This window comes from Indicator indicator, chromosome 10 (genome assembly GCF_027791375.1).
Source record: "Indicator indicator isolate 239-I01 chromosome 10, UM_Iind_1.1, whole genome shotgun sequence".
Lineage (NCBI taxonomy): Eukaryota > Metazoa > Chordata > Aves > Piciformes > Indicatoridae > Indicator > Indicator indicator.
Window position 1 is genome coordinate 17,263,293 of NC_072019.1, and position 71,226 is coordinate 17,334,518.

General features: G+C 50.0%; 1 protein-coding gene across 1 annotated transcript; it reads right to left on the bottom strand.

Annotated features, from left to right (window-relative positions):
- Window positions 1-30,353: 30,353 nt before the first annotated feature.
- Window positions 30,354-51,555, bottom strand: SEC16B (SEC16 homolog B, endoplasmic reticulum export factor). Its single transcript, XM_054384529.1, has 26 exons — window positions 51,296-51,555; window positions 50,949-50,960; window positions 49,313-49,419; window positions 48,625-48,730; window positions 48,388-48,502; window positions 47,498-47,648; window positions 47,072-47,226; window positions 46,388-46,449; window positions 44,157-44,292; window positions 43,375-43,602; window positions 42,697-42,794; window positions 41,914-41,995; window positions 41,679-41,796; window positions 41,055-41,166; window positions 40,718-40,823; window positions 39,612-39,752; window positions 36,652-36,765; window positions 35,859-35,931; window positions 33,499-33,750; window positions 32,871-32,941; window positions 32,385-32,522; window positions 32,093-32,200; window positions 31,165-31,246; window positions 30,959-31,053; window positions 30,776-30,844; window positions 30,354-30,422 (listed from the first exon to the last, which is right to left on the bottom strand). The coding sequence occupies exons 1-26, from the start codon at window positions 51,553-51,555 to the stop codon at window positions 30,354-30,356; spliced, it is 3,060 nt and encodes a 1,019-aa protein (XP_054240504.1).
- Between the last annotated feature and the right edge of the window lie 19,671 nt (window positions 51,556-71,226).

Consider the following 71,226-nt stretch of genomic DNA (forward strand, 5'->3'; position numbering starts at 1 on the left):
ATATCTCCAGACTAGCATCCCTCCTTCAGAGCTTCCTTCTCTAGTTGCACTGTCTTGTCCTTGCTTGCCATGGAGAAAATCTCAGGCAGGAAGAGCCATGCATTTGTGAGAAGAGCTTGACCCACACACAAGGAAAGAGTGGCGCTCTGCAAAGCACACACCTGGAAAAGAGATGCTGCAGGCCTGGCCATTCCTTTCATCATCCCCTCAGCTCATCAGGGTACCAGGTCTCTTCTATGCACATGCTTCAGTGGCTGCTCCGGTGGTTCAGACACTGGACCCTCTACCATGATCCAAAGGCTTTTCTGTGCCCAGCATGGCTTGCAGAAAGAATCACTGGTGCAGCAGCCCCATGGTACAGTGGGCTGCAGCCCAGACAGCACAGCTAGCCACCAGCACATATCTACAACCTCCCACTGCACTTGCAGTCATCAGGCACAGGCATTTGCCCAGAGCTGGAAAACAGGTCTGCTTTGGTCCTCAGCCCACTGCTGCAACAAACCTGCTCTCCAACAGCTTCCACCAGCTCAGCGGACTCCTGTGGAGAGCCAGTGGGGTAAGATGACCAGCTTCTTTCTCTCTGCATGAAGAGATTACCTCTAGATAAAGTGCTACGGGGATCCCTGGTGACAAAGCAAGTGTTGGTGATGTACCTGGTCCTGTTCTCTTCCTCTTCAGCTCCGTCATGGCTGCAGAGCCCAAAGGGCTCTACACGCCTGGCTGTTGATACCAGACCTTTAGAGTCACTCAAGCTTTCAGTTCCCCATCATTATGCTCTCTTCTTTTCAACTTCATGCACCCTGCAGCAACTTGCTTAGCATTTTCCAACCAGCACAGCTTGGATGTGCATGATACTGGACAGACCATCAGACCAAGGCACTATTTCAGCCACAATTCCCAAACTAAAATAACACTTCACTGTTTCCTCCAGCCCTCTTAAAACAAAAAAGAAACCTGCTTGTAGGATGAGGAAGAAGTGACTGCATAGCATCCATCAAGAAGAGATGGTCATGAAACAGGACCCTAAGGCTCTACCACCTAAAGAAACTTAAAAAGAAAAAAAAGTAACCAATACCTCCTTGTAAGTGCCAACTAAAAGAAAAATAGTTCAGCCGCAGAAATCTAAGCCAAACTGCATCTCAGTGAGGCAGCAATTTGTGTACCTCTTCACCAAGGAAAGCAGCATGTAAGCATGTGGAGGTAAGACACAAACATACACCATGCTACAAAACCAGAGATCCATCTCCAGAGGTGCCCTAGGAAGGCCACACAACTTGCAGGGCTCACTAAGACTGCAGGGATGTTGTGGCTCATGCATTGTTTAAGCTGCATATACAAAGATATGAGCTGCAATAATATACCATTACTCAGCCCTAACTCTCCAGCTGCTGTCCCTAAAGTAACTCCATGTTTTTTTATTACCAGGAGGGAACCAATTGCAAACCCAACCACATTTTCTTCTGAAGGGAAGAAATTTCATCAGAGATGCAGCATAACATCCTCCTCTGACTTGTGAAGCAAGAGATTTCTTTCAAGAAAGTTCTTCTCTCCAGCAACACCTCCCTCCTGCCCAAAGGCAAGAGAAGCACAGGAAGGCGTGAAGAGAAGCAGTGCTGGATAGTCCGTCAGAGGAAGGTGTCAAGATACAGTCCCTTCCAGCTACCTGGCTGAAATTCAAATGCTGGATTAGTGTCTCTGGCACAATGTTAATAGGAAGCAGAGAAATGTGATGCTTCCTTCCAGCCTTTCAGATGCACAAACCTCTCCCAGGTAGCAGACAGTCTGGTCCACCAAAGGGAGACTAGAATCAGAAACGAGACCCATTTGTCCTATAAAATTTCCAGGTATGAGAAACCAAACTGAATTTCTATCAGGCAGAGATGCTGTAATAACACAGTAACAGCTAGGAACTCTAGCCAGGTGAAGGTCAGGGCTGCTTTGCATTCATTACCTTCACAGGCCTCTCAGAAAACCAAAAAGAGCAGAGGACAAACACTTCCCCTTGGCAAGCTCACTCTTGTCCAGCTGGATACGATAGGCTTTGAAAGGCTGGAAACTCAGCAGGGTTGGCTGCAGTGAAAGAGGGAGGAAAATGGAGATGTGGAAGAAGAAAGAAAAAAAAGTTAGTCTTCAAAAACAGAGTGGTTTTGTTCATCTTCTCTTTGGTCACCAAGGTAGCTCCAGCTGTGACTTGTGTTCTGGGACTGAAAGGAACACGCAACCTGGAGCTCCTGGGAATTGGAGTCACTTATGTCGTCTTTATGCTGAGTTACAGCTCACATAAAAATGAGGGTGGCAAGCCCTGAAGGTGCCCTTTAGCCACATAAAGGGAAAAGTACTGCAAAAGACAGACCTTGATAAAACACGATCCAAATGGGGGCACATTCAGCATCCCTTGGGGGAGGTGACAGCTGTGCAGACAATCATTCTGACAGCTCTGGGCAGGGTTTGGGCACTGGCTTCTGCCCAGATCCATTCCATGGGTAGGAATACAAGCAAGCAAAGGGGCTGATGTTACACTCAGATTTGCAAATATCCTATTTCGCCCATGAAATCTCTGCAAGAGCGGCGGTTTTCCACCTCCCTCCTTGGCCACCAACAAGGATCAGCAGCTGGAAGCCCCTTACCACAGCCACTCCCAGCACCCAAGGACCTGCCATCTGGGCTGCAGCTTGCTTTTTGTACTGATTTGTTAGGTTTTTGCCCTGATTGCATGCCTCGGGCAGGCGACAGTTGCTTTGCACAGGACTTGGAGGAGGGAAGTTTTACAGCTTGGCTACTGCCAACGCACAGATGTTACAGGCTGGGTCACGGCAAGGTGCTAAAGGCCTTCAGAGCTGTTGCAAAGCATTAATTATGTTCCTGCAGCTGTTCTTTAACCCTCACACATGTCTCTTTTCTTCCAGGGGCTGCCAGAATGACAACTGTGAACGGAAATCAAAGCAGGAGGCTTTGAGAAGAAGCAAAGCAGAGACTTGAAAGGTTAAAAGAAACATCACTCTGCAATCATAAGGTTTTTTTAAAGCTCCTTGTCCCTGCCACTTCCTTGAACACCTCCTCTTCTCCCAGGTGGCACAGTCAGTGCTGCACTTCAACAGCACCCAAGGAGAGATGGAAGAGGTCACCAAAATCCTGCCATATCACAGAACACACCTCAGCTAGGAGGTTGATCCATGGAAATGCTTTGTCTCAGAAGATTGGAGGGAACAGCTCATAGGGTGGAGCAGCCCTTCCCTTTGTGCAGATTCAGAGATGGGATCTGAAAGGGATTTCACTGATCAGAAATGGCCCATTATACACCAGCTGGACCAGAGCTTGCACTGAGCTGGAGAGCAAACTTCTCAGACACACCACCAACCAAACTGTTCTGCTGAACCCAAGCTCAGAGCTTCTCCCATCCCTGCTACAGAGGCCAGAGAATGCCAAGCATCAAGACTGCATTCCAACAACCTTACTTGGAACAGCACTGGGAAATGTAGGGACCCACCTGAACTCACCTCACATGCTTCTGACCCCTGACAGCCACCATGTGCCTGGGCTAGCAACACACCTCCCAGGCTCCCCACAGAGGCAATATTAAGAGGCCTGCATAACACTTCTCTGGTCAGTGGGAGCACTGGAAGACCTGAGGCTGCTACCACGGAAGCAGGTCTGTCCTTACAGCACAGAGCCATTCACAGCTGGCGCTGAGGGAAAGCAGAAACACTTCATTAGGGAGCTCTGCATCCAGATTTCTGAGCCCTGCTAAACATCAGGACTAGCTAGTGCTGACATAACACCAGGGCAGCCGTTCTGGTGCTAAAGTAGGAGCCTACCTGGGGAGCCATCTACCCATGCCTAATCTACAGACCAGCTGCAAACTGAAGCCCCAGCTCAAACACAGGCATCCAGCAACATATCAGCACAGGCTGGGCTGCAGCTGTTCCACAGGACCACGAGTGGTCTGATAAAACCCACCAGGCTCCTGAACGGCCGCTCCCTCCCCCGTCCCCCCTCTGCTTTAAGCTGCAGTCAAACAGAGCATAACTCCTTTTAAGACTCGCAGATGTTGTGTTTCTGAATCATCTGGCCGGGTGGCTTGCACTGCTGAGAGGAAACAAGATTGTCTCTGGAATCCTTTGTGCTGCAGCTCCCTGTGCACAATAAGCTCCCACGCACTCACGGACTAAATAACTTTTTTTTATGCTAGAAATGAAGTAGGGAGAAGGAGAGGAGGAAAAAAAAAAGGAAAGAAAATACAGGCACAACAGCAGCAAACAAGCAGGGACTGAGGTGACGGAAAAACAGGCAGAAAAAGCTATGCTGGTACGCCTTGGACACACATCCCACACAACAGCAGCTTCCAGCAGCTTCCATGTTTACAAAGGCAGAAAACAACGAAGTTTTGCCTCACATCTCCTGAACATGCCTTCAGTCAGGAACTGTTATGACACAGCATAGGCAGCCAGGACTTGAATTCCGCCATAATGGCCTCAGACAGCTTCTGATATCCTCAGTTGCTGCTGGCACCAGTGTTAGCTCTGCTGCAGTCTTAGGAGCTATGATGGCTAAAAAAAAGACTGGTGTACAGACCTTAGAATCATATAATTGTTTTGATTAGAAAAGACCTTTAAGATTACCAGATCCAAACATTATCTAACTCTACCAAGGCTGGTGCTAAAACAGGTCCCTCAGCCCCACATCTGTCTTTTAAACAGCTCCAGGGGTGGGGATTCAACCACCTCCCAGGGGAGGTTGTTCCAGTGTTTGAGAACCCTTTCAGTGAAGAATTTTCTTCTAATATTCAGCCTAAACCTCCCCCTGGTGCAACCTGAAAGGGGATCCAGGATAATATTAAGCACTGAGTCCCAGTGCCACATAACACCAGACAAAGCTTCCCCTGACAGATGAAGATGAAGGAGCTCCCTTCAGGTAGATCAGGAGCCTCATCCCAAGTGCTCAAAGAGGATGCAAGTCTTCCCACACCGAAACAACATGTGACAGCTTTCCTCCCTTACAGGCACATCCCATGAGGTGCCACAGGGAAGCCTCGCCCTGAGCACACAGCCATTTCTGGGGGTAATTTGGGATCAGCAGCATCACCTTGACACAAACTCACAGCACTGCCTCAGTCCTTAAGTGCTGAGATAAGGTTTGCCATCCTAGGGCAGCCAGGGGTGGGCTGACACCAGATTCCCACTAGGATGGACCAACACCCAAATCAGATCACATTAAAGGATTATGTTGGACATTTCTGGAAGCCCCCGATACATTTAGACATCAAGCATAAGGGAAACAATGTTTTTATCTACTTAATAGAGCTCCTCAAACCACAGGCAACCACATGGCCTAGACTGGCTATTTTAAAACAAGGATCAGCTGAGACTTTTGTTTCCAACAGAATAATTTAACACCTCGCTCTTGCTGAGTACTTTCACCCTCAAAAAGGCTATGCTGATTTTACAAACAAAGAGGGAGGGGGGGAAAAAATGCAGCAAAACAACTCACACCACCCGCAACCCCAGGAGCAGAAACTCCTGCCTGTCCAAACCAGCCCCCAGGAGGGACAAGCAGAGAGGCAGCTTCTTCAGCAGCCTCTCTCAAACAGCAGCTTTCCTCTTTTTGCTTCTTTATCCAGCATTCTTGAGTTTTCATTTAATTGACTCCAAGTTTGAGTTACTGAAATTTCACAGAGGGGCTGACATCTTCTGATGAAGATGATGCCACGGTGTTATTGTCTGGCTGCCAGCTCCTGGGAACCAGGCGAGGCATGAGGGTGGTTGCTGTTTTTAACCAGAGGCCACGTCTGAGTCGAGCGTTGGGGGAGTTAATGAGCACTGTGCTGTGGGAGGGAGGGCTGGGAGAAAGCAAACAGGGAAAGCTTTCTTTTAATATTTCATTTTATTTTTATCAGAAAAAATAAGCCAGGGTTCTTTGGCAAGGCATAAAAGAGGTTTTATTACTTCATTTTTTTAATAGCAGGTTAGCAGCTGTAAGAGCTTGCTGGGACACCCTGTGAAGGGAAAGGGTGATCACGCTTAGGTCTCCATGCAGGAGAGATCATGCAAGGTAGGTCTCTCCATGCAAAGTAGGTCATAGCATCATCATAGATTCATAGAATGGTTTGGGTTGAAAGGGACCTTAAGGATCATCTAGTTCCAACCACCCCATCATGGGTAGCGACACCTTCCGCTAGCCCAGGCTGCTCAAGGCCCTGTCCAACCTGGCCTTGAACACTTTCAGGGAGGGGGCATCCATGACCTCCCTGGGCAACTTGTTCCAGTGTCTCACCACCCTCACTGTAAAAAATGTCTTTCTAATCTCCAGTCTAAATCTGCCCTCCTCAAGCTTCAATCCATTCCCCCTCATCCTACCACAACAAGCCCTTGTAAAAAGACCCTCTCCAGCTTTCTTGTAGGTCCCCTTCAGGTACTTGGCAAGCTGCTCTAAGGTCTCCCCAGAGCCTCCTCAAATCCAGGTTGAATAGACCCAGTTCTCTCAGCCTGTCCATACAGGAGAGGTGCTCCAGCCCCCAGATCATCTTCATGGCCCTCCTCTGGAACTGCTCCAACAGTTCCATGTCCTTCTTGTGCTGGGGGCACCAGAACTGGACACAGTACTCCAAGTGGGGGTCTCATAAGAGCAGAGGGTGGGGTAGAGGGAAAGAATCACTTCAGTATTCCTGCTAGTCACCTTGTTCTTCTAGGTTTCAAGAAGGAAAACAGTTCTTAAACTATACTAGTGGGTCCTGTCAGGGATGCAGCTGCAATTGCAGTCAGTCCTGGCCTGCAGTAAGAGTCAGGCATGATCATGATGTTCTCCCTGAGCTGTTTAAGGTACTCCTCACTTTCTAAAAATTGAGATTTGCACTAATTTGCAGGGTACAAGCAGCAGACCACACCAGCCATTCCTGCTGACACGAATCCTGAGGTATTCACACCCATAGGCTACAGCCCTAGAGGAGAGTCATCTGCAGCTCAACCCATCTACCCAACCCTCCCTGAGGCACAGGATGGGTCTGCATGATGGACTACTTTTCAGTGGTGAACAGTCTCCAGGCTGCCCCAGGGAGTTCAGGCAACCTGAGAGCTCCCTGCCCAGCTCTGAAGAGGCTTCAAGCCACTTGGTGGATGCCCAGTGTTAAGTAAGTTGACACTAAATCCAGCAGTCACTAGAAAAGCTGGGTAGGGTCAGCAAACCTGACACTGTTGTCCTTAAAGCAGCAGGGAAAAGGTTAAGACAAGATTTATGGGCATATACCTCTGCCAGAACCACCACGATCATGTGTACACATTTCTCTACTCTAACTCCTAATTTTCCACCATTTCCCTTGATTTGCTGTTCCTTTTCTCCCATTTCCTTGATTTAGGGCCCAATTATTTCTTGTCCTCTTGCCAGTGAAACAAAATATTTCATAAGCACTCCTGCTGCCTCTCCCCACACCCTCCCTTCCTTTGGATGCTGGTTTCAATGCCTGACTCATGCCTCATGTTCTGCAAAATTTAGAGGATTTTAGTGAACACCTAAAGATGATTTTACCATTTTTCACAGTGATGCAAATGGGATTTGGCACCAACAAGCTCGCTGTTGGAATTTAAGTGAGTCTGCAGCCCCCGCAGCTCTGGTACCTGTAAGCAGGCCCTGGGGATTGTCACCTGGGCAGGGTTTCCTTCTGATGCAGCTAGGTCCTTCACTAGGGATGAGACATGTGCTTTGGGCCAGTGGTGACACTCTGTGCTGGGACTGGGTGGAGGGCAGAGAATTCAATTCCATTGCTCATCCAGTTCCTGACCAATACAGGTATCTAAATGTTCAAAGCCTAGTTGGATGAGACCTTGAGCAACCTGGTCTAGTAGAAGGTGTCTCTGCCCATGACAGGAGGTTTTAAGGTCCCTTCCAACCCAAACCATTCTAGAATTCTATAAGTGATGCCCTGTAAGGGTTGTGTTGGCAAGAGCAAGACTGTGATATAATATAAAGCTGGACTACATCATCCCCTTAATGTAGCTGCATATCCATGGAGGAGCTGGGAACCACCATGCCCACACAAGTATGTATCATTAAGGAGAAGGACCAGGCAATCAAATCCACACTCATGTAAAGGAAACAAAGAACTGGGGGGAGGAAAAAAAAAAAATGGGTCCTCAGTCCAAACTTCTAAGCACAGTCAGATCTTTCAAGTGGTTCCCCACAGCTGGACCCCTGGGACTCACCCTAAAACCACAGCAAAGAACAGACTGACTTCTGTGAGCACATTGAGCACCAGCTCTGGGGAAACACTCTCCTCTCTCCATGGAGCAGTGGTTTTTCCAGTAGCTTTCCACCCCTCATCTTCCCCCCTGCCCAATCACAGCATACAGCATTTCTATAGCATCCTCCTACTAGCTCCCACAACCACATCCAAACCTGTCACAACACAACACAACCACAAAAAAGACAGCTAGAAGTGTCAACCTTCTTCAGGGAGATGCAGCCACAAAAAGCAGGTAAGGAAGATTAGGGGACCAACAGCACAAATCAGAGGTTGCCTGGGCTGTGAACAGGGAGAAAAAGCTAAAGTTTGCTCCCAGTCAAACAGAGCAGGGACTCAGAATTTGGTCTCCTGTATTCTAACCTCATGTCTCAGACTTGGTGACTTCTAACTTCCATGACCTCTCTCTGCCCTTTTTTTCACCTCTTCCAACAAAAAACAACAAACCAGAAACCAGCTCACTGGATATGAAGCCTTTCCATCCAAACACCACCTGAAAACCTTCGAACCCTTGGAATTTGTAGCAAAACAGGACTGTGGTCACCAGCTGGTTCTAACTTGGGTTGGTCTCCACAAGAGAACAGCTCTTTGTGTCAGCAAGCTCCTGCATCACCTTGCTTTTCATAATGGCAGATATGAAATAGCACCTCTCTGGTTTTACACCATATCTGTACATTGATTAAAGAGGGCAGCTAGGCCAGGTGAACTCCACAGCTTCTCCTATAACCAGAGTCTCTTCTACATGCACATATCCAGCAAGAAGCATCTCCAGTGATTCTACTTCTTTCACAGCTGGCAGTAACAAGGAAGAGCATCTGGAGAAGAGGTGCTCTCTCCTAGTTATTTTGAGCTAGGCCTGTTCTCTTCACCCAAGCAGACAAGTGCCACAGCACATGGAGAAGTGTCCAAACCTGACACCATGCTCAGCCATCACTGGTGGGGTCAAATGGGTGAGAAAGCTGGACACAAGCTGGGAGATGCAGAGCCCTGTCAGAAACCAGGCCCTAAAGCATGGTGATGGAAAGCCCCAAGCAGGTTAAAGCAACATTTACAGCATCCCAAAGGGGGCAGTGGGATCTGGCCTTCACACCCACCACCACAGCTGTTGGCAGCTCATTCACACTTTTCGCAAGCCTGGAGGACAAGTTGTGTGGTGCGATGCTGATCAGCCACACCAGACTTTTTGCTGCTCTCTTATGGCACTGGGTAGCTTTTCTCCAAAAAGCCTTCCTGAATAATTGAGCACCAAATGCCACAAGAGCAACACTCCTTTTGGTCTTTGGTAATACAAGAAAGGACCGATGTTTGCCAAGGGGTTTCCATCTGAAGTTAAAAAGCAGAAAACTAGGCCTAGCCAGGAAAAAAACAAATGAAGTGGAAACCTGAGAACAGCTCTGCAGACTGCCTCATGCAAAAGCATCTTCTTCTCACCACAAGGCTGTGTAAGACCTTTATATTTTGAGTGTGCCCTAGGAAGGACTTCTGAGACCCTGCCTGTCATTCTGTGGGGCATCAAACCTACTCTGGGCTCCCTTTGAAGATCAGCCCAGCTGAAATCCAACTGCAGCTTGAGGAGGTTTGGAGAGTGGTTCTGCAAGATCCAGAGCCCTTAGAGAATGGTAACCAGGCTAACTTCCTTCCTCTTCATAGCTTGGTACCATCAGCTCTACTAACTGTGTTGGCCTGGGGTTTGCTAGATTAACATCACTTTTAATTTATCACGTGGCTGTGACTGGCTGGAAGCATCACCTCTGAAGGAAGCTGGCTCACCCTAAGCAGGCTGTTTTCCACAGGGCCAGTTAAATCCTGTCCAGTAGATCAGCTTCCCTTCAAGCTACCTGTTAACCTAGCACAGGCTGGACAGCCCCCTGAAGCTAACATTCTACAGTTCATATTCCTGGCAAGTACCATCACAGGGCTTAACTCCCTTGAAAAGCACTGGAAACGGTCAGAGCTGGCCATTACAGCAGTTTTATACTGGGTAGAGATATTCTGCCTTGTAAAGTGTGTTTGGAAGGATGACTCCACTCCCTCCCTCGTCCTTCCACAGAGGAAAGATGACAAATGTCTAGCTGGTTGTTCATAGCCCAGGGCAAGGGAAATGCAACATCCTCTTTAACAGCTAGCAGAAGTGCAGGAGTGCAAAGACAGGCAGGGACTGTTCTGTGTGCTCACAGACAGCACCACTGGCTTGCCCAGCACCAGCACACTATCAAAGCCAACCCACCCCTGCAAGGCTGTACCAGAGCCTTTGTCCCACTCTCCCAGCAGCCAGGGTGCTGAGATGTCAGGGAAAGAGGTGCTCCTTAGACAGACCGTTGGCAGAGCCGGGTGGGGGGGCGGGGCTGTGGACGGGGGGGGCGCATTAGACAAACACGGAGGCCCTGTCGTGCCGGGAGACCTACTCAGGTTGCTGGGAGCGGGTCTCCGATGGCCGGGGGGAGCGGCCGTCGGGGCAGGGGATGGGGGTGGACTCCAGCGGGCCCGCCGTGCGGCCTGTGTTGGGGCCGGAGGGCTGGGGGGAGCGGCAATTCCCGTAAGGGGAGGCGACGGGGGGGGGGGGGCCGGAAGGGGGTATGGGCGGATGGGGTGACGGGCGGGGGTCCGGGGGGGGCGTGGAAGAAAGATCGGCAGCGGCGTTGCGTCGGGGGGGCGTGGGCGCTCCACGGCGCGGGGGGACGGGGGCCGGGGGGGGGCCGCGGGGGGAGTTGGGGGGGGGGGTACGCCCAGGGAAAGGGGGCAGGGGGGTGGGCGCCTTTGAGGGGCGCGGGGGGGGTTGGGGGGGGGGGTGGTGGGGGGGGGGGGGGGGGTGGGGGGGTGGGGGGGGGGGGGGTGGGGGGGGGGGGGGGGGGGGGGGGGGGGGGGGGGGGGGGGGGGGGGGGGGGGGGGGGGGGGGGGGGGCAGGCGAGGGGGAGGCGCCCGTAGCGGGCGGGTCGACCTTGGCAACGCGTTCCTGGGTGGGGTGTGGGGGGGGGGGGAGGGCGGGGGGCTGGGGGGGCGGGCGTGGTCTGGGTGGGGGGCTCCGGTCCCAGTCTGGGTGGGACAGCGCTGCCCCTCGCACGCGGGCATGGATTGGGGGGATAGGATTGGCGTCCGCGGGATACCTAGCACGGGCGGAGGCACCGGGGGTCAGATGTCGTGAGTTGCGCGGGTAGTCGGGGAGGTATGGGGGTGGGGGGGCCCAAAACTGCACCCAGTCCTTGAGATGCAGTGGAGAAGTTGGAGATGCAGTGGAGAGCCTTGGACTGCTCTCAAGACAACATGAGTACAGCAAGCAGGCAGCGCAGTGCTTCGGTGTGGTTGCTCTGCTGCTAGAAGAAACCTTTCCCATTTCATTTGACCATTACAAAAGTGCAGGGAGGAACTGCTTGGTCCTTGGGGAGCTCGCTAAGCCAGAATATCTGCAGGAAACTGGTGCCTGTGCACCAGCATCTAAATATAGCTTTAAAAAAATAAAGTCAGCCTCTGCGCCATCTGATCAAGAGAAAAGTCTTTGGAGAATAAACCAAGACAGGAGTGTTTGCTCAGATTGATGGGGAGGCTGAATAATGAGTTGGAAAGGCCTGAACTGAACCCAGCCCTTGAATGGAGGTGTAGCTTCACAACCCCAAAGTCCAGCTATAGATGATTAAGGCCTTGGAGGATCCAACACATAAGGAGAGGCTGAGAGAGCTGGGACCGTTTAGTCCAAAGATGACAAGGCTCAGGGGGATCTTATCCACATGCATAAATAACTCATGGGAGGGAGCTCTTCTCAGTGGTAAGAGGCATAAATTGAAATACAAGAAATTCCATTTAAACACAAGACCTGTAAGGGTATTCTAACACCTTAATAAGTTGACCAGAGAGGCACTCATCCCTGGAGGCATTCAGGTGCAGATTGGAAGTGGTCCTGGGCAGCCTGCTTCAGCTAAGCCTGCTTTGAGCAGGCAGGTTGGACTGGGTGATCTTCAGAGGTCCCTCCACACAACTATTTTGTGTCTCCGTCAGATGCAGGATTCATAGCACCCTATTTTGATGCTGGGAATAGGAGGAACATAGAGGTGTTCAAGGCCAGGTTGGACAAGGCCTTGAGCAACCAGGTCTAGTGGAAGGTGTCCCTGCCCATGGCAGGGAGTGTTGGAACAAGATGATCTTTAAGGTCCCTTCCAACTCAAACCATTCTAGGATCCTATGGTTAGGGGCACAGCCCATCATCTATTTGTTGTCCCACTTCATATGATTTCTTACTAAAGGTTTGGATTCAAACAGATCCAGTGCTTTCCCCAAAGGAGCTGTTAAAAAACTTTAAGTGCTTCAGCCTTGGAAGAAGAGGTGTCCAGCAGGAATCAGTTTCTCCATCCACCCATGGGACTGATCAGATCAAAAGAGCAGGTGCAACACAAACCCTAAAACACGTAAGTGCTCAAGTGATAAAACATTTCCCCGCTCTTATTTTGCTAGAGTGGGCCAGAAAAAGATAGCACAGAAGAAAGAAATTGGACCTTCCTATCAAGCTCTAGTGCCTAGGATCAAAGATTAGCTGATTAAAATCCAATTTCAAAGTTTATTAACTTTTGAATGAGAAATGCTGCTATGGTGAGCTTACTCTGTCAGGCTATTTCTGGCTTGGTAGATGGGGCTGGCAGGGAAAAACAGTGCTTTGATTATCAGCACCCAGCTTAGACCCAGATGAAGCAGGACAATTTCACCTCCTCAGACCACTTGAAACAAAGACTAAATGAACAAAGGGACTTCCCTTAAGGCAGCTATTGAAACCAGCTGGGCATTTTTCCTTCATGCCACCACAGCTCATTTGAAAGCCAACATTCCCTTCCTTGCAAGATGTTCTGGTCAGGCTTGCAACTGACAGCTCTGTCATGAACTCTGTGTATCTTCAGCCCATGTCCTCCTTGCCCAAATACAAAGAACAGGGCTAACTCAGAAACAAAACAGAGGTCTCTCTTCTTACAGCAGTTCTGTACAGGCAGAGGCAGCTCTGTTCCACCGCACACAGGCAAGATACCCTGACCCTGCCAGCTGTCAGGGTTGGTAAGCCAAGCTGAGATCTCCAGGTTTTATCATGAGGAACATGGATCCCACTCCTAACCTGAGATCCATCCAGGACCCCCAGGAAGCAGAACCCCCAAGTATGTTTTAAAGCTTGCAAGATACAGAGTGGAGCTGTGTCCTGGCACTTCAGAGTTGAACATGTTCCTTATGGTCAGGACAAATGGGGGTTAAGCACTGCCCTTTGGGGAGCCAGTTGGATGATGGGACCATCCCCTCCTGTTTGAGCTGTACCCCACAGTACTGCCTGTTAGAAGTTTTCCAGCCTCTCCCCTCTTTCCCAGGCACAGCAACTGTAAAGATGAGAATGGCAAAACACAATTCCACAGCAAAGTCTTTCAGGTGGCAGGGGCCCATTTTTCTCTCAGGTACACATTTTTTTTCAGGACATTTCTCATGCAGGGAGACAGTTTGTGCCCAAACAATGAACTTCTTTTCTGCTGAAGGACTGAGTTTATCAGCTGAGTGCAGCAGTTGTCTGGATCAGCTATTGACAGGGACTCAGACGTGCGTGGCAAAGGTGGCAACTGTGAAGCATCAAGGTCAAGGTCTGACTCTTGTCCTTCTCACAGTGGAACACATGATGTATCCTCAGAAAGGATTGGAACAAGCAGAGGTTACCATCAAAGCCAGAGGGACAAAGGCAATTCATGCTACTGCACATTAAAGAGGGAAGGCAGCAGGTAGTCTGGCAGACCAAGTTTGCTTTGAAGAGTGGTTGGTGACAGCTATGTGACAAATACCTTGTCTCTCTGGGAGGCACATGGTACCTTCTTTCCTCTCTCCTGCTCTGCTCCAGGAATCACAGACACACACTGCCCAGCACAGTGCGGCCGTAGGAGCTCCACAGCACCACAGGCCTTTCAGACCCATCTTCAAACAGCCACAAGACCATTAAGTGACACAACGAAAAGCAACTTGTCCCTGGTTCAATTAAGTCTGTCTTCTTTAACCAGGGAAAAAAGAAAATCAAGTAAGTCTCTCACAACCTGCCTCTGCTACATAGATGGGCAGGAAGCATGCAGGAGCCTTTCAAAAGGATTCCTGTTTGAGCAGATCAGACTCAGACTTTCACAAGAGGGAGAGTAAGTCATTTCCATGCATCTTTGTGCAGTGATCAACCAGGCAATCCAAGGGCTGGTTCCCACTATGCACATTGTCTTTAGGGAAGCAAGCAGTCACAGAATCCTAGGTGGGGGTTGGGAGGGACCTTTGGAGATCACCTAGTACAAACCCCTGCTAAGCAGGGTCACCCACAACAGACTGCCCAAGATCACAATGTCCAGGTGGGTTTGGAATCTCTCCAGAGATGGAGACTCCACAACCTCTCTGGGAAGCCTGCTCCAGGGCTCCAGCATCCTCACAGCAAATAAGTTTTTCCTCATGTTCAGATGGAACCTCTTGGGTTGCAATTTGTGCCCTTTTCCCCTTGTTCTGTTGCTGGGCACCACCAAAAAGAGTTTGGCCCCAACTTCTTGATCCCCACCTTTTAGATTTTGATCAGCATTGATCAGATCCCCATTGATGCGATCCCCACTGGTGATGAGGCAGCTGTTGTGTGGAGGAAAGAGCAGGTAAGCACACGTTTCTCCCCTTAAGAGAGGCTGTGTAGAAGTTGGGACAGAAAGGCAAAAAGTTGGGTTTTTTTCTGTAAACAACAAGTTTTCACTTAAACCACGCTACTAGCAGAGCCTGGCTCCATTACACAACCTATGCCACCACACTGCTGAAAGAGCTGAGGTCCCCACCTTGAGCTGCCACCTTGAGCTCCAGCCACATGCTCCCCCAGCCAGCAACCCTGCTCTCCTTGGCAGGCTGCACTGTGTTGCATGCCCCAGCAGCAAGTTACAACTGAGCTGTGAAACAACACTTAGAAGCGAAGATGACACCAGATCACCCAGGCACATGCTGAGGAGAGGTGACAGTAACAAGGAGGGTTATGTTTAGCCTCACATCTGTGCTGTTTGGAGGCTTTCTTCAGGAGAGGATAAACATCTTACAAATAAATCTTTTACTTGGAAAACATCCAGCCTGAGAATTAAAAAAAAAAATCATTCTAAGAGAATGTATAGTAGAACGGAGAGAGGTTTTTCAGTAGAAGAGGTCAGGGGATGCAGGGAGCACACATGCAGGACCTCTAATACAGGGAGGATTTGGGGACAGCAGCCATCTTTGGAGCAGATGGGCATGCTCTTCCTGCCTGGTTGTCTCATCAGGATCATTTTGCAGGGGAAGAAATAAAGCTCTGTGCTGCCTCCAGTTCTCACAGCCCCCTCTCCTCCAGCAGGAGGAACCAGTTCCATTAATCCCTGTGCTCTTCCATCCCAAGGTCTGGCAGAAAGCCAGGTGCAAGGTGGGAACTGAGAGCTACTGGTAAAGGTAGCCCAGTATAGAGGTGGGCTGAGTCACTGAGTATGGGCCTCAGTCTGGAATTAGCCACTTCATACAGTAGCCTAACACCAGAGAGTCCTCCTGCACCTCCTCTGAAAAGCACTGGTACTTCTTCCCCTAGCCTCATCCAGCCCCATCACAGACTCACAGAATGGTCTGTGTTGGAAGGGACCTCCAAAGGTCATCTAGTCCAACCCTTCTGCAGTCAGCAGGGGCTTCCTCAACTAGATGAGGCTGCCTAGAGCTCTGCTGAGCCTGATCTCACTACACCTCATCCTGGACCACATACTACTGCAACAGCACATGCCAGCAGAAACGTAAAAAGGCACATGCTGTTTGCTCGGGACCAGCTCAAGCACACATAGAATCACAGAATGGTTTGGACTGAAAGAGACCTTTAAAGAGCATCTAGTCCAACCCTCCTGCAGTCAGCAGGGACACTTGCAACTAGATCAGGTTGCTCAGTCCCATCCAACCTCATCTGGAATAGTTCCAGGGCTGGGGCATCTACCACCTCTCTGGGAAACCTGGGCCAGTGTCTCACCACTCTCAGTGTAAAAAAATGTCTTCCTTGTATCCAGGCTAAATTTCCCTCTTTCAGTTTCATACCATCACCCTTTGTCCTGTCACAGCAGTCCCCATCTTTCTTAACAGCCTCTAAGTACTGAAAGATCACAAGAATGTCTCTCTGGAGCATTCTCTTCTCCAGGCTGAACATCCCCAACTCTCTCAGCCTGTCCTCACAGCAGAGGGCTTCTAGACCTTGGATTATTTCTGTGGCCTCCCTGGACCCACTCCAACAGGTCAATGTCCTTCTTGTGCTGATGGCTCCACATGATTCCACACACATTCCTGCCCAGTCCTCCAGTGTCCTAGCATCCAGGAGTCAACATGCTATGGCATAAACAGGATCTCTCCCTGTCCACTGTGCTGCAGTGCCAAGCAAGCAGCACTGTGTCCCATTAAAATTTCACACAACCAACCAGTTAGACCACATAACCCAACTCCAGACAGCCTTGATAAGGGTACTTCCCCATTACTACTGCAGCAGTGGGCAACAAATCCGAGCGCCACTTCATTACAGATGGTTGCCAATCCAATTTCCTTCCCCAAGAAGCTCAGCGTGCTTCCATCTGCCGTGACCCACACCCTGCACCCTTCCTCGGGACGGAGCAACTGGCTGAGAATCCAGCCCAAATCCCACCGCACGTTAATCCTACCCGTTCACATCAAAACTCCAGATCTCTACTTTACTTCCACCTGAAGTCACTTAAGTGTAAGCAACACTCCTGGTCCTACTTCGGTAGCAGTTTCGTGGTCGCAGGTACCCTGATTGTTTGGGGGAGCCGTGCTTCAGCTGCGGCTGTAAGCGTACCCAGTCACGTGCCTGGAGGTGTGCAGGCACGCAGCCGCGCACGCTCGCTCCTCTCCTCTTGAGAAATGGGTCCGTTCCGCTTTCTTCTGCTACTGATAAAATATTGATTAGGGAATTTGAAAATCTGAAATGATTTAGGAGTCCCTGGATGGGAAACGTAATGTACTGTGCCGGCCGCATTATGAGCCATCCATCACCTGTCAGCAAGCAGCAAGAAAGTGACAGAATCAATACAAACGTGTCTGAAGATGGGTTTAACTCATTTCCCTTCCCCCTTGGGCAATGGCTGGAGCATCCCAGCTGGAGGAGACGGGAGGATTGGTAACGAATGCCAGGCCAGCCTCAATCCACCCAGAGTGCAAGGGGGTTAACTCCTTCCTCAGCAGCCCACCCACACCAGGGCTGAAAGCCAAGCTGAGTGACCTTGGTCACACTCCCTGGAGAGCACAGCCAGGACATCCGGCCAGGAATTGCTAATTTGGACCCTGAGGGCTGCATTCCGCTGCCCCTGGGTCAGCACACAGAGCTTTTTGAGACAGTCAGGGTATCCAAGACCTCCATGTGGGTCACAGCATTTGCTTGGCTCCTCCTAAGGCTGCTTCTACTGAGTTGTGCAGGTTGCTATTTGTCCCCAAAGCCTCCAAAGCAGGTAAATATATTCAGCTCCAGCCTCTGCCAGCACACTTTATCTCATGGAACATTCTCAAAGGCTCACATAACATTATTCTGCTTCCAGAGGCAGCAGGCTGAGCACTGCCATGGTATAAATCCCTTCCTTGCTTGCCTACCCATCTCTGACCTATTCCTCCCATGTACACCCTTAGCATCCATTTCCCTTCTGCACCACCCACCTTCAGCCAGCAAGGCCTGATCCAGCTCCTCATTACACCACAGCGTTTGTTTTCTAAATACCTGCTGTTCTTACTGGGTCCAAGAGGGAGGTGGGGGTGGAATCCCTCTGTAGGGTGATAGATCGTCCTCCCCTGCTTTGCAGATGGATTCAATTGGCCTGTGATCCTATTTTGCAGATTCCCTTGGAGCACTGTAATTCATCCTGCAGGCACTTCCAATGAGACCGGACAGAGCGGCGGAGAAATGATCGGAGCGGAGTGCCCTGCCTCGCTCCCCGGGGCAGGGTGACCAGCCAGACCATCGCTCATCTGTTATTAGAGTTAATTATTCTGAGGGCACACCACAGGAGGGGATGGAGGCACAAGGCCAGCTGAGTGGCCTGGGCCCACAGAGGCTGTTCCCTTTTAAAACCTGCTTCTCAATTCAAGCCAGCCCAGCATGGCAGCAGCATTAACACTGGCTGCAGAGTGCATGGCATGAGGGATGGAGCAGAGAAAAAGAGTATATTCCATAGCACAAGACACCTTTTCACCTTCTGACCTGCCAACTGTGAGTGAAAGATTCAACCTGTTGGGTGGGAGAAGCAAGGATCTCCAAGATTGCCCTTTGACAGGCTCTTCTCTCTCACAACAGAAGCCTGAGAAATACTCCCTCCCAACACCTTTCAAGGCTTCTGGAAGAATCAATAGAATGGTTTGGGCTGGAAGGGACTTTTAAAGGTCATCCAGTCCAATCCCCCTGAAGTCAACAGGGACAACTACCTCAGGCTGCTCACAGCCCCATCCAACTTGACCTGGAATGGTTCCAGGGATGGGGCAACTGCTTTTCTGGGCAACCTGGCCCAGTGCCTTATCACTCTTACCATAAAAAAATGTCTTCTTTCTCTCTAGTCTGAATCCCTCTTCTAGTTTCAACCCATCACCCCTTGCCCTGTCACAACAGGCCCTGCTAAGAAGTCTGTCCCCCTTAAGGACTGAAAGGTCACCAGAAGGTCTCCTCAAAGCTTTCTCTTCTCCAAGCCAAACAACCCAAACTCTCTCAGGCTGGCCTCACAGCAGAGGGGTTCTAGACCTCTAATCATTTCTGCGGCCTCCTCTGACTTGACTCAAACAGGTCCATGTCTCTCCTGTACTGAGGACTCCAGCACACTGCAGGTGGGGTCTCACTAGAGCAGAACAGAGGGACACAATTCTTTCCTTCAGCCTCAGAGGCAGCACTGACCAATGGATACAGGAACAAGCACTCATATTCTGGGCAGCTCTGTTCTTTCTGCAAGGCTGAAGCTTCAGCCTCCAGGCAAAGTCACACTACTGCCTTGACTTTAGGAGGTTCATCCCTTCTACAGGCAGCAGAAGCAGCCAGATGGGTGTCACTGCCCAGCTCTTCCATGTCAGCTGATGATATGGTTGCAGGTCTTTACTTCTTGAACCAAACCTTCTCATTTATTTTGCTTTTAATTCCAATATTTAGTAGACTGCAAAACCCTTAGTCCAAGAGTCTCAACTATGGCATGTGTGCAGTTCACTCCAGATTTGTCCCTTCTACCTCACCATCCCTAATAGACTCTACAAATGGTTTCCAAATCCAGCATAAGTGGTCTATTTGCTGCCTAGTATACCATGTAATCTTTTGCAGGGGTGGTATTGATCTTACTAAACCTGCAGCCATTGAATCCTCAGATGTGCCTCAGCATTTGCTTTCCTACAGCAAAGCACATCACCTCCCCTAGGCCCACAGCAACACACAGGTGACAGCAGCAGCACACACTGACCCCAAGACAAGACCATCACTGCATTTCTGAGGATAATTTAATAGGCAGTAGATCCATGGCTGCAGAGCACTTAGTCAGAAGCAATACCCCATCACAAAAAGAAATGTCTGAATCATCTTAACTGCAAGGAGCAGAAATTAGGAGCTAATTCAGCCTGTAACAAGTAGTGAATGCAGAGCCCAGGAGTAGCTCTGCTCATGGCTAATGGATTTTGCACAGTCAGACGGGCTCAGAGCTCTCAGATCACCACTCCAGGATGCTCACTCGCAGCTGCGCTGCCAAATTTTCCTCACCCATCTACAAAAGATGAAACTCACATGATTATTTGCACAGTCTTCTCCAAACAACTAACCCTTACTGCAGCACACAAGCTGGCTCTAGGTGGGACAGAACAGGAACACAGTGCTGAGACTGCAGGAGGCCAGGCAAGGAAAGAGGCACCAAGCCACAAAGCTGGAGCTCTCTGAAAAACACACATATAGACTACTGTAGGCACAGGAACATGAAGATCAGCTGTTTTGGAGGGAAGGCAGCACCACAATGTGATGGGAAGACAAAGGCATAGAGCAGAGTCTACCCAGATAGTTATCTGACACAGCATCAGTACTGGGTTATGTTCCCAGTCTGCCCTGGCAGTGGCATCCAAGGAGAGGACAGATGGCAGCTCTGCAGAGCACTGTGAGGACCATGACTGGTGTCTTTCTTCTAGACAAGGCTCTCGTGCTGCCAGCTTACAGCAGACACTGAAGGAGGTGGTGATAAGTGGCCACTGTCTGGCCCAGAGGCACTGGGGTGCCAAGCAGAGGGAAGACAGAGCCATGGCTTCCACCCCTTTGACATTCACACTGACCCAGTTGTGTCAGCCCTGCTTGTCAGCCCATCTGTCACACTGTTGGTTCCTGCCGAGGCCTCAGGACCTGTGAAGGTGGCTGCACATGTTGGACTATTTATCTTCTCAGGTTGTTGGGACAAGGGGTCTGACAGCCCTATTAGTTATCCCACAAAGCAGAGCCCAAACTTCTCCTCAGAGAGGGGAACGTGGAATAAACCCAGGGAATAGGGGAACACCACAAGCCATGTGGCTGCTAGCTGCCCAAGCCTTAGGGAAAGGCAAGGCAGCAGCACAGCCTGAGCACTGAAGTCCTTGCAAGAAGCACATGGAAGAGCCCTGGAAGATTTCACTCATCTCCCATCTTTCCTTATCCAAGAGTAAGATGCCACTGTTAATGGGCAGAGATCATCCCCACTATTTGGGCTGACCTTTCAAACCCTGTCCTGGGATGTGCCCAGTCTTGAAGGTGGGACAGCAACATTTCAAAAGTGCACACTGCTGATCCAGAGCTCTTCCAGGAAGAAGCATAGGCACAACACCCCTTGCTAGCACCAAGGCAACACTGTGCCTTTGCTGGACTGATATTCCTGCAGCACCCCTGACTCAGTCTTTGCTCTGGGAACCTGCCACCCACACCACACCATTGCCTATGAAGAGGAAGAAATACTGCTCTGACAGCACTAAGGAAAGAGTCATCCATACCTATATGATGGAAGCAACTGGTAAGGATCTGTATTTCTCTCTGCACCAGAAAGGAACCAGGAAGTGTATATACAACAGCTAACTAAGGTGGCTGAAGGAACCAGGAAGAGAGTTGAGTGACTAAGAAAAACAGGGTCCTACAAGTCCTCAGGACACACCAACGGGAAGTGCTGCTTCCACAGGACAGCAAAAGAAGTGCCCTGCTTACAGAACTGCCAAAGCAAGAGCTCCTCCAATCAGTGCAAGTGTTTCCAAGTGACACATACACATCACCTAGAACTACAGAATGGTGGGGGTTGGAAGGGACCTCTAGAGATCACCTAGTCCAACCCCGCTGCTAAAGCATGTTCACCCAGAGCAGGCTGCATCCAGGTGGGTTTGGATACTCTCCAAAGAGGGAAACTCCAGCACTCTGTTAGGTCATGCATCAAGGTAGCTCCTGACCATGCTGCCTTTTGGGTAGAGATCTCCACACGAGTGATTACAAATTACCATCACCCAAGGCTGCCCACCTGCCCTACTGACACAGCAGAGCAGGAACCCAGGCAGCACTAGGTCTAGTATCCAGCACTAGTAACTCCCTCACACAGCCAGGAGCCAGAGACCAGGCAAAGGCTTAAGTAAAACGGAGCACGTCGTAGGTGGGGAGCAGGGGAAACAGCTCTTTAAGCAAGTCACTTCAATTGCCTTGAGAAAACAGGTTGTTAAAATTATGGAAATAAATGGGTTGTTTCAGCAGCCCCTGAAATGCTTTCAGAAAAAGCTTCCAGGTAGGAAGGTTGATTGTAAATACTTATTAACTGCTTCTTCATCACCGAAGAGATGTGATACATATGTTTACATATTTTGATATGCTTTTATTAATCCTACTTACTGTTTAATTTCCTAAACCTGCCCAGAAGAACTGTCACCAAGCAACCCCCTAAACGCACCCTCAACTTTTGCACAGGCAGGCGTGGGCATTGGTGGAGTCATTTGAGCATCTCCCTGTACTGAGGAGCACACGTTGCCAGTGTTAAGAGCTGCAATGGCTCTTTGGATCAGACCCCCCCAAGAAAGGGAGGTCTTGCTTCAGACTGTGTGGTAGGGTCATGAACTCACCAGTGTCCACTGATGACAGCCAACAGACCACAGGTCCCTGTGATTCAGCCTTCTGTCTCCAACAGCAACCAAGCTTGACGTTAATGGAAAGAGCTGAACAGAAGGTGGAACGAGGAGGTGTTTTCCCAGGACATTTCTCCAGCTCCTAGCAGCCTGGTGCTCCCAAGCTCCCAAGCTGTAAATCGCTCCAGGGCTGTGTTCAGGCCCATCATCAAGAGTTATCTGCCATGAAATTGCCAAATTCCTTTTTAAAGGTTCATGATACTTTTAAGCCTCCACAACATTGCAGGACAACTTCTAGGGCTGAATTAGTTCCTCCCTCTGCACACAGCATGTAATGCTGCTTGGTTTAAACCTGCAGCCTCCTAATTCTGGTGGGCAGACCTGGCTTAATGCCCTGCAGAAGGCAGTCAATTCCTTACTAATCACCTTCTTGGGTGACTTTATAGGTGTTTTTCACATCCTACTTGCTCCCATCTTTGCCAAGCTGGTGAATCCTGAGCTAGGCTACTCTCAAACAGAAATTACACCACCACTGAGTTACATAAAATGCAGCTTCCTTCTCCAGCCAGCATTTTCTCCATCAGCAACATCAGTATGAGCAATGTGTTGTGCTGGGATCAGAGTTCTCCTCTGTGGCTCCTCACTGGAGCTGATGGAGAACCTAAAGGTCTGTTTACTTTAAGCAGGGCTTGAGAGACAGAGGCAGAGGGTGAGTGAGAAGGATCCCTGCCCCCACACGACCACACAGCCTGACACAACCCAAGGTTTTTCCCCTGGCCTGTGCCAGAGGGATGCAGAGATTGTCACCTTCTGGCTGCTTGTCCAGGGCTTTCGGTCCAAAGCAGAGGAATCATTCTGACTGCCAGGTCCCTACTATTTTCCACAGCCTCCATCACCTTGCTGAAAGCAAAGGGCCCTGACAGCCCTCCTTCCAGCAATCCTGCCCAAGGACTGCAATGTCCCAGATATAAACTGGCCTCCAAGTCCACAAGAGTCCACATGCCATGGGTATACTCAGCAAACTCCAGCTGCCAGAGGAATCGGTCAGCACACAGACATCCTTCATTTTCAGAAGGAGCAAAGTTTAGTGCTGAAAACCCTGGTGTGCTGCTGAGCTGTGGACTCTTCATCATTAGCACCACACCTTCAGCCTGCATGCAGCACGGCTGGTGTTTGAAAGAGGAAAATCAGAAATACCCTTTCTGCACATACAAAACACTCCATTGGAAGGGTGAACACAGCAGGGCCCGAGGCACACAGACTCACAGGTACAAATTGGCAGGCATGGCATAATCTGATGGGCTTTACTCCCTGGAAAATATCTCCTATCATCAGCTCAAGCACCAGGAAAAAAAAAAAGAAAGAACAAAAAAACATAAATAAAAGGCAGCTACAGCTTTTTGTGTACAGCAAGAACATTGCCTTGCTGTTGCAATTTTCATACCATTAGAGCAAAGACACAGAGTCACAGCAACCAGGTATGTTTTGGCATCTAAATGTGACATCCACAGAGCTCTAGAACTTCAGCACCTCCCTAGGGTCCCAAAACAGAACCACTGCTCTCTAGAACTTCCTGAAGGAAGTTGGAGTGAAGTGGGAGTAGTCTTTTCACCATAGTATCAGATGATAGAACAAGAGGAAATGACATGAAACTGTGTCAGGGAGGTTTAGATTGGCTAGAAGGATACATTTCTTCACTGAAAGAGTGGTAAGGCATTGAAACAGGCTACCAAGGGAGGTGGTGGAGTCACTGTCACTGAAGGTGTTCAAGAAATGTGTGGGCATGGCACTTCAGGTCATGGTTTAATGGTCATAGTGGTGTTAGGTTGAAGGTTGGACTCTACCACTTTGGAGGTCTTTTCCAGCCATAACAATTTTATGATTCTATGAAACTCTCTGGAACAAAAGCCAGTCCCCAAGCCAATTCCTAGCTACACACTGTCCACAGATACTTCTGCTAGAACACTGGACTTTAGGAAAAAAATCTTTTTCCCAAAAGGGTTGTCATGCCCTGGAACAGGCTGCCCAGGGAAATGGTGGAGTCATTATTCCTGAAGGGATTTAAAAATCACGTAGATGTGGTGCTGAGGGACATGGTTTAGCAGCTTAGTGTTAACAGCTGGACTCAATGATCTTGAAGGTCTTTTCCAGCCTAAACAATTTATGATTCAGTTCAGTCCTAACTCAATGCCTGCAACACTTAGTATGGCTTTTACCAGCATCCAAGTAGAGCCCAAACACCCAAACAACTGAGGTTTTGAGGGTCAGTCTTTGCTACCATCATTAGGGAACTGAAGACATCCAGTGTGCCTGAGCAAAGCTTTGGGCCTGTCTATACAGCCTGTGCTTTCCACCACAGAAAGAAAACAGCAGCAAGCTTTTCCACACACAGACCTTATATGCCTCCCTCACTGCCACTATGCAGTCCCAGGGGCCTTAATTAACCAGCACAGCTCCTCACAGGGAGCTGCTCTATGAGAACATCTTCAACTCCTTTGGACAAGTTCAGAGGCAGGCAGCTAATCCTCTCCTAGGTCTCCATGTCATATCAATTTCCCATTCGAAGCTGAGCTCTCTCCATCAGGGGTTTTACAACTAATGAGATGCACCAAGGCCGTCAACTCTGGGAGTATCAAATGCAGTGGGATTCAGTTTCACTTGATTTTCATGTGGCTTTCCCTTTGTAATTAACACCAGGCAAGATCTGCCTTCTCTTCATCCCACTGCTAGATACCACCTCCGCTCAAGGCAAACATGTCAAGAAAGGTGACACTTTTACCCTACACCACCAAAGCCTTCTAACAAATGTATTTGCTTTTCTTCCCCTCTATGAATATAATCCACATCCTCTGGGTAATATTCAGAACTTTACATTTCCAAAGGCAGTGGCATAGCAGCCCCTCCTGCTTCTTACGCATATGGATTATGCTCCAGGAACGCTGGTGCATGAGCTGGTTCAGAAAGGGGTTTGTAGGTCAGTTTTCCTACCATCATTAGAGGGCTGAGTATCTCCAGCATGTTAGAGCAAAGATAAGGAGGTATGAAACCATCCTGCATCCTGCCTAAAGGCAGCCCACATTTGTCTTCCTAGCACAGCAAATATCCTTATTCTTCTTTCTTCTGCCACAATCCTCTCCCAGGCGATGCAAACCAAGTCACAGAATTGACTGCCAGCTCCCAAGGCACATGATGCTCCTGCACCAGCCAAGATCTTCTTCAGGTGTTTGGGAAGCAGGAGGGAAGGATCCACCTTCTGATCTGCTCATACCTCACTTCACTGCAAAAGGAATCCAGTCTGAATGAGGTCACTGGACACTGTGATACCAATTAGCACAAAGCCATCAGTTCCCACTTTTGCACTTCATCCTTGGGTGTTAAAAAGATATGAGGAACTTCACAGAGCACAGGCAGACTTTCCACACTGCTAAGACATGACAGCCTGCCATGACGATAGCTTGGAGACATCATGGACAACATCCACCATTTCAAACAAGCTCAGCTGCACCATGCTTGGCCAGATTTGCAGGCAAGGTCCTGTTCTTCCTTTGGATCATGAGTTAGACCAATCCTGCACTGTAAGAGGCTGCACAGCAATATAGCATGGTGCAAAGACCTTGTCCAGCAATGGAGCAAATCCTTACAGGGACTGGTATACAAAGGTTTTGAGGAAGGACATCCATTGATATAACCAGACACTACCAAAACCTGAAGGCCGTGATCCAGCAGTAATCCCTGCGGAAGGGCCCCCACAATCTCCATGGCCAGGGAACACCCCAGGTTGGAGGGGTAGAAGATATTGCTCTAAGATAAAGTAGGGCAAGTCAGGTCTGCTTTATTCCGGGAATGAGCAGATTCTCTTCCACAGATAAAAAAATGACTCACCAACCATCTATTCCACACAGCTCGACCTTGGGCTCTCCTTTCAGGAGATGCTCAGGGTTCAGAGCAAGACACCTAAACCTGGGGTTCTCTCTCCAAGATAATCTTTTGGGAAGCAATTTTGCTACTCCTCAAGCACAGATACTAAGCATGCCCTGTTCGAAGGCTGAGGGCACTGCCTGTGTAATGCATTCCAGATCAGCATGCAAAAAGCTCATTTTTTCAAAGACAACTCTTCTATTTACAAGACCTCAGTTGTAACCTTGACTTTTCCACACAGGGTAGCAGAAGCTGGGAAGGACTTTCCTGGATCAATGCAGCAAAATCCAGCTTCCTGCAGACTCAACACTATGCTCTTCCTTCATACACACATAAAAGCCACCAGCCCATCCTTACTGTGATTCCCACCAGCAGCCCGAAGAGGCCATTTTAATAGACATGGTCTCTGCCCTTGCCCTGATTCCAGCACAATATTGCAGAGGGACATTATGTTCCATTGAGCAGACCATGCGCCACCTGAAGTTGCAATCAACAAACAGTCCCACACCTGCAGCATCCACAGTGTCCCCCTTGAGTTCCTACCCTGCTAACAATCAGGCTGCTGTACAGGAGCCTGCTGCAGAAACCACCAAGACAGTCTCAGGCTGCTGTGCCAGGAGCCTGCAAGTTCAAAGTCCCAAGCAGCACCTCAGAGCAGAGTTCAGGAGCACTTTATTATCTCTCCATCACGGAGTTCTCCGCACTGCCCAGCGGCTCCAAATGAGCCCTCCACGCAGTGACAGTCAGTACCACAGGACCACCGAGGTTTCATTAATATTCATGTCTCATTGACACTCCAGCAAGCAATGAAAGCTTGCTTTCTACAGGAGATCATTAAGCGAGGGCAAATGAGTGACCTCTTAAGACCAGCTGCGTCACTGATGTCACCAGGAGCTGAAAGGACAGAGGCAGGGTCACCACCCAGCACTTCTTTTAATAAATAACAGTTCTAAATGAGCGTGGCCTTGCCATGCCCAGTGGGACCCAGACGAGGCTGAAAGCATCAGGGAAACAGATGCCTGAACTGCAAAGCCAGACAGGGCAGTGGCTCTTCTCAGCAACCCTGCCTGGGAGAGCCTGGGCAGCAGGATGCTGCCTTGTGGTGGGGAAACAAGGAGGAGACGTCTCATCAGCAGATCAGGTGTGCAGTTCTGAAATAAATCGCCATGTTTCAGGCACAGTTAGCTCAGCTCAGTGGGAACACACCTCCCTGCACAAGCTGGTAGCACTTAGAAGCATCCCAGGGCTTCCTCAAAGCATTCCAGCTCAGGGTGTTTAGCAAAGAGCTCCCCCAGGCAGCAGTTAGGACGCTCTAGATAGCAGACTTGGTCTTGGATTACAGACCCTAATTGCTGCTATCAGTCAGGGCAACAATTAGCTTCAAGTTAATGCATTTCCAGTGCTCTCTGGAGAGGATGGGGAAGGAAAAGGGAGTCTTAGGCCCTGTTTATCTCAAGTTCACTGGGAGGCCACAAGAAAGCAACCTGCTGGCAAACTTCCCAGGCACCCATTTTCCCCAGGACATTAGCCACCTCTGAAACACCCAAAGCAGCAGGTGGGAAAAAAAAAACCAACAACAAAACCTCCTCTGGCCCTCCTAATCCAAGCAGAGAGCTGCCATTTCCACAGAAAGAAGCTAATGGAAGACCACATCTCACCCCAAACGAGATGCCCTCTCTGCTGCAAGAGGTCACCAACACCACCCACAGACTCTCCTGGTTTTTAGTTCCTGCATTGAAGCCTAATGCAGCTCATGTGCAGTGGGTGTGCACCAGACAAGGTTGATTCAGCCTCTTTTTTAATGACTCCTGAACTCCACGCCCTGCATGGTACCAAGACTAAAGGGTTCAACAGGCCATGTGCAACAAGGAAACTCTCTACCCCCACACACGTGGCTGCACTCTGAGCTACCTCTCCTAAGGGGATCTGCAGTGCACTCTACTTCAGAAAAACTTTACCACCCAACTCCCTACAACCTCAAGGAGAAGAGTTGAGTCAGAAACTAAAGATCTGGCTTATTCAAGATTGGTCAGATCTGCAAACTTACACACGCAAGAGGTCCCCTGTGAAAAGGGGATTGCCTGAAAAACCGGACAGACCACGTTCAGTGTCAGAAAAGCAGGACAGGCCTTAAGAGCCCTTATAGAGCCAGGGAAGCATCACACTGACCTCACAAAGGGTTACCCTATGAGCACTGCTCCCCAAACCATCCTGTAGTTGATAGGGAGGGACAGGAAGATTTATGGGCTCAGGACTACAGTACCAGAGCTGTGAGAACACCTAGGAGGGAGGCCCCAGCCCCAGCACAGTCTGGGAAGCACTTACACTGAGAAAGAAAGAAGTATTCCAGGACAAGGAGTCCCGTTCCCTGAAGTCTGCTGGAATTGTGTGCTGCAGCCAGGTTCATCCTGCACAGCATCTGAGGCTCAGCTAGTCACTTCCAGCCATGCAGCCCTCCAAGCCAAACCCAGCACACTCATTCTTAGAAACAAGGAGAGCCCAGTTAGCCATGCTATGTGCTCAGAGCACTTGTTTGCAGTGTCTGCCCAGCCTGAAAAACAAAGCAATCCCAAGGCTAAAGCAGCTCTTGATTCTGGAGGTGTATTAAAGGCACCTGCATTCCCCTGCACCATCAAGCCCATAGGTCCTTCCTGTCCACCAGCTGTGTCTGGCCTTGTGCTCTTGGGACAGCAACAACGACGGATAAGGGCTCCCTAGGTGCTCCTCTACAGGTCTGTGCAGCCCTGGGCACCCTGCTCAGCCAGGCCCCAGGCTTCCCCAGCAGCCCTCAGCCCAGCCCAGCATGCTCCCACCAAGGGGCTGCAGGCTTACCCACCACCTCAGCCCTCACTGCACCTCCCCCAGAGCACAGCTGTACATCACAAGAGGGCCTCAGGCACACAGCCTGCCACATGTGGGCAAGAGTCTGCCATAAGTGGGTCCTAGCCCCCTCAGCCTGGCACAAGTGAGCCACAGCCATACAGCCAGGCTTAAAGGGGCCTTAGCCCTGCCCCCTGTTACAAGGGGGCCCTGATCCCACAGTCTGTCACAGGTGGGTCAGAGCCCCATAGCACATCACAAGTGGGCTCCAGCCTCACAGCTTGTAGGTTTCAGCCCCATGGCCTGTCATGAGTGGGCTCCAATCTCAGCTTGTCACAAGTGAAGCCCACCCCCCCCCCCCCCACGCCTCCCCACCTCACATCGTTTAAGTTTCACCCCACAGGCTGTCACAAGTGGGCTTCAGCCTCATGGCCTACCACAAGAAGGTTTTGGCCCCACACCGCATCAGGGGTGGGTGAGCCCCAATCCACAACTTGTCACAAGCTGCTCTTGGTCTCACAACGCGTCACGGCCAGGTTTCAGCCCCACAGCCGGTCAGGAGCAGACCGTTCCCACAACCCCCCCCCAGGCAAAGGCGGTGCCCAACTCCGAGTCGGCTTTAGGTTCCACCCGGGACAGCCATAAACGGACAAACCCCGGCCAGGGGGCGGATCTAAATTAGCATGCAGCACAATGCACGCTGGGTTTCACCGGCGACTCACCCTATCCTAGAGTAGAGAAAATGACAAGCCGATATATAAGAGCGGAAGCGACTCCTATTGCGTCCGGGGGAAGCTCACTGCCGAGGCCATCCACTGGGTGCATTCGTCACCCCTAAACCCCGCCTCGGGGAAGGTCTGAGGGAAGGGCCGCCTGCAGCTCTAGCAGAGCTCCGCCTGCGATCGGGCGGGTGAGCCACCAGCAAGGGGGGGCGCCGCGAATTTGGGCCGGTCCTGGGCAGGAGAAGCCGAGCTGGTTGCGTATGGGGTTTGGGTAACTCCGCCCCCTCGAAACCCCGGTGGATGCTCGTAGCCCCGCGGTGCTTTGAGACAGACTCACGGCCGGCGATCGCTGAGTCCAATGGGTGAGGTGGGGCACTGCTCTACAACCCAATTCAGACTACTCTCCCCCGGACAACATTTTCATGCCCACAATCTGGTGGCAGAGGTGTTGGCATTAGCAACCGTAATGCGGGGCCCAACCTCTGCCACCTCCTTGTGTCCTCTACCTCCCCCTTCAAAATAATCACAAACACCGTTTTAGTTAAAAAAAACATTGTTGATTTCTGCCCCTTCCCTGGTTGTACTGTTCACAAGGCATTGGGGTAGCGCCGCTGGGAAAGCCTCTTGGGTTGGGTGGGTCGAGCAGTGGCAGTAAGCTGGAAAAGCAAAGATGCAGTGTGAAGCTCATAGCCTAAAATGGAGCCTTGCTGTAGTCAGGATGTGTCATCTTCCAGTTCCCACCTTCATCACATCCCCTCATCATTGTCCTGATCCCAAACTATTTTCTTAACAATACCATACTCCTAAGCACAGGGCTGGTATCCCCTAGCTCTCCCTTGCCTGCAGCAGATTGGCATCACCCCAAAAGCCAAGAGCTACCCCTCAGCTCCAAAAGCCAGGAGCCATCTCCCCACCTCTTCCAAAAGTAGGGCACCACACACCCCTCCAAAAGCCAGAATCCACCTCTGCCCATTCTATCCAGCAGCACCCCACAGGAGGATGCTCTCACCTGAGAGAACTGGACAGGGTTGAAGAGGGGGATTGTCCCCACTGGTGGTGGAGGTCTGTGGAAGCTGGTCTGGAAAAACGAAGGGAGAGAAACTTAACAGCCAGCCCCCGATTTCAGTGCCAATCCAAGCAGAGGGGTGTCCTGGACCCCCCCCATCACTCATCAATATACTTCTCTCCTCACCTGCCTTCCTGACTCCCCACCATCGACTTCCCAAGAGTCTCTCACCTCAGTGGGCACTGGGTTAGCAGCAAAGGTATTTTCACCTTCCATTCCTCCTGGGGCATACAACCAAAAAGAAAAATCACAAAACCCCAAAACCTTTAAATTAACAGAAACGGCCTCTGAAAGGCAGATGGGAGAGGAGTGAGAGGACATGCAGCATTTACCGAGGTTTCTGGGGGGAAGAGGAGCCAAAAGGCTGGTTGCAGCGGTGGGAGGGGCATCAGGCGGGGCTGGCGACATCCATTCCTGAAATCATATCCATTCATTTAGAACAGAAGTTCCTCACATGGTAAGCAGAACTCTGCACCAGATATCACACCACACTTTTGGGATACTGCTCTGCACCCATCCTGCTGGAGAGGTACCCCAAGAGCTGCAGGCAGCTGAGCTAAGGAGGCGCCTTAGGGTCAGGGCAAGCAACCCCTGTCACAAAGTTAAACCACCTGGTGTGCTCAACATTGGGCAAGAGGATGGACACCAAGCCTGTGTACAGTGTAAAAGGTTACCAGGGTCTTTGCGTTCCCCTTTGTTCCTCCTCATCTGCTAGTTTTGGAAGAATATCCCCAGACCTCCTGCTCTGGGACTGTAGTAGGAATCTTCCAGGGGAGGATCTAGCTCCTCATCTTCCTCCAAGCCCACCGTGGGCCTGTAGTCAGGGATGTGACACCCTGAGGACCTGGCCAGGACTGGGATGACCACACATGACTGCTTTCCACTCTATGCTGTGCTTCCAATTAAAAAGGGTTTTCTTCCCTTCAGCTCCTAAAACCTGCCCAAGCAGTGCTGCTCCAGCTGCTGTTTTCCACTCCAGTGGAGGGCAAGAAATTCCTGCAGAGTGCTCTGAGGACCTCCTGGATCAAAGAGGCTTTATAGATTTACAATTATTATTAATCAAGGATTCACTTCCAAGCTAAAACGGTGCCTGTGGTCACTCTGTCCCCATACAGAGCAGCTATGGCCATGGACAGCTGTGCAATGGCATAGCACAGCCACCTGCACAAGGACAGAAGGAGAACTAGTGGGTGAAGAGGGGGATGTGTCATCTGTCCCTACGACTGTTACCCTGGGTTAAGTCAGCCTTTTGTACCCTACCTGTTGTGCTGAAGTGGAGGAGTCTGGAGCTGTCTCAGGTGTGGCTTTGGGAGAGGTTTCCTTGGAGGGCTTCGAACGAAACCAGCCAAACCACCTGAATCCAGAGCTCTGGGGAATGAAGGTTGTCACCATCAGTGGAAATAGGTGGAAATGGCAGGATGCTGCAGCCACACAGATGCCTCTCACTAGCCAGGAGCAGACACCACTTTGCCCAGGTCAGGGCAGGCACAGTGGACATCAGGGTCAGGCAAGCTTGGAGCACGAGGCTTCGGGTCAGCTCTTGCATGCTCACCTTATCCTCATCTGGCTTCTCCTCTGCTGCTGCCGACTCTTCGGCAGTGTCTTCAGCTGCACTCTCTGAGGATGGCCGGCTGTCCAAGGAGACAGTGGAGCTCTCTGACATGGTCCGAGCCCTTGCCTTTAACTCCTCCTGGCATCAGAGATTGGAGCTGCCATGTGGTGTTCCCAGAGCATGATTCCCAAGCATGTTTAGAGCATCCTCAGAATTCCTCCATGCCAAGCTTAACAGGCAGCATCCCCAGGGACGCACCCTGGGTGCTGTATATAGCAGGTGGGGAGGGATAGCACCCACAGGGGTGGTGCAGTGGGCAGCCCATAGTCCCAGAGGAAGGAGAGTGGAGGGGGTTCCCCTAACCTGTCAGGTGCCCGAAGGGATGGCTGGCTCCATGATTGGTGGGTTCCATGGAAGAATGAGCCAGCAAGTTCCAAATGCCCCTGAGACTCTCATGAGGTGGTGTCCCTGACCCCACTGACTCACCTGCTCTGTTGGGAGGGGAGGCTGCACACCCCCAGAGGATGATGGCACACCCCAGGACTCTGCCGCTTCTCCTGTAGAGCAGAGGGAAGGACAAAATCAGGGTTTGGCCTGACTGCCATGTCTGTCAGAGGTATTCTCAGTGCTTTTATCATCCCACTCCAAAGCAAGGCCACGTGGCTAGGACGTGCCTCCAAGAGATGCAGAAGACCGTTGTGGTCGCTGTCCATACCAGCATCAGGGAGGGAGTCACAAGGCTGCACTGATGCATCTCCAAAACCTGCCTTGTGCTGCTGGACATGAAGCTGTTTTCTCCATCCAGCATGGAAGTAGCAACACTGCAAACAATCCCTCCTCCCTTGCTGCTTTTGGCTTGTGAAGACCCACCTGCCTAGGGTAGCTGGCAGTGGTAGACTTAGTTTGCATGCATGGCATCAGGGCAGGCATGGCTCCACATCTGGACAAGGTTGGAGGGAAGAACCACACTGGCTGAAGGCAGCACTGGCAGGGAGCAGTGTTTGAAGCGACACATGTTCCATAGGGGGTCACTCTCCCAAGGCACACCCAATCCCACTGCTACTGCTACCTGGGGACAGGCACTTTTACAGGGGAACAAGGCTGGAGCTCTTACCTGCTGGTGGCACCACCTGTGGACAGGGCTCAACAAAAACACCTCCTGGAGGGGTGGCCGTCCCTGGGCCAGGTGTTGAGGGCTGCAGCTCTTGCTCTACACCAAGCAGTGGTGATGCTGTCACCTGAGTGAGTGCTGGGTGCCGGAGAGACACATCCTGATGGGAGCTGGGTCCCTGGAGTGGCATGGGCTCATACCACTGGTCATACTGGTAGTCTTCAGTCTGTGGAAGCTCTTGGCCAGGCTCTTCATCTGCAAAAGAACAACCAACCCACACCTCAGGAGTTTATTCTGGTGTTTATGTTTTCATCAGGGTGTTGGTTGCACAGAATTCTTCCCTTTTCCATTATACATCAGCAGGAGTTGGGGGGGTGAGGAGGCACCCCAGGGACCACATATGGATGAGGGAGGAGGTAGGGCACTATGCAGCAGCAGGGACCTTCCAGAGGCTTCCAGGAGGGTGGGCTGTGAAAGACAGGAGAGAAAATCTCCTGGGAATGTGCCTCTGGTTGCAGACAATATCAGAAGGGGGATACAATAGAAGCCAAGAGACCAAACATGAGCAACACACAGCAGCTCAGAAGAGCCAGGGGCCTTTAGCCTTTTATTCTGCTCCTGCTGCACACCCTGAGCAGCAAGAAAAAAAAAAAAAAAAAAAGTAACTGAGAAGCCACAACAGGAGCACCCACAGATGAGTTTCTTGCTTCAGGCAAGAAACCTGGGGTTGGTTTTTTTGGTTTGAAAGGCAGGCTGAGCAAGTGGGCTCTGTTTTATTTAATACATACACAAGTTGCTCTGTCAGATGTTAGACACAGTGTAGGCAGCACATTGCTCTTCCTCCCAGGTGCATGTCCTGCTTGTTCCAGCTCTGCAGTCTCGAGCCAGAAACGTGCTGGGCCCTGGGAAGTTTCTCTTCTGTCATCATGAGACACAGCCAGACAGGACCCAGATCCTGTGGGTCTGAGCATGGGAACAGACTAGGGTACCTCTTGGAGGTCCTTCACCTGCTGGCATCACCTCCAACCCGCTCAGGGTTGGCTTTGCACCCATGAGCTGCTTCTACACAACCTGAAGGTGCTTGAGGTCCACAGGAAGATGGATGCTCGACTCTACACTGCCCAGCAAGCTAACCCAGGAAAAGTCAGGATGGACAGCCCAAACTGTAAGGATGGAGAGGGAGGTTGCTGTGACCATGTGCACCCCAGCTTGGCACTGTGATTTGAGCTTTGACTTTCTAAGATGGATGACTTCAGCATCCTGCCAGCTTCCTCCGATTGCAGGTCCCTCAGATGGTGACTCTGGATGGCCTTCTCAATCAACAGAAGGGCCAAGCATTGGTAAAACAATCTGTGAAGACCACATGGAGCAGATCTGGCCGCTTGGAGAAACTACCCCATCGTACTTGTGACTTTTTACCAGGAAGGATGATCACTGCCCCCAGCCCTGATAGCAGCAGAAGACAATCAGGACTGATGACCCTTTTACTGCCCTGGGGAGCTCTTGAAGATGAGTTTGGCAGCAGCCAAAGAAGAAATGGCTTGGAGGAATTTGTCATGTTTTATCCTGTCTTCATTCTCCACCCATCAGTGCTGGTGTTCCCAGCACAAAGCTAGACCTGAGCAGCAGCGAGGAGCAGTGGCCCTTTGCCAGAGCATCCTGCTGATGGAGGTGGTTGTGAAGCAACACTGATGGGTCACCAGCCCCTGACTTCTTGATAGGACATACCAATGGATGTGCTGCTGCCCAGCTAGGAAAAGAAAGCTCTCCAACCCTACCCTTGACAGCCATCCTTGATGTCTCTTGATCCTCTGGGTGAACTGTTGCTGGAGGGGACTTGAGGTCACCAAGGCAAAGCAAAGGGATAAAAGAGAAAGCAGAGAAGGGGAAACACTGGGGCTTCACCAGCAGGCATGCTGCAGCTCAGCATGCAGAGAGAGGAGCTCTTTCCTGAATCTTTTGCTCTGCAAGTGTGAAATCCCCTTAGTTCAGCTCCAATTTGCATTCCCAGAGGACTGCCTGAGAACAGGACCATCTCCCTAGAGGTTCAGCCAAGAGGCACGTGTTCTGCCCAGCCACTCACCCCCCACTTTTCCTCCCACAATACCCACAGGGACTTCTGAAGCTGCAGTAATTAGGGCCAATTACTTAGACTTCGTATGGAGGGCATGAGCATCAATCCCTTCGTTTGTAGCCCATCCCCAGCAGCTTCACAGCAAGGGGGTGCATCCAGGAAGCAGAAAAATGTTGAGCTCTGGGGGCATGTAAGGAGCAGGGAGCTGCCCCCAAGCCCTTGACAGCACAATTCCACATGCAGAATAGTCCACTGTGGTGACTGCAACCTGCCACTTCATTTTCTTTACCTGCTGTTGATGTAGCAGTCCAGGAGAGCTCTAGCTGAGCAGGTGCTTCCTTCTGAGAAAGGTCATCTTCTACCTGCAAGGAGTCAGAGGGAAATTGTGATAAACCAGACGGACCATGGGATGGCACAGGGCAAAGACTAAGGAAACAAGGAAGCTAATGTAAAAGAAAGCATGGTGCTGGTGGGTCTGAGGCTCATGACCCACCTTGGGCTGTAGGAGCCCCAGTTATAGGTGAGACCCATACCAGCATGGTCACAGCTCTTTCCTAGCAAGTGAAGGGGGCTGCAGCACCACTGTCCCACTGAGAGCAGGCAGGAGGAGGAACTGGAGACAGAAAAGGGCACAAAACCAAAAGCAGGCATGAAACCTGAGCAAAGAGCATTAATTCAAGGACCAGACCACCGTTAATCAACCCAAAAGCACACACCTGCAAAGCGATGCCCCACCAGTGTCTTCTGAAACATCCTCACTGTAAGAAGAGATCACCACTCAACCACCAGCCCGACTGCGTTCCTTGAGCCAAGACAATGAGCTTTTTGCCCTGCATGAAGCTCTGCACCTCCCACTGCTCACACCTTCAGGCACTGCAATCCCTCTGCTCCTGCTGAAGCTGCTGGTCTCGCTACAGTGACCACAACTCTGAGCTCACAAGTTAAGGAGAAAATCACTTTGGGAACAACAGCCTTGGACTCTCCATACCCATCCCCTCAGATTCAGGGCAGAGGAGGAAGATGCTGCTGCAGACAAAGCACACACAGACCAGCTGCTCCCCAGCATCCCTGCTCTTCCTTACCTCCCACTCCTGGCAGAAGGCACGGAGCTGTAACAGCCAGTCAGGCTCCAGGGTCTGGTCCTGCTCTGGCATCTCCAGGAGCAGAGGGTCGGAGAGCTTCAGCCGCTCGGATAGCTGTGGAGCCAGGAGAGCAACAGGGCTTGTCACACATCTCTGCTCTGCAGGGGCCCTCGCAGCAATTGCACACAGGCCCAGGGGAAGATAGCACCAGAACTGCACTTCTTCATAACATGAGAGTAAAAGCAACCCCAGGCTCTTGTGCAAAATTTATTCCCTCTCCTGTGCTACTACAGGGAGGTGCTGGTCCATCCTGTGGCCTGCAGAGAGCCTCCTGGCAGGGCTATCTCAGCCATCTCCACAGAGCTGTTGAAGTACAATGTCAGTGAAACAGGCAGGTAACCCACCTCCAAGGAAAACAAGCACCTGTAATCCCACTTGACAGCCAGAGCGGGGCACTGGCAGGTTTGCAGGACATCCCACCAGGAGCCCTGGCAGCAGCTCAGCTTACCCTTACCTACCCTGTGAGGATGGATGGGAGCTGGTAGGGTTTGAGCTAAGGGTTCACCTGGCTTTGCAACAAGTGTTACCATCACTAATAACTACACAGAAAAACACAGAAACGCAGGGCTGGGAGGGACCTTCTGAGGTGACCTGATCTATCTGCCAGCACTCAAGAAAATCCTGTGGTGTGCCCACACCAGCCTGTTTCTGTCTGATTTGTACTTACATATCTCCAAGGAGAAAATTTTACAACCTCCTAGGCCTGTGCTGATGTTTAGTGTCCTGAGAGCAAAAGAGTTTTTTCTCAATATCTAAGTGAAATCTTCCCTGCTGCAAATTAAGCTTCTTGGTTCCTGCTCCTGTGGAAGCTGCAGGGACAGCCAGGCACCTCCTGTGTGCCTAAGGGTTGTTATCACACCCCCCCTGCCCACAGCATATCTCGCCTGGAAAAAATAACCCCAAGGCCTTCTTCAGAGGTCATTTTCCCCTCAATCTCTTATCACTCTGCAACCTTCCCTGCTGCACTTACTCCAATTTGGCCCCATCTCTGAGTGCAGCATCGTGAACAGGGCACAGCCAAGCCCCCTGAGACCTGAGCATGGGGGGATTTATCACCTCCTTGTCTCACACATGTCGCTCTTGCTCTCACAGCCTGGAATAACATTATAACATTGGTGCTTTTCTAGCTTTTTTCTTTCCCCACCAGCATCCTGTTATCCTGTTGTTGACTGATATATTTTTCCATGCTCCACTGTCTCCCCCAGGTCCCTCTCTGCAGTATTGCTGCTGAGTGTTTAATTTCTCCTGCAAGAGTGGGGTCCATGCAACCCCAGCTGCAGCCATCTCAATGGGGCTCCAAATACTTGTGGCAGAGCAAGAGGAGCTTCTGGGGCCACCTATCCAACCACTCTGGGATGAGATGGAGGGTTCCCTGCTGAGCTAAACCCCAGTCTGAAGAAATTACTTAGATAAGGGTCCAGTTTTAAGACAGAGATGACACTCAAAGCACTGTTCTTCAGAGTCTTTACTGAATTTTCTCTTACTGGTATCGATCCACTTCTTGAGGATTTATCAGGCTTCCCTCACAACTCCTTTGTGCTCATTTGTCTTTTACACTTTGTTTTGAGGCTGCTGCATCAAGGGTCATCAAAATCCATCCAAAGGTCCCTTTGGAGCTCAGCCACCCTCCATAGGTACACAGGTCACAGCTATCTCTCCCACAACAGTCCCCATGGGACATTACTCTGTATTCCAAAGTTTTTGGAAACAAAGTCCAGAACACACTTCCCAGTTCCAGAAGGTTACATGACTCACTCAGCTGGAGACCAGCTTGGGACAGAGACTGGACACAGAGGGTGGAGTAAGCCAGCACCCAGCCAGGAACTCGCACTACCTGCAGCCCCATTGTCCCATCTCTTTGCAGACACACATGTGATCATCCTAAATCAATGGCAGGAAGGAGGAAATTATGAGCATGATTACTCCTAAATGGGGGGAATGTTTAATCCAAAAGCTAATGGTGCACTTTGATCCAATATTAATGAACCAGCACCTGGTTGTGTATCTCCCCAGCTTCAAAAGAGGGGAAGTCTTAATCAAACACTAATGTGTATCATAATTTGTAACCCAGTCTAAAACATCAAAGACAAGAGTGTCTACGAATGCACTAGTTTTTCAGATGAAAGTGTTTTCTCCCAGGAGAAGCATTATCCCCAGCAGAACAGCAGATCTGAGAGGCTGTTAGACAGTAAATAGGCTTTGACAACAGGGAGGGAGGCTGCACAAACCAAGTTTTGGGCAATTTCTGCAGTATTGACTGCAGACTGGCATCTTCCTGCTCCTCATCCCACAACACTGAAATTTCTGCCCCCTTCACAAAGGAGGAAGGCTTTGAGCAGCCTCAGCACTGCTCTGGTGATGTGCACAAGGTGGGTAGACCTGCTGTCCTGAAAGCCCAAACTGCTCAGGGGACCTGGGACACTTTGCTTCACCCCTCCCTGCCCTGGAACCCTGCTCATGAACTCAGTAATACAAGCTGGGACACACTGCTGTTCACTGTCACCCCAGAAGAGCCTCTGGCAGGTAAATGGAATCATGGGCTGATGTGCTGGAGGGGAAATGTCAAGCACTCAAACTTCAGCTTCTTATGTCTGTGCCATTTAGAAGTTCAAAAAGCCTCTCCAGAAATCAAAAACATCCTTTGCTTTCAAATAACTCTGCTCCTACTCAGCAGCCACCACAATTCCTTTGTTTCCTACCTTAAATCTGTGGGATATTACAGACCCCGTGGAGATGCTGGCTTTGCTGTGCAGAGCACACACCAGGCAGCAAGCCCTGGGGAGCTGCTCAGAGCTGCCAAGCACCACCAACCATGGGAAACCCTGAGGATGCTTCTCACTGTACTGGGTCCCAAATGGGTATCACACCCTGGCAAGGATGCAGGGGAATATGAGACTCACCTTCATCACTTGCTGGGCCAGGACAGGGTGGCTGGCCAGGTCCTGGCCCAGAAGCACAGTGGCAATCTGCTCACAGTATTGCAGGGCCTGGGCTGGGAGACCGTGGTCAGCCAAGCGAGAGGCGTAGAGGAGTTTGTACACCTCAGGAGAGGGGAAACAGAGCAAGGTGAGCGAGGAGGTGGTCATGCCTTGTGGGTTCCCTCTGCCACAGCACATCATCTCAGTGGGTTTCAGAGCACCCTGGATCATGGATCTCATCACCCCACCCACCCATGGGGCTATCTGGCATCACCAGCCTGGAGCCAGCAGACAGGTGATATGGAGAGCACACCAGCCCCCCATTTTCACTGATCCACTCAAGTCTGGGTTCAGTCTTGGGGTGCACACTACAAGAAAGATTTTGAGGAGCTGGAGCAGGTCCAGAGAAGGGCAACAGAGATGGTGAAGGGTCTGGAGAACAGGTCTTGTGAGGGGTGGCTGAGGGACTGAGGTTGTTCAGTCCAGAGAAGAGGAGGTTGAGGGGAGGCCTTCTTGCTCTCTACAACTCCATGGAAGGAGGTGAACCCAGGTGGGGGTATTAACACTCTCTTCTCCCTGATAAGTGACAGGACAAGAGGAAATGGCCTCAAGTTGCAGCAGGGGAGGTTTAGGTTGGACATTAGAAGAAACATCTTCACTGAAAGGGTTCTCAGCCACTGGAACAGGCTCCCTGTCCATGGAGGTGTTTAAAAGACACAGAGATGTGGTGCTGAGGGACAAGATTTAGCACCAGACTTGGTAGAGTTAGAGAATGGTTGGACTCAATTATCTTAAAAGTCTTTTCCAACCAAAATATTTCTGTGATCCCTGCAGCACCAAGTGCCATCTGCTTATCTGCAATATGAAAACCCAGAAAGCTGGAAGGCAACCAGATGTGAGCAAGCTCTGATCAAACACACCATACCCCAAAATCTGCCCAAACCCCTGTCATGGAGGGGTTGGCCTGTGCAGCCTCCCTACCACTCCCAAAGCCCAGCAAGAGGACAAGCCTTGGAGAGCAGCCTGAATCCCTGGATTTGGGGTGATGGAGGCATGTTCTGGGGCACGTGCTTGTGCATCTCCGCTACCTGGAAGGGGAGCAGGAAGGATTTGGGCTGTCGCAGCTGCTGAACGTACTCAAAGATCTCCGTCCGCTGGATGGCCTCTGTCCTGGCAAACTGGGCAAAGCTCTGTCTGTAGAGAAGAGGAGCAGGTTCAGCAGGCAGGAGCAGAGCTCTCCACAGACAGCCCCACACACAGATTCACAGCTCCACTGCCGTGCCAGCCTGCAGCTGGAGAGGCCCAGCGCAAAGCAGTGAAATCCCACAAATGGGAATTGGGTTTGCATAAAAGTGAGATCCCAGGGATGGGGAGAAGGTGGAACACATCACTCTGGCATGAGCACCATTTCTTGGGCTCACTCACCGGTGGCTGCTGCCCAGCAGAGCCATGCGGTCTGCCTTCGACCCAAAGTAACCAAAAGGAATATCTGCCATCAGGTAGCAGAAATGAGCTGCTTCAACTGCTCCCTTGCCAGCTGGGTGGGAGGAAAAAAGATAACAAACACTTAGTCCTGAGAGAGAGGTCACCGTGTGGTCAGCATTGTTTTGGAGGCCCCAAATCAGTTTGGAGAACCCCAATCAATTAGCCCACTTTTCTTCCCTGTCCATCTAGACCCTGATCCCTTCTCCCTTTTTCATGTTTTTCATCTGTTTTCTCTGACTGTTTTTGTACCTAGGAGGGGAAATCAGTTCAGTGGTAGGACCAGGGGAGCCTGAGCATGGTCCTCTTGCTTTGCAGGATGCCATTGTTGGTATGAAATCCCCAAGTCCTCACCATGGGAGCAAGTCCTGAGCCTGACTCAGCTGCCAGGAGGACATGCAGCAGGATCCATCAATGCCTCATCCTTGCCACCACACATGCACGCACTTCCTATCTTGGCACCAGCATACATCCATGACAGTGTGGACATGTATGGTGACACTGCAGGTGTCCACCCACTAGCAGAAGACAGCAGGAACATAGCTGCTCACAATGGCCCTGGCTCACCCAAAGTGTCTCCCATGGTGACAATGGCCCGGTTGTTCAGCTCCATGTCTCCAGCCTTGTTGGACAACATCACAGCCAGGTGGGGCCTCCAGTCTCCCCATGTGGCATCCCCACAGCACTGGATGGAGACAAGAGGGGAGTGAAGGTGAGAAAAGATGATCACCACAAGGCGGGTGTCACAGGCAGATGACAGCACAGAGGTACAGGTGCCAGGGGCAGCCTCTTGCTTACGGACCAGTGCTGCCTGAGGCATCCTTCCTGACATGAGCTGGAAGAGGGTCTGCAGTGGGTCATTGGTGGCCAGCGTGCTGGTGAACCTGTGAGGAGACAGTAGAGACAGACCTACTGTGCTGGGACTCTAAAGCCTCATTCACCTCCAAGGACATATCCCAAATACCCCAGGAAAGCCATGTCCTCAGGGGCTTCCTGGAGAAGGCAGAAAGGATCATCAGCCCACCAGGCTGACAATCTGCATTACTTCCAGAGCAGGCAAGTCTCCAGCACAATGCTGGATAAAACTTCCTGAAAGGGATTCAGATTACATGAGACATAAAACTTCTGCTTAACTTGCCCTGAAGAGGTCAACCCAATCCAGACCAAGCATGTCAATTCCACCCAGAAAAAGTTCATACAAATGGGATGAACAGCTCAGATCATGCTGGATCACTGTGAAGGTGGCTCTGCTCCCCTTGTCCCAATAAATGCATTTGCAAGGGCAGCAGGGGCAAAGCCAGAATAAATCCACCTCAGAATAAATCCACCCCACATATCCAAAAAATGTCTTTCTTTCCCCTTGCTTTCCAGTCCCCACTTGGTTTCTCCCTTTGGGAAGACTGAAGGACTCATGTCCCTCAGTCACATGCCCATCCAAGTGGCCCTTTGTCCTCTCTGAAAGGATCCAGATGAAATCAATGCTGGTTTCTTTCAGAGCACTGGGACTGAGGGCACCCAAAGAGATAACAGGCTTGACAAAGCCAGCCACAGAGCACCACACCTTGCTTTAGCTTCTCCAGCTTACCCAGTGAGCACCCAGCTGTAGGTCCGAGGATCCATCTTGCTGGAGAGGAAGAGGGCATGGCCCCACAGATGGTTTCTCATAGCCCAGACCAGAGCATCCTGCAGTCAAAGTGGAGCAGAAAAAACATTTGCACTAACTCTTTTTTTCCCTGACCTCCACTGCCAGGGGACCCTCTGCTCACCCATCTCAGCAAAGAGCCCCAGTAACTGCTCTGGCTTTAATTAATATCCTCCAAAAAACTCTTCCATGTTCAAAGCCTCTTTATTTTTCTATCTTGTGTCATGACAAGAAGAGGGACCTACAATAACGATATTGTCTTTCCTGGAATTCCAGGTCTGTGCTGCTTTCAATGCCACCAGTGTAGGATCCCAGACTGGCCACCAAGCTTCTCTGCATTCAGCCTTCCTTTCTCTCTATACCTTTGGTCTCAAAGCACATAGTTGCAACTAAACCCATAGTGCTGGTAAAATCCTCTGCATCTTGTTTTCCTTCAGGGCCCCATCCCAGCTCCCAGTAGTGGGAAATCACAGCCATAAGTCCTCTTGTACCAAGAGCTTGATGGGTTGATCCCACAACCAAAAGGCATCCTGTGACCATCCTTCCTTTTAACACCTGAAGAGGTCAGGGAGGCCAAGAACAAAACTCCACCTTGTGTCCTGGATCCTGCTCACCACTTACTTTCTTCCTGCCATAGTAGAGGAGTTTGGTGAATTTCTCTACGATCTGTTCCTGCGTTTCCACGACCGGAGGGACCTCCCCTGTGATGAGGTCCAATGTCCCTGGCTGACGCGACATCAACTCGTCATCTGTCAGGCCAACCAGGTTTGCTGCAGGGCTTTGCCTCTTGTACTTCTCACGCCTGCAGTCTTGCATCAACAGCTCAGCTGTGTCTGAGCCCACCATGGACTGCAAAAGGGAAGGCAAAGAGCAAGACCCATGGAGGTTGCCCCATGAAGGAAGGCTGATGGCACTTCCAGTTCGACACCCTTACTCTTTGTTCTAGCATTTCTTCCAAGTGAGACCAGCCTTGGCCACCAACACAAAGTTTTGAAGAGCAAAGAATCTGACACAACTAGTAAGACCTTCACAGCACTCACTCTGATCTTATTCCAAGATCTGCTTCCAACAAGTAGCCACAGATTAGACTGGGTGGGTTTTATTGGGTTAATGGAATAATCCCCTTTTAAGCAAAAATGATGTCTCCTCAGTGGAAGTGGTCACACAGCCATTCAGAGCTGCTATGATATTGGGCTGTGGTATCTCACAAGGATGACAAACAATCCAGGAGAAGGGGTTGCTCCAAACATCCAGGCAGTCCCAAATGATTGATGATGCCATGGGAATAGGTTGCTTTTAAGGCACTGCCCCTAAAACCATCAACTGGATCAAGCACATAAGGGACATACAACTGACCTCACTTCTAAGATCAAACAGGTCAGCACCTTCCGTGGGACACCTACCCCATTCTGCCGGCAGAGGAGGAGCAGGAGTTTCCAGAGAAGAGCTGAATCTCTGCCTTTCTGTGTTGAGAGATCACAGCTCATGGCTATCTTCTGCTGGCAAAACGTCATCACATCCACCTTGTGCAAATCTTCCCTACAGCAGCAAAGAAAAGCATCAAAAGAACCCCAAAGGCAAATCATTCAGTACACCCAGATTCTCTGATAGGGATCATAGATTTATAGAACCATTTGGGTTTGAAGGGACCTGTTCCAGTGCCTCATCAAAGATGCCAAAGATTCTAAGTGAGAGACAAAGAAATATCAACAATCATATACCACTCTGGCACCAACAAGCTCAAAAATGCTTCAATTTGATCATTATTCATGACTCTTTGCAGATTTCTGTTTCAGGCATGCCGATGGCATCTCAAACCCTCTCTCTGCCCTCCTCATAATCCTTTCATCCCTTCACCTGCAAAGCAGCTCATTTTTGCTTAGCTGTGCTGCAGTTACAGCAGTGGATATCCGAGGCTGTAGGAGCAGGCACACAGGCAGTGTCTTTGATTAACAGGCACAGCTTGGGGAGAAAGACACTCTTGTGACCACACAAAGCCTTCTGGTCTGAAACAGGAGCAGAAGCCTTACAGCTATGTGCAAACCAGGCAGAACAGTTAAAAATTAGACAGTTGAAGAGAAAAGGCAGCTGAGAGACAAACTCAGCCAGGGAAGAGGGCTCAGGGAGGGAGATGCTGATCCTGGCTCAATCACACCTACATAGCACAGATGCACAGAATGTTAGGGGCTGGAAGGGACCTCGAAAGATCATCCAGTCCAAACCTCCTGCCAGAGCAGGGTCATCTATGCCAGATCACTCAGGAACACATCCAGGCAGGTTTTGAATATCTCCAGAGAGGGAGACTCCACAACCTCCCTGGGCAGCCTGTTCCGGTGTTCCATCACCCTTACAGTGAAATTTTTTTATTCATGTTTCCATGGAACTTCCTATGCCTCAACTTCCACCCATCACCACTCATCCTGTCATTGGGCATCACCAAGCAGTGCCTAACTCCATCCTCTCAGCGCTCATGCTCTACATATTTATAAACATTAATGAGGTCACCCCTCAATCTCCTCTTCTCCAAGGTAAAGAGACCCAGCTACCTCAGTCACTCCTCATAAGGGAGATGTTCCACTCCCCTAATCATTTTTGTGTCACAAAGATGTTCCCTAAATCCCCTTCAGCACAAGTAACTCCAGGTCTTCTACCCACCTTCACAGAATTACAGAATAGTTTGGGTTGGAAGGGACCTTAAAGAGCATCGAGTTCCAACTCCCCTGCCATGGGCAGGGACACCTCCTTGCAGCCCCAGCCAACCTGGCTTTGAACACTTCCAGGGCTGGAGGCTCCACAACTCCTGTGGCCCCTTTTAAATACTAGAAGGCTACTCCAAGGTCTTGCTGGAGCCTTCTCTTCTCCAGGCTGAACAACCCCAACTCTCTCAGCCTGTTCTCATAGTAGAGGTATTCCAATCTCCTGATCATCTTCTTTGCTGTCCTCTGGTCCCACTCTAACAGTTCCATGTCCTTCTTGTGCTGGTGGCACCAGAGTTGGACACAGCTGGTGGCACCAGAGTTGGACACACCACTCCAGGTGGTATCTCAGCAGAGTAGAGAAGAAGGAGCTTCTGGGCATCTTCAACTCTTTCGCCCAGTAAGTGGTTTTCCTTCTTCTGCACACTCCTCGTCTCTGCCCACTTTAGTGACCAGAAGACATGCTGGTGTAACCAGTATGATAGGGAGCCAAGCTGATGCAATATGCCATGATTCATCCCCAGGCTCACACTGGATGAAGGTGCATTCTGGGTCTGACCTTGCCCTGCTCAACAGTCTCGGGGGACAAAACCTTAGGAAAAGCTAAACCACAGGTTGACACTGGGCTCTTGACTTCCAAAGAGATCTCCCAAAAATACATTTGCTGGGACATGAGAACAAAATAAGGTCAGACATACAAACCACACTAAACCCACATCCTATCAATATTCCAAAAACCATCTCCCACAATCCAAACTGACCCACACCACAGAGAAGGGGCTGGGCTCCTAATCTGAACCTAGACTTGGGCTTTGCAGATATTTCAGAGCTATAGGAATCCTAAAGTCTGCCTGGAACTCATGTCTCCTCCCAAAGGAGAGGTGCTCCCAGGCTAGCACAGCCAGGACACCGCTCCTGGACCTCTCAGTGCAGCTTACCTGGCCAGGGGTCCTGGGAATGCCTGCAGCTCCTCCAGCTCCTTTGTGTCATGAAGGATTACCTACAAAAAAGAGCAAATTCAGCAGCTGGACTCCAGCAATCAGGCCAGCCCCAACTGCCTTGCTGAAAGTCAGACCCTTGGCCAAGGGTTCAACAGTGCTGGTCAACCCATTCTCAGTGCTGTCTTTAGACAACCACAGATCATAGACTCTAAACCATCACGTGGGCCCCAAAACTCAGTCCAGGAAAAAAATGCCTGTTGAGATGGCATCTGCCTCCTTTGGGAGGTAAAAAAAAAGAGACTGAAACATCATGGTAGACTCAGGGGATGGATACTTTGTTTTGGAGCACCTCACAAAGGTGAGTAGAATCTCCTTCAGAGAGATATAGACCACATCTGGCTCCAATGAAAGAGATGACTGTGAGCAGGTCCCAGATGACATGGGTTATGGAGCTGAAGGAGGAGGATGCAGAGCCCAAAGCGTGAAAGCAATGCCCAGGAATGGGCTGGCATGATGTAGACTCTAGACCATCTTCATGTATGCTGAAGATGAAGTAGCAGCAAGGGAGAAAAGGCAAAGGAAGCTGTTTGGATGCCAAACTGTGTTTGCATCCCTGAGGATAAACAGAGTCACTCCAGCAGGGGGACTGTGGGCGGTCAGGGGAGCTGGGCTGTGGCGTACCTCCAGGCTGTGTAGCTCGACGTAGGCTGGCTGCCCCTCGACAGGGTGGTGAGGACACACCAGCACCAGCTGGCCTCCAGCTCCAAAGCACACCGCCACGTGTGGCTGTGAGAACTTGGGTACCACTGGGATCGGGGGAGACACCAAAGGCCCCCCTGCAATGACACACAAGCCACTGTGAGTCCCTTGACCGACCCCATACCACACCCACTATGGAGGACACAGCCAGGTCCCAACCTGGACCTCCAGCTTAAGCAACCCTCCACTGACCCCCACCCTCCTGCAAGAACTGTCCCCTAAAGCAGAAGGCATGCCAGCTCCTGCACCTACCAAAGCAGGACCAGGTCCAAGCTGAGAGACAGCAAATCTCCTAACACCATCCATTTATTTCCTTGTCAGAGGAGTGAGGGCCCCATCACACCTCACCTGCTTGTGCTGGGCTCCAGGTCCCTGAAAGTGTGGGGTCATAGTGGTCAGAGCCATCATGGATGTACTGGCTGAGCTCATAGCTGCTGGAGCTGACTGGGCTGGCCCGAGGACTGTGGTACTGCAGGAGCAGACTGGGCTGGCCCGAGGACTGTGAAGAAGGGACAAAACACAAACCTGGCTGAGAAACTAGGGACAGTGCTGCTTTTCTGCTCCCAGGGTGGTGGGGCAGGCTCTGCTGCTCTGTGGAAGTGTCAAGCAGCAACAGCAGAGCGCAGCTGAGCAGCTGACTTTCTTCAGCATCTGAAATTCATCATGTCACATGCCCCTGATGATACCTCACTGGCTTTTAAAGTAATTTGACATCAGCCACCAGTCTAACCCAACAGCTATCCTAGACTCGACATGGCCTCCTCAACACCATCAGCTTGGGACTCCCAAACTAGCCCTGCCTAGGAGCCAAACCATCAGAGCAGCTTTGATTTGATATTTTAATTTGCTCTTTGACAAAACAGTGATCAGGACACAACTGTGATGGAGCAGACTTTGGTGGACAGAGCTGAAACCACAGACTTTGGTGGACACAGCTTTTGGCTACCTAGGGAGGGTGCAGGAGAACATCCTACCAAGCCTGCATTTCTGTCCTGCTCTTGGCCTTATGCAGAAGCAGTATAGAGCCCCATGCCTGGGAAGACAACAGCCCAGGAGATGAAGAGTTCATAAATATTAATAACCCACTATAATCATCCCCAGAGACTGTTAAACACAGAGCAACAGAGCAAAGTAGCCCTTTTCTCCTCAGTTGGAAGAGAAACACAGGGATTGCTCCCCAAAACCTCTGGGAGATCCCTAAGCCTTTTGTCCTGCACCTCTGCCCATCTCAGAGTTACCTCTTGAGGCTGGCCACTGGCTTCCCCTGAATCCTGGCTGAGGGTTTCTCCCCTAGGCCGCTCAGACCGGCCAGCTGAGATGTATCTCTCCTTGTGGGAGTCAGAGCTCTGTGTCCTGCAGAACAGAGTGCAAGGAGATATCCTGAAGGGTGGAGATTTTGTGGACTAGCCACAGACTTGCTAATTTTGCAGCAAATGGCTCCATCAGGTGATGGACCCCAGACCCCTCACCCTTACCTGTCTTGCCCTGGGGTGTTGGAGACCAGACTGGGGTGGAAACCCCTGTAGTAGTGCTGGTCTCGATAACTGGCACTCTTGCCGTAATGCTCTCCCTGTCTTGGGTCTAGAGAGACAATCAAGATTTAGTGTTGCTCCTCCAGAGGAACAAGCTATAATGAAGTTGCAGAAGAAAAGCAATGAGTCAGGCAATTTACCATGCACACCCCATTTGCTTCCAAATTAGCCCAACACGTTGGAGGCATGATAAAGCTCTGTACAAGTTTGCCAACACACCACTGACATCCTTCCTTCTTGACATTCTTCCTTCTTTCCACCCTTCCCTTTTCTTTGGCCCAGGTCCTCCAGAAAGAACAGAAACAAGACCTTGGGCACCTTTGAGCATACAGCACCATCAGTTCAGCCTGGGGCTGGGAATAACACAAGTTTTTAGCCATGGAGGCCAAGGTCAAACATTCCTTTGGTTACACTGAGTTCCTGTTTATGTCTCCCAAATGCAAACTGAAGGCTGTGCTATACAGGCAGAAAAGCACCAGCAGCCCAGGTCTATAGGCAGGAGTAAACCCTGGAGATAGAAAGCCCTTGAGAGGAGATAGCCCTGGGAGAATAATCCATTGTGGAGAAAGCATTTTTTTCTCCCCTGCAGGCAAGTTGCCTCCACCCCCAGACCCAAAAGATAAGCCCATACCTCTGTCATCCCGCCAGACCACTGGCTGCCACTGGTGGCTTTGGTAGACGTAGTTATCCCCATAACTGGCTGCTGGATACTGCCAGTGGACATCCTCATATCCTTGCCTGAAACACAACACAGAATACTCAATCAGAGAAAGAAATGGGCCCACATCAAGGGTTAGATTCATGCCCTGGGTGGGAAAGAGTGATGGACATAAAGCCAGGTCTCCTGCCCAGGTGCCCTGCTCAGTGGCAGGGTTGGAAACTGATCTGGCATCACATCTGGGAAGAACAACAAAAGGTTTAGATACTTTCCTACCCCCAGCTAAGAGAAAACTCTGCACTGCAGTTTCAGGTGATGTCCAGTTTCAGGTTGATGGTGTGGACTTCTCATGGAGATCAGCTTTCGCCCAAAAGGTCCCCCAAAAGCACTTTCTCCACAACCTCAGCAGAAGCCAACAAGGGCAATAACTCAGGCAAATCAACCCGAATTTGATGAATCACTCCAAGCTCTCAGCGCTGAGAGCATCCTCTAGCCCGCAATTTATCCTTCCACCCTCCGCTGTTTCAGCAGCTGAGCTTGCAAGCTCTCTTTTTGCTCCTATATTGCAGTTAAATTTTTATTGTTCACCTTGCACCTAGTGAAATAGAAATGCATTTAATCAAACCCTCATGAAAATTGTGCCTCGGGACCAAGAAGTCACCTGTATAACAGCAGCCACAGAAGTCACAGCTGTAAGAAGAAATCAGAGCTGCACCTGCTACGTAGCCTTAACTATAGAATAATTCTGTGGCTGTTGTAATAGCTGGACATCAGCTAATCACACACTGCCTCTGAGTCTGCAGCAAGTGGCGGTCATCACTTTGCCCACACCATGATGAGGACAGTACTTGTGTTGCAAGCCCATGAGAGCAGAGAACCATAGAGTCATTTTGGTTGGAAGAGACCTTTAATATTATCGATCTCGGCTCTTAACACAAAACTGCCAGGTCACCACTAAACCATGCCTGTCAGCACCACATCTACACATCAATTCCTTCAGGGATGGGGACTCCACCACTGCCCTGGGCAGCCTCTTCCAGGGCTTGACAACCCTTTCAGGGAAGAAATTGTTCCTAATGATCAACTTAAACCTCCTATAGTGCAACTTGAGGCCATTTTCTTTTGTCCTATTGCTTGCTACTTGGGAGAAGAGACCAACCCCCACCTCACTCCTTTCAAGGAGTTGTAGAGAGCAAGAAGGTCTCCCTCCCTCAGGCTCCTCTTCTCTAGACTGAACAATGCCAGTTCCCTCAGCCACTCCTCACAAGACTTGTGCTCTAGTCTATTTATCAGCTTTGTTGCTCTTCTCTGGACCCACTCTAGCACCTCCATGTCCTTCTTGTACTGAGGGGCCCAAAACCGAACCCAGTGTTTGAGGTGTGACCTCACCAATGCTTAGTACAGAGGGACAATCACTTCCCTGTTCCTGCTAGCCACACACACTGATACAGACCAAGATGCTGTTGGCTGGCCACCTTTGCACACACTAGCTTGTGTTCAGCTGGCTGTTGACCAACATACCCAGGTCCTTTTCCACCAGGCACTTTTCCAGCCATGCTTTCCCAAGCCTGGAGCATTGCATGGGGTTGTTGTGACCCAGGTGCAGGACTTGGCACCTGGCCTCGCTGAACCTCATCCCATTGGCCTCAGCCCATTGATTTTGCCTGTCCAGGTCTCTTTGCAGAGCCTCCCTACGTTCAAGCAGATCAACACTCCCACCTAACTTGGTGTCATCTGCAAACTTACTACAGGTGACCTCGATCCCCTCATCCAGATCATTGATAAAGACATTAAAGAGAACTAGCCCCAGTAAAGGTCCCTGGGGAACATCAACCAACGGCCATCTGGAGTTAACTCCATTCACCACCACTCTTTGGGCTTCTGGTCAAATATTCTTTTCAGAAGGTTTACAAGGAGGGGGCTCAGCACAAGCATCACAAGTTGGGCATCTCTCACCTGTTGGAGTAGGTGCTCTCGTGGTAGCTGGCCCGGGAAGCCTGATTGTGCATGTCCCTTCGGGTGTGGTGGCCCTCTTCCCAGGGCTGGTGGCTGGGGAGGTGGCTCCCATCCCAGGAGCCAGGCCGAGGTGGGTGCCCTGCACGGATCAGCTGCCTCCTAGTCTGGGGTGGGGGACCATACGAGGCCTCTCCCCATGCCCCACGGGCTGCCTGCCTCTCCCACGGTTGCGGTGGCTGGGCAGGGGCCCAGGGCTCCATCACAATCTTTCCAGTGAGGTCCTCTCCACTTTTGGGGTGGGAGGGGAAGGTTGTTTTAGTGGTCTGCAAGCAATGAGATAAGTCACAGCACAGTTGATCAGCAGCTTGTCACCCTCCTCAAACTCTGTTGCCACCTACTCTCTGCTCTTGGGAGCCTGCTGGAGATCCAACATCCTTTCCAAAATACCAAGAGACAGGAAAAGGCCATCTCCACACCTGCCTAAACTTGAAGGTCCCTTTAAAACACCAGGATGAAACTGTTCATGTTGGAAAGCATCCAGCTCTGCTCAGAGCAAGAAGCAGCATCGAGGTAGCATCCTCCCACACTACCATCCAGCCCTGCAAAACACCACCACTCACTGCCTCCCCAGGCAGGTGAGATACCAGCTTTACCTCTGTGACAAGGTGGTGAAACCCCATTTTATACTGGGAGGGAGAGGGATAGTGAGAAAACTACAAGTGGGACCAGGAGAGTTATTCTCAAAGAAATGAGCAGGTTGTTGAGAGGTTGTGGAGTCTCCTTCACTGGAGACTTTCAAGGCCCGCCTGGATGCTTTCCTCTGTGACCTGAACTAGATTTTATGGTCCTGCTCTGGCAGGGGAGTTGGACTCAATGATCTATTTGGGTCCTTTCCAACCCCTGACATCCTGTCATCCTGTGAAAGAGGCAGGAAGAAACAGAGCTTTGCTCATGTGAGCTATGAGACAAGGGGGGCAGAGGGGTTTCCTTCTGCCTTTCAGAAAGCCCCAGCAAGAGTCTAGCAGTTCAAGCAGACACCAGATTTACCTGTAACGGTCCCATGCAGAAGAGAAAACCCTAAAGAGAATCTTAGGGTGGGTGAAGACCCAGCTGCCAGGGCCACCCTCAAGCCTTCCACATCTCCTCCTGAAGCACCAGTACCAAACTACCCTCTCCACAAAGGCTCTCCAACCTCCCCACCGCAGGCAGATGGCTAGACGCTGTCTGAACCCCTTGTCACCCCTCTCACACTCAAAGCTCAAGCCATTTGGGGGTAACCTAAGAGCTGGGGGACACACGTACACTCAGGTCTGAACAGAAGCAGCTCCGTTTGCACCTCCTCTAGTTGGAATCAGGATAAATCCTTTCCCTAAAGAGCCCCCGAATACAAGCACTGAGACACCCCTCAGGGTCCCACTGAGGGATTCCCTCTGGGGGTTCCCACCGCTGTTTGCCCCCCACACACACCTGCTCGGAGGCCGCCGGGGCCCTTCTTCCGCTCGCTGGGCGCCGTTGCCAAAGTCCACTGCCACATGGGCCGCCGGCCGCCGCGGTGGCCAAAGGGCAGCCCCGGCTCCTCCGCCCCAGTCTGACTGCCTCGGCAGCTCACTCTGCTCCTCTGGGGGTGTGTGCTGCTGCCTGCGGCTCTCAGAGTTGCTTTCCCCATCGCTTGCACCTCTTCCCACTCCAAAGATGGGAGGATGCAGCTCTCTGAGCTCAAACAGTGATGTTTCTCCTGCGGGTTTTTTAAACGCCGTAAGTGTCCTCTTCGACACAGCCTGCAGCCTCTCAGTGCTTTAAGGGGCTGGTAAGAAAGCTGGAGACAGACTTTTCGTCAGGGCAAGAGGTGATGGGTTTAAAATAAAAGATGGAGATTCAGACTAGATAAAAGGAAGAAGTTTTTTACATTGAGATGAAATCCTGGCCCAGGATGACCAGAGAGGTGGTAAATGCCCCATTCCTGGGAACATTCCAGATCAGGTTGGACAGGGCTCTGAGCAACCTGATCTAATTGCAGATGTCCCTGCTCACTGCAAGAGGGTTGGGCTAGGTGATCTTTAAAGGCTCTTCCCAACCCAGATCATTCTGTGATTCTGTGATCTCTATACTTCCTAAATAACAAAAGATAAACTTTTGTGCTAAGCTCTTGTTTAAATGAAACCCACTCACAGATCAAGCAGATAAGATCCACCACACCACTTGCTGCCCAGGGCAGAATTTGGGCATGATGGAGCCAGGGTTCACCCCAGCACTGCCTCATCTAAGTCCTTATAGTGCAGTAATGGCCTCGCTCTGAGTGACTGGAGACTTACACCCTCTGCCAAACTCCCCCAGTCACCTTAAAACAAAAACAAAAACAAAACCAACCAAACAAACCACAAAAAACACCAAAAAAAATAAACAAGGAGTAAATTAAATCAAATGGCATCACTGAAAACCACAGTAAAAGCTGAGGTGAGAGAAGCATCTTCCACCCAGCAGCCCAGTGATGTGCTGTCTTCTCCCACTTCACCAGGGAAAGCCTGATCAGCTTCCTAACCACTGAAGCCTCCGTTTGCTGAGTGTGAGCAGACAGATTTCAGCCCCAGGGCAGCATGGAGGAATATGGGATAACTGGCAGAAAAAGACATTTTTTTCCTTCTTGTTTTGCTTTTTCCATTGCCTCACAGTACAGCTTTCCCTGGTCTTGTGTGAATGCTTCCAATTTACCTCCACCATGACACTGGGGCACCAATTGATTTGGGATTCAGAAGCAAGATTGTATTCTTCTATTCGCAGTGGCACTGTCAGAAAGCTCCTGTTTTAATGATGTCAGAAAGAACAATGTATATTATAGCTTCAGAGCTTGAAATTTCCAGCCTGCTGGGAGAGTAAGGATTTTTTCCCTGGTGATCCTAAGAAATCAGCACTCGGTCTCTGCAGAATTCAAGGTTTCAGATAAAAAAAAACATTCTCAGCACTCAGCCGTAGCAAGAGCCGTCTGGAAGAGACACAAACCAGGGGAGTGCTGTCTCTGTGCTGCCAAGTTGCTTCAGCAGAATGAAATTAAGCATCTCCCATTTCACAGCTGCCCTTCAAAACTTTGGGAAGCTTTGAACAAAGTAAATGGTCTGTTATGGACTGGTCACGTCTCCTTGGAAAGCAGGAAAGGATCCCTAGAGACAATGAACATCACACTTTTTTAATGTAAAAAAATATACACCATACTTCCACTTGGCTGTGGTTAATAATTCTCAGTTAACAATTTTCAGTTTCTAGACAAGAGTTGGCTGGTGGATGTTTTCTAGGAGCCACAGAAATTTATCCCAAGAACCTGCAGGTGTTCTACAAGCATTATATGATGAAGAAGCTGAGAGCAGCCCTAGCTTCTCAGGAGGCTGTTGCCAACCAAACCTGGAGGATTTGGGTCATGAGGAAGAATCAGGAGCTTGACTTGCATAAAAGCAGCTTGTGATGCTTCAGTCTGAGATGAGTGAAAACACTGTACTGCTCCATGCTAAGGAAGAAGATGCAAGAAGCACTACCAACTACATCAAGCTTTGAGCGAAAGTGGCTTAAAGTGGACAGCTAGGGAAGAGCAATTTAAAAGAAAAGCAGAAAAGTGTGTTGGAAACGGAGAGAGCCAGGGGAAGAGGCTGGGAAATGAGAAGTGAAGGAAGAAAGAACAAGAGATAAAAGGACCAAATGGGCTAGAAAGAGAAAAAAAGAAAAGGATAACCCTTTAACTACATCGCTTCTAGCCAAGAAATTTCTGGGTTTAAAGGATTCATAGCTTGCTTGGAAATCCAGGCTCTGTGCCACAGGACTGACATCAAGCTCACAATACTGCTGCAAAGCAGGGCACACGCTACAGACAGCGTTCATCAGAGCTGAAGGGACAGCAATATCTCTTTAAAAATCTTATTTTTCCTCTTTTAAAGGTTTCAATACTGTTGTCACAGTAACAAGATTAGCTGGAAAACATTTTTCTTCATGCCCTCCAGGTGTTTGCACAGCACACTGAGGCTCCTCTTGCAGCCAGCCCCAGGCTCTGGGCCAGTCCCCTCCATGCCAAACCCAATGGGTGATGATAACCAGCCAAATCTCATCAGAAATCTTTGTGACCTAAGAGGAGAAATCCAGGTGGTTTCTGTACCTGAAGCTATTTTTAGGTGATTTATGTGGTTTCTGAATGGTTCTGAGACGGGATTTTTTTTTTTTAATGGCATCAATAGGAAGCTTTGTTTATCTCTGAGCTTTAGCCCCCTAGAAATGTGAGATAGGTAGATACATACATACATACATACATACATACATACATACATACATACACACACTTTTTTTTTTTTTTTTTTAGTGGAGATGTCACAGCTCAGGGGAGTTTGAAAGGGCTGGATACAGTCAAGAGAAAAAACTGAAACCAGCTCGTCTCTCATTACATCTGCAAGGCAGGAAGGCAAGTAGTAAACGAGCTACATAAAACATGAAAACTCATCTTAAATATTCCATACAGTGAAAACACCAAGCCTGAACAAGCTGCCAGCATTCAAGACACTTGACAGCCTGTTACCTGTCACACAGAGACTAAGAAAAATAAAACCACCCAAGAAGCTCAAGAGCTCAGGATCCCAGGCAGGCTGAGTACCTGCACCAGCATGGGGAGAGCCCTCATCCTCCATCATTCTCAATGGCAGCTAATTAACAAATTAGCTTGGTGACTCCTCCCAGGGTTACAGGGAAGATGTGGTAAGAGCCCCTGCTCCAGCTGGAGGTGGCATTTGGAGCATTCCCAGACCAGAGACATCCCAGTGAGAGGAGAGTGGTGGCTCCCACCTGCAGCAGCACCATCATGTGGATTTGATGCAGCCAACATGGCACCACTTCATTTTCCTGTAGCCAGTTCATGTGCTGGATTTCATCAGTGGTTTTGCACCTTTCTTCCCCACACTAGATTGTTTCCAGCTCTGAGGCACTAAGCCATCCCTCCTACCACCACCCCCCTGCACATTTAGCAACTTGCAGACATGCCTATTAAATTTTTGAGACCTGGGCAAGAATATTAATTGCATTCCAGAGGCATTCAGCATACAGCAAATTAAGGAAAAGCATTTTACAGCCCACCTCATATCCAACAGAGAAACAGAGCTGCAAAAAGCTATTTGTGAAAATCAAAGCACGTCTGAACAGGGAGCTGTACGTGTTCCAGTCTGGCAGCAACTGGAAGGCAACTCCTTCTGCGTCAGCTCCTGGTACAAAGCAAGCCCCCCAAAAACTTTTGAAGTCATCATCTTACTTCATTCCCACTTCAGCAAAACCTCTCAGCTCCTGGCTGTGAATGCTACGTCCTCACCCCTAAGCTACTGGGAAGGAGGTTGTAGCAAGGTGGAGGTCAATCTCTTCTCCCAAGTACCTAGCAATAGAACAAGAGAAAATGGCCTCAAATTGTGCCACAGGAGGTTTAGGTTGGATGTTAGGAAAAAATTCTTTACTAAAAGGGCAGTCAGGCACTGGAGAAGGCTGCCCAGGGAGGTGGTAGAGACACCATCCCTGGAGGTGTTCAAAAAACATGTAGACATAGCACTTTCAGAGATGGTTTAGTGGGCATGGTGGTGTTGGGTTGATGGTAGGACTTGATCTTGAAGGTCTTTTCAACCTTAATGATTCTATAGGAAAGGCTGCTTCTGCATCCCATCACAGCAGGCTCTGCCACAGTATCTCACATGGCTTAACCCCCCATAGGAAGGAATTGGGATGCACAAGGGCCATCAGAGACACAAGAAAAAAAGCCATTATTGCTGAGGAGGTCAGAGAGCTTTCAGTATTCAGGTCCTCTCGTTTTCCTGTGCAACACTCCTTATGTTTTCCCAGCCATAAAATTGATGTTTATCTCGCTGCTAACTGCCTTACAGAGATCATTACACATTGCAAATTCCAACCATTTGCAGATAAAAGGAGAACGAGTAGCCTGGAACCTGTCACACCACCCCTGTTGCCTTGCCACATTGCAACCTTTAAGCTGAAAATTAACATATAAAAACCAAGGAGCTTGGAAATATTTGCCAGGGGGAAATAAATTAATAAATAAATCTGAAATCCAAGCAGAAGTAATTCTTCCACCCGCCCCACACCACCCCCTGCTCAGCCAAGAAAATTAATTTTTAAGTGAGACGAATTCTGAAGCTATTCTTGTGGCATCAAGCAGAAAAAGAAAAAAAAAAAAAAAAGAGGAGGTTATTCCTCCCTGCCTAAAATCTCCTTGCTGTATGAAATGTCCCTCTGGATCTGTGTCTGTTGGAAGATATGGAGGGGACAGAAGGCAAAGAGGGGGATGCAGATGTCAAAGCAAGCCCTGGAAGAAGCACCAGCAGCTACAACTGCTGCACCTCACAGTGTGTGTGCCAGGAATGAGAAGGGAAGGGATGCTGAGCTCTTGTCTGAATTGGAACATGCAGCCAGGGCTACCAGCCCTGCTTGTGCTGATGCCCTCAGAGATTTCCACCTCACTGCACACACCTCCAGGCTCCTTCACTGGTGGCTGCAGAGGGAATAAATTGGACACCAACCTTTTCCCAGGGTCTCCAGCAAGTGCAGGAACAAGGAAAGCTGACAGCTTTGAAATCTTTAGCCCCAAGTTATTGCAGGGTGTCCTTTTGAAAAGATTGCCATCTTGTGTCTTTTCAGACACTTGAAGGTTGGTTGCCTTCATATTTGAGACCATGGGTCTCATTCAGGAGCTTTATTACACACAATCAGGGACAATAAAGACCCCTGACAGTTACAGATGGCTTCACTGTGTCCTGTTCTTAGTGCTACCTTGTAAAGTTGGACAGTAATGTTTCCCTCATTTTTTTTCATCTCAATTTATGACTCTTCTACCATGAAAAGCCACTTATGCCCTCCACAGTTACATATACCATATCCTTCAAGGCCAGTAAATCACAGTCTCAAGTCATGTCAAATTTTGTGAAATAAAACTAAATTGCGGTTGTCTCTAAGGCGAGAAGCTGCAAAATTGAGAGAGAATGAGCTCTGCTTAAAGCCAGAAACCTGGCCAGCAGTCTCCCATGGTGTGCAGGGGCAAGGATCACCAAAAAAATTCTAAGTGAAAGCGAAAAGCCTGATGTTGGGGGATCCTCTGTGCCACTCCAACAATCTGCCTCCGTAGATACTTCCACAGTCCAATAGTAAGAGTTAACACTGTTCCAAACTGGGAGGATTTTTCTATGTAAGCTGAGGCTCCAGCTGCCCACAGCTAGGATGCAGAGGGCTGGGAGCAGGAGAGAGCCAGGCTCCAACAACGTTTATTCATTGAGGTTCAGTCTCTGAGCTGGATTTGTGCTGGGAAAGAAAACTGGGTTGCTCGTGGGATCATCCCAATGTCTTGTTTTAAGGTCTTTTCATGCAGACAAAAGTTAGAGAAGAACTAACACAGCAGGGTTTTGCTCAGCTGAGCGACTTGGGTTCACTCAAAGTTCTGGGCACCGCATCAAGAACTGGGGAAACTGAGGACAAAGAGCATAAAAAATATATTGACCCCAAACTCACCCTTTACATTTTTCAGGGGCACAGTGACTTGTCTTTTCCCTTCTGCAGCAGAGTTAAACTTTCATGACAGCTGAATAAACTTAGAGAAGAGCCAGCTGCAGGGACAGACAGCAACATGCCAGAACAAGAGCAGGGAAGACCTGCACCACTGCAGCACTTGCTAATTCTTCCTCCATGTATCCCACACAGCTAATTTGCAAGGGGGGGGGGGGTGGGGGGGGGCGGGGCGCTGGTGTCAAATTATTCCATGAGTCGCAGGCTCACCATCACACCACAGCACAGCATCCAGGCCTGGCACAGGCACAAGGGCAGCTCTTTCACCACATAGAATCATCCCTCAGCAAAACCTCTGCAATAAGCATTGCTATTTTGGAAAACTCTATTTAAAAGTTCGTTCCCTGGTTTAAGCTCAGGAGGCTTCTTCACAAGGTGACCTCACAGCACACCGCCTGAGCTCAGTGCATAAGGTGCAAGCTCTTCATGTAGAAGAACACCTCCCTAGAAGCAGGAAAGATCCAACCTGAAAAAAAAAAAAAAAAAAAAGAAAAAATAAAGGGGGAAATTAGGAGCAGCCGTGACAGAGACAAGGAAAAATGCAAAACATCTTGTGCCAGATTCTTGGCTGATAAAAACCCAGCATGCATAACATACAGCTTGGGGCTGGGATACACTTACCCATCTCTGAATGTTTAATGGGACCGTACCCATCAGTTAATCAGCAGCACAAGACACAAAGCATTTTGTACCTCCTCTCCACGTGTTGTGCAATTAAAAGGCTTCTCATTCAGGCACAGAGAGAAAAGTCAAGGGACTTCAGCTCTGAAACATCCATTATTCAAAAGTATATCCATTATTCAAAGTTTGTCTTAAAATCCTATTGTCAGCTTGAAAGGAAAAAGAAAATGAGTTTTTGAAAGCTGTGCTCCGTTGATATTCCACTCCAATTTTTTGCTGATTGTGAGTACTAAAACTCCAGACATTTTGAAGAGCTGAAGAAACCCTTCACAGTTACCAAGAAAGGCAATACCCTGTGGGTAGCCACAATTTTCTCCCCCACCACTTCACTCTACCTAGCTGGAATGTGATACACCCTGGTTAACAGCATGTTCCTTTCCCAAGCTGCTCAGCTGCCCCAGTGTGAGGCTGAGAAGCAGATATTCAGGAGAGGGCAACAACAAATTACTCAGGAGGCACCAGCAGACACCCAGTCGTTGCACCTGACCAGCTTATTGACATCCACAAGCTCAGCTGAATGAAATCTGGGTGGGATGCACAGGGAAACTTCAGGGTAGGGTGCCAGAAGTAGGCTACAGGAGGTTCTGTGTGAAACAAGTCCCAGGGGTGCCTCCCACTGCCCAGAAGAGGATGCAGAGGGGCAGCAGACCCCACAGAGCAATGTAAAGCCCAGCACTACCACAGCTCCTGTAGCAAAAGAAAGGCACTGAGACAACTAAACAGTGCTGAGACATCTGAAAAAGTGCAAGAGAAGTGTGACAGGGGTAAGCAGCCTGGTGAAGGGTGTGAATTAGTGGTGGACCTGGCAATGTTAAGTTAATGGTTAGACTTGATCTTGGAGATCCTTTCCAACCTTAATGATTCTGAATGCAATGACCTAGATGCAATATACTGAAGTCCTTAAACAGTGCCGGAAGCTCAGTGGATGCGACAGGGTAAGGGTCCTGCTCTTCCACCACCACACTAACTACCTTACTGCCATCAGTTTACTAAGTTAAGCTGTTGTCAGTAACTTCGGGGACATCCTGAACATACAAAATGAAGCTATTGTTCAGTGATGTGTGCTGACTGCTATCTCTAAGCAGCACATTTGCCTTAAGTACAATGATGCTTCAATAGCGGATACTCAGACAGCACTTCCAGGACACTAAATGAGCTGGATGTTATCTACACCACAGCTCTGGCTCGCAGCTTATTTGGACAAATTCTTTGCTGCAATAGGCCATTTTCTGCTATTACCTGTGAAATAAGCTAAAAAAAGAAAAAAAAAATCACTTCTTTTCTCCTGTAACGAGAAGCTGTGCATAACGTGATAAATTTGCGCAGCTTTTATAGGATGGATGAGAGTTAAATGACTTCCACCAGGGTCTGCAAAACAGGACTGGAGCTTCTGCTGCTGCAATAAAGGCAAGCTAAGAAAGACAGGAGGATTATTGCAGTGGAGGAAGGACTTCCAATTGCAGGAGATGCTGAAGGAGCTGGTGTAGTATGCTGGTTTGGGGCCAGACAGATCGTCTCTTGCCCCGAAAGGGACAAAAGAATGAGACTCACACAAACGGATTGGAGAGTGATGGAAAGTTTAAATGGAAAAGCAATTGGTGAAGCTACAAAAAAACTACAAACTACAAAGCATAGTGACAAAGAGTATCCCAAAGCGTACAGAACCCCTCACAGAATTCCCAAAGCTTCCCAATCCTTCCCTTCTTCCCACCTGAGGGTAAACCCAAACCCCCCAGGGCTCTTTCTTCCCCCTCCCGCTGCTAGGCAAGTCTCAGGCTGGCCAGGTCTGAGACTGCCCCCCCCTCCATTCTCCTCCTGGCATTAGGCCTAGACAGGCCTAAGAGGCCTTGAGGATACTCCCCCGGCATTACCCGATAAGAGAGGACATCTCCCGTGGGAGCAGAGAGGGAAGAAAGAGGAAGAGAATGACTTTGCAGATGGCCTTATAGGGTGCAGGATTTATGGGTAGAAATACGTCGTTTCCTGTGTCCACCCCTGTGGGTGGGCACCCAGGACACCAGAGGTGTATCTCATGCGGCAGTGGCAGGGGGCACCCAGCCTAAACTGCCACATTCCACCCCTTATTTCATACCCATAATTCCTGCACCCAAAACATATCATCAAATTAGAAACAACTTTCAGATGACATGTCTGGCAAAGTCCAAGTCTCCATCTGGGCGTCCTTCCGAAAGGTCTCTCCCTCGGGCTCAGGTAACAGTTCAGTCCAGCTCTTCTCCCTCATCCTATGGAACCTCCCAGCGACGCAGAGTTCATTCTTCTGCACGGTGAACTCTTCATGGATCCGATGGAGCATCCTGGCCACCTGGAAACAACCTCATAACTTCTCAACCAAACATTTCTCCATCCACTCAAGCGGCATGTTTCCACCCCTCGGGGCAATCGAGTCTGAGCAATCAGGCTCCTCAACTCGACTCCTTCCACCCCTTGCAGGCAACAGCACGCTGAGACTTTCCAAAGCTGCACGGACCTTTCCCAAGCCCAGTGCTGACCGCTTCCAGCCGCGGCCCGAGGCTAATACGGATGCACACCACGCACAGGCACACCGCTCCCCCTGAGCGTACGCATGCTGAGGCGTGGAGGCATCCGGCTACACAGCCCTCCCCCGGAGAGGGAGTGGCTGCACTGCAACCCACCGAGAAGAGAGGCGGAGCCAGGTGCTAGGCGCCATTTTCGGAGCGCGTCCGAAAATCAGGGGAGAGATAACAGCGAGAGCCGCCGTCACCTCTGCAGCCGCGGTACAGATCAAAACCGCCGCCACCCCTCGGGCCACAAGAGCGGCTTTTCCAGCCAAAGCTATACTCGCTCCCTGGGTCCTCGGAAGCAGCTTTTGAACTGGAGCCACCGCCCGCCTTCTTGAGTTGCGGGAGCCACCGCTCACCGCCCCGCTGCGGCTAGCCCCCACCGCCGCGGGACAAGCCGACCCTGGTCTGCTTCCGACTGTCCCTCCCCCTTCCTCGGCTCCGCGCCGCTCTGCTCGCCGCTGGCGCCGCGGGGAACAAAAGGGAAAGGGACAGGCACCGCATTCTTAAGCTTTTCCCCCAGTGCCTGAAGCTATAGAATCGCCGCTGCCGCTTCGGAACAGCAGGAGGGATTCCACGCCACGGCTACGCACCAGGGTGTCCCCTCGGAACCCATAAAACGCCCACACGGTCGCCCCAGCACAAAACCTTGAGCCCAGCCACCAAAAACCAACAACGCCCAGATACCATTTTAACTTTTCCACCCCTGCTCTTCTCCAATCCAATTTGCAGAGTTCAGCACAGGAACCATCCTCTGCTACCAAAAATCTGTGCTGGTTTGGGGCCAGACAGATCGTCTCTTGCCCCGAAAGGGACAAAAGAATGAGACTCACACAAACGGATTGGAGAGTGATGGAAAGTTTAAATGGAAAAGCAATTGGTGAAGCTACAAAAAAACTACAAACTACAAAGCATAGTGACAAAGAGTATCCCAAAGCGTACAGAACCCCTCACAGAATTCCCAAAGCTTCCCAATCCTTCCCTTCTTCCCACCTGAGGGTAAACCCAAACCCCCCAGGGCTCTTTCTTCCCCCTCCCGCTGCTAGGCAAGTCTCAGGCTGGCCAGGTCTGAGACTGCCCCCCCCTCCATTCTCCTCCTGGCATTAGGCCTAGACAGGCCTAAGAGGCCTTGAGGATACTCCCCCGGCATTACCCGATAAGAGAGGACATCTCCCGTGGGAGCAGAGAGGGAAGAAAGAGGAAGAGAATGACTTTGCAGATGGCCTTATAGGGTGCAGGATTTATGGGTAGAAATACGTCGTTTCCTGTGTCCACCCCTGTGGGTGGGCACCCAGGACACCAGAGGTGTATCTCATGCGGCAGTGGCAGGGGGCACCCAGCCTAAACTGCCACATGTAGCCAGAGTGGAAGCGATGCTGGAACAGCAGGGCAGAGCACAGACAAATTTAAACATTGTCAGATGAAATGATCTGCCTGTTGTGTCTCCACAGTCCACTGTAGTTCAAGGCTCTCATGTTAAGCTTCAAAGAGCACAGCCTGCTCGTTACCAAAGAGTTTCAGGTTCCTTTTGTTTGCAGCGATGCTTCTGAAGATAACAGTGTCTGTAATCACTCCTCCTGGGATGCAGTGGGACTGATGCAGGGTTAAGAGCGTGCTCCTTCTCCCCGGGTAGAAATGCCTAGGAATGTGGTAGGCAAGCTCAAGGGAAGGGTGGAGAGCAGTCTTCCTCACTGGTCACTGCTGGAGGCAAGATGGGCCAGGGGCTTCATTCCCAATTCAAAACACATATGTGAACCTTTATACCTCCACCCATGTCTTTCTCATTTTGGTCCTCATTTTGGATCAGACCTTTCTGTCTGCTGCTAATTGGATGCCTGGTGGAATACTGCTCTCCTGCAGCAGTGGCTCCCAAACAGGGATTGATGGGGCCCTGATTAGCCTCAGTTGTGCTTTGTATAGCTCAAACTGTAAGAAGAATCATAGAATTATAAAATGGCTTAGGTAGGAAGAGACTTTTAAAAGTCATCTGGTTCAATCCTACTGCAGTCAGAAGGGACATCTTCCACTAGAGCAGGCTGTTCAGAATCCTGTCCAGCCTCACCTGGAGTGTTTCCAGGGATGGGGCATTTACCACCTCTCTGGGCAACCTTGGCCAGTGTTTCACCACTCTGAGTGTAAAAACATTTCATCCTTCTGTCTAGTCTGAATCTCCCTCTTTTAGTTTAAAACCATCACCTCTCATGCTCTCACAACAGGCCCTGCTAAAAATTCTGTCCCCAGTACCCTTTAAATACTAAAAGGCCATAAGCAGATCTCCCTGGAGCCCTCTCTTCTCCAGGCTGAACATGCCAAACTCCTTCAGCCTGTCCTCACAGCAAGGGTATTCCAGCTGTCAGATCGTTTTTTGTGGCCTCCTCTGGACCTGCTCCAACAGGTCCCCATCTTGTGCTGAAAAGAAGCTGAAAGTGAGCTGCTGTCCTCTGCTCCTATAACCAACAACCACAGGCAAGGCAGGATTTTAGGTTGTTGTCAATAAGGGAAAAGTGGTCCCCAGCCTCCTGATGGGTTTGGACAAGCTGTGTGAGCAGACAGCTTACATCTGGACTATGTATGTGACTCTCTGCCACCAAGAACCCTTGTGGGGTCAGATTTTGGAGTGCTGTGTAAATTTACTCAAGATTTTTGGAGGAAGGGCAACCTGGTCAGAATAACTGTTCCTGCAGCTGTGGTAACACAGCACATTCACAAGGTATGTTTGATGCTCAGGGATCCTCAGGTTTATCCTGCCGCAAGAAATCCAACAGTACTATGGGATCCCCTGGGCTGTGTGAAGGCATGAAGCAAAGAATCAGCCACACAGCTGGGTGGTGGCTGTGAAAATCTTTCTCTCTAATTTGGCCTGCAGAGCCCCAAGCCCTGGCAGCAGCCTTTCCAGCAGGTAGTGAAGAAAGGGGGCAGGCTAAAAGCCTGCAGCTATCAGCGGCTGGCATGGAGCAACTTCTTAAGCCACCTCAACCAAACTGTGCCCCTGACTCATTTGACTTGTCTGCTTTTTTTGGATAGGGGCTTAGAGAGTCTCCTTTTTAAGAAAGGGAAAGAACAGGAGGCTGAGCCCAGGAGAAAGAGCACATTTACTTAATGGAGGTGGTGACTTTCCCTATGGACTGCACTGGAGCATGTGGTTGAAGGCTTCATTTGCCAGCAAACACAAAGCCTCAGGTATCGATGGTGACAGCCATCAGGGCAGGGGTTTGCCGGGAAGGAAGGGGCAGAACAAGGATGCACTGGAGGTGGTAGATCCAGGGAGGTAGTGGAGTTCCCATCCTTGAAGGTATTTAAGAGTTCTGTAGGTGTAGTGCTTAGGAACGTGGTTTAGTCAAGGACTTGTCAGTGTTAGGCTAATGATTGGAGTCAATGATCTTAGAGATCTTTTCCAATCTAGGCAATTCTGTGATTTATTCAGACAATTCTGTGATTTATTCAGACTTAGCTTAAGCTTCTTTCATGCCTGCACCTTAGTTTGGGTTTTCCATTCACCAGTGTGATTGAAATAAACGAGGATGAGACCAGCTCCCGGGTATTCCTCTGCCCTGCATCTCTGAATATGCTGCTTGGTGGCTACATAAATATTTGCTAAGCCATTACTTAGGTATTAAAATACTATCAAATGGGGGGGGAGGAAGTTGTTTTGAACACCTTCAGGGATGCTCAAGGAGGAATTGCAAACGAAGGTACATCAGGATCTGATAATCCACTTCTAAAATACTATCCCAGTGTGTTATTCTTTAAGAAGACATACTCTTTGGTATGGCAGGGAGTGCTTTTTATGACTCTGCATATCACAGTTCTGGCCTTGCAGTACTGAACCTGGAGTTAATGAGTCCCTGGCTCAAACCCAGTGAAAGGAGATTAAAAAGGGTGAGGGGAAAATGGGATTTCCTGATTTGTTTCTTAGAGAAGCAGGACTCTGGAGGCTTCTGTGCCAGGAGTCTAGTAGCACACAAACCTGCTTCTACCTACAAAAAAAGAGCTTTGCTGAAATAATCCTGAGGAATCTGCTCCAAACTCACCTCTTCTATTTTGAGGAGTGCTCCAGCATGGGGATGGATAATTCCCTCATGGCAAAACTGGAGAATGGAGGAGATAGTAGAGGAAAAAATAGGGAAATCATCTTCCTGCTATGGACTCAGTGTGCTCCCATGGGGGCTGGACTATATGACCTTTAAAGGTCCCTTCCAACCCCAAGTATTCTATAGCAGGCACATTCTTTAGAAGCAGCAGGTTAGTGGAAATTGAGGGAGTTTTTCCTCTAGCAAAATCCATCTCCACAATCCTGTCCTCCCATGGCAATCTGCAAGGAAAGGGAAGGGAAAGAAAACAGATGTAGAGTTACACCTTACACCTTACAGCTTCAGGGAGTACTTGCACAATGAGGAAGGCTGAAGAGATGTGGATGCTGAGCTTTCAGGTATGAAAAGCTCTGTTCTGGGCAGTGTTGTTTTTCAGAAAACGTGGTTAAAAAAATTAAAAAACCTTCAATAAATAAACAAATGCAAGAAACTAAGGTCCTGTCCTACCCACACCTTTCCGTGCACAGGGTGCATTGGCCATGGGATGTGGTCAGCTGTATGTGGACCCTAGAACAAGCTCCCTTTGGCTGCACGTCTGCAGGCTTTTCCCAAAGGACACGGCAAAAAAACATGTCATTGATTTTTGAAAGGGTTAACAGAATGGTAGGGGTTGGAAGTGACCTCTGGAGATCATCTTGTCCAACCCCTCTGCTAAAGCAGGGTCACCCAGAGTAAATCACTTAGGAATATGTCCAGGTGGGTTTTGAATGCTTCCACAGATGGTGACCCCACAACATCTCTGGGCAGCCTGGTCCAGTGCTCTGCCACCGTCCAAGTGAAGAATTTTTTTCCTTATGTTTGTGGAACTTCCTGTGTTCAAGCTTGTGTCCACTGCCTCTTGTCCTGTCACTAGACACCACTGAGAAGAGTGTGGCTCCATCTTCCTGATACTTGCCCTTTAGATATTTCTAAGCATTAGTGAGATTTACACCCCTGAGTCTCCTCTTCTCCAGGATGAATAGCCCCAAGTCTCTCAGCCTTTCCTCCTAAGGTAGACAATCCTGTCTTCCAACCCTGACTGATTCTATGATTCTATGATTCTATCTCAGTGGCTTTCTGATGGACTCTTTTCAGCAGTTTCTTGTCCTTTTGAACTGGGGACCCCAGAATTGGATGGAGTATTCCAGATGAGGCCTCACCAGGGCAGAGAAGAGTGGGAGGAGAACCTCCCTCGACCCACTGGTCCCACTTATCTTAATGCACCCCAGGATGCCCCCAGCCTTGGCTGTGAGGGCATATCGTTGGCTCATAGTCAGCCTGGATGTCCACCGGGATGATACATTTCCAGGCCACAAAAGTACCCCCTTCTATCAGGGATGTGCTGCGTGTCACAGCTGTTCAAGAGGTACCTCTGGAAAGGAGAAGGCCCATCCCTTCTCCAGCCTTGGCCAAACCCAAGGGGCTGGCTCCATCCCAGCACAAAGTGAAATGAGGTGCTAAGCTAGGATCGGCATCTGCTGGCTGACCTTACCAGCAGAAGTACATTAACTCCAGGCTGTAGGGAAGATGTCACTCCTGTACCACTCAGACAGAGCATGTAATTGTCTCTGCTGGGGGGCAGGGGGAGGAGGATCACTTGAAACGAAGTGTAGACATGATTCCTGCAGGCCACCCCCTCCTCTCCCTATGAGTGTCGGGAAGTTGCTTAATCAGTATGGCTTTGTCTCGTGACGTTTCCATATTTCAGAGGAGTGAAGAACTTGGTGCTTCAGTTGCTCCTGAAAAAACAGTGAGTTACAGACATCCCCCCACAGCTCCTTAGCCGAGGCACAGTGCTAAGACCCTGCTCCTCTGAACCAGAGCTGCTGCCCTGGAGCCCCATCCGGAGAGACACATGTGGACAGCAATCTCATCTTTGGTGAAAGAGCTGTGCAAACTCACCTGCTTGGGACAATTCCCAGCAAGGGGATTGGGGAGTGAACTCACCACTGCATGTGGCCTGTGGTTTACAAAGTCTCTCAGCACTGAACAGGTTCACCAGGAAGATCAAGTTTGCAGATTTGCAGAATAGTGGAGGTTGGAAGGGACCTGTGAAGATCTAGTCCAACCCTCTTGCTTGAGCAGGATCACCTGGAGTAGATTCTTTGTAGAAAGTGGACATGGCCAGGTTTTAAAGCTCATGCTGTGGGTTTTGTTCATAAGAGTTGCCTTTCCCGCAGACCCTGACAATTTAATCCTGTTGAAATTCAACAGGTTGGGGCTGCTGACTCCATCTGGGCTACCTCCCACCTGAATGCTGTGCAAGCCTCTGTGGGATCTGCACACTTCCTTAGAAGGAAAATCAAGGTGCAAACTTGAAATAATCCATTCCACCTTATACAGATGTGTGCTTCAGAAGAGACAACATGCTCCAACATTTCTGACAGCTGCAATGCCCAGGTTTGGGGCTATGCTTCATGTGCTGCCCTCTGAGCTCCTGCTGCTGCTACTTACCACATCTGAATCCTGTGCCCAGCGAGGTTGTGCCATAGGTGGTCAGCAATGCTACTTTGCCCTCATACAACACCTTCAGAGATGTGCCACAGCATCTGTACACAAAACCCCACAACACAAGTAATTCCAAGGAGGGATGGGACTGAAGATCTGCTGATGTGAACCCATGGTGAGGCATCGGGGTGGGTGGGGAGGGTGTTATATGAAAAGGTTTATTCAGACAGGTTTTACATCTTTTGAACAGCCTGCTGTTTGGAAAGCCTCCCTCCCCCCGAACATCTCACCCTGGCAGTGACGCCAGGGGAAGGGGAAAATGTAATCAGAGTGTTGTGAGGCAGCAGTTCTGGCAGAACTAAAGCCCTGAAGGAAGACAGAAGTCTTTTGCAGTTTTGTAAAACAAAAGGCTCTGTCTCCTTATCTTCTGGTCACTGACACTCTGCTGCCACAGCTTTAGTGCCAGTCACACCAATTACTCTGCATCCCTGCCAAAACCAAACTTGCTGGATGGGTGTCCGGGAAGGCATGGTGGGTGTTGCTGTTCTCTCTGAATTAAACATCTGGTTTTCCTTCGTTTTTCAGGAAGAGCCGTCAACAGCTCAAGCTGTGCCTAATAAGGCCGCTTAGCAACTGCATTAACTGCAGGTATCTACCCCTTTGGAGTGTGATTCCTCACACGGAGTCTGCACCTTCCCCATCCAGCTAAGCTCGGCACCCCTCACTTGCATCTACAACTGCGATGCAAAGGCTTGTGGAGGACAACCTCTGTAACCCACACCTGGATCTCCATCCACAGCGAGCAGTGAGGGACAGTGAGGCCATTCCTAAATTCTTACATTCCTGCATTTTTCCTGTCTCCTTTACCTTGCGCATGGACCAAGGGCTGGGGAGGTTTTCAGCAGCAAAGCCTCAGGTGGGCAGGAGATGGCAGCATCAGCCCAGCAGACAGCAACGGCTTGCTTCATTATGTAGGGATTTCTTCTCATCGGAAATACCCCTTGGCTTTCGCAGAGCAAAGGTGATATTTTCACTCCTTTTGGACTTCGGAACTGCGACCAAAGCACAAGACACAACGTTTCTGGACTGAAAGACTAAAGGAGATGGCTCAACCTGAAGGGCTTAGTATGAGAAGGACTATGTAAGCATTACCTGTGGGATGAAAGATGCAGGGGCTAAAGAGATGGAGGTTTTTTACAAGGGATGAGGACAGCAGGGGAATAGTCCTGATGTCCGTGTCAGGCTGAAAGGTACTAAGGTGGGATGACTGGCTAGACACAGGCTGGCATCTCTACCCATGATGCTAGGCGGTCTCATGCCTCAACACTTACCAATATCTAAAGGGCAGGGGGCAAGAGGATGGGACCAGAGTGTTTCACCTGCATTAGTGGATGAGCAAGGTGGGGGACTGACATCTCCATCCCAGTTAATGATTTCACTCAATGACCTTAAAGGTCTTTTCCAACCAAAATGATTCTATGACCCCAGCTAAAGCCAAGGAAAATCTCAGGGATGCTCCAGGGTGCAAAGATCTTCAGAAAAGGAAACCCTTGCCCTGGAGCTGAGCTGAAGCCAGGCCTGGGTGAGACAGTGGGTGCTGAAGGGAAGAGAGAAATGCATGAGGAAAAAGAAAGGGTGTCTCAGCCACCCCCATGCCCCATCCCACATTGAAGTGCCTGGAGAGGCAGCAGGGTTGCTGCAGTCTGCAGCTGACTGGGGCATGGCTGCCCACGTGGCTCTGTATCCCCAAGAGGCTGGGCACAGAGCACTGCCTGACGCTTTCAGTATTGGGTAAATATATAAATGCTGGGTAAATATTTAAATATCTAAGGAGATCTTTGCAGCTCCAGTGAACCACACCGATGGAAAACTTCGCAGAGGAGCATTTTGCATCCTGCAGACTATTTCTGCAGCGAGAGAGTGTTCTTTGCAGCAGCACATGGTGGTTCCCAGCAGCTATAAATGGCTGCGTGTGTGGACGCAGCGACTCATCGTACTGGTTTTCCAGATGGGAAAACCAAAGGTGCAGGGGCCAAGGGATGAGTCAAAGCTCACGGAGCCAGGGGATGAGAAACGCCGATCTGATGACTCTCCATCCCATATTTAACCACAAGTCCATCCTTTCCCCTCTCCAGGGGATCTCCTGCTCTGAAGCTGTGCTGCTGTTTGCACATGATTTTCAGGGAAAAGTATTTGCAGAGAAAATAACATGCTGCTGCTTGGGCTGAAACAGCTTCTAACTGTCTGTTTGGAATGCACGTGAGGGAAGGAGTGTGAGGCAACAAATTTGCATTTGGAGAATTGAGAGTGGTTGGTTGTGACAGTTGTGACCCTATGACCGCTGTGCATCCAGTGGGTCCTGCTCCATATAGCACTTGCTCTGCCAAGGTACAGAGCTCTGGGTGTAAGTACAACATGTCCAGCCCGTGTCATGCCATGTGTGTCCCTTGGCACCAGGTAAACTTTCCTGGCTTGTGGTATCAGAGGCAGCTCCCACTTGGCACTGGTGCTCACACCACCTTGTCTTTATCTTCGAGTGAAGCAGCACGTTTGCATGTGATCACTCTTTTGAACAAGAGGAAGATTTTTCTAATAAAATCCTGCAAGAGCTTTG

Coding starts and splice junctions, on each gene's coding strand:
- SEC16B (XM_054384529.1), bottom strand. CDS start 51,555: ATGGAGCCCTGGGCCCCTGCCCAGCCACCGCAACCGTGGGAGAGGCAG. Junction 47,649..48,387: donor CCAGTGGCCAGCCTCAAGAG/GTAACTCTGAGA, acceptor CCTTCTTCACAG/TCCTCGGGCCAGCCCAGTCT. Junction 31,247..32,092: donor CCTCCACTTCAGCACAACAG/GTAGGGTACAAA, acceptor ATATGATTTCAG/GAATGGATGTCGCCAGCCCC.